Source organism: Dermacentor andersoni, chromosome 1 (assembly GCF_023375885.2).
Source record: "Dermacentor andersoni chromosome 1, qqDerAnde1_hic_scaffold, whole genome shotgun sequence".
NCBI classification, from domain to species: Eukaryota; Metazoa; Arthropoda; class Arachnida; order Ixodida; family Ixodidae; genus Dermacentor; species Dermacentor andersoni.
The window spans coordinates 204,894,144-204,966,232 of NC_092814.1; the positions used below are offsets into that span (position 1 = coordinate 204,894,144).

Here is a 72,089-nt window from a genome sequence, read left to right on the forward strand (position 1 = left end):
GTGCTGGCCGCTACACCTCTCATCGGCCCGGATCGGTCTCTTACCCGCACAGTCTGATTGATTCTCATTTAAATCAACACTCTCTCTGCCTCGACTGGCGGACAGCTCAACCGACTCTGGCACAATGCAGCAGGCTTTACTCGAGTTATGCAACTCGCACTCTTGCGAACTGCCCTCTACTGCATTGCCCAGCTCACGCTGTGCATCTGCACACAGCCCGTCGGTATCGATCGCTGTCTCACGCGCACAGTCCGAATGATTAACAACTGAATCATCCCTATCTAGGCTATCTAGACTGGCGGAGAGCCGCACCGATCCCTGAACAATGCAGTTGTTCTCTCGTGAGCTACGGAGCTCGCCACCTCGAGAACTATTCTCAACTGCATCGTCCAGTTCGCACTTCACTTCTGCACGCAGATCTGACTCGACATGGGTGCTCGCGTCTGTCAAGTCCGTAGTATTCCGTACCTCGCTAACGACCTCGCTACCATGAGATGCGACGCACACGCGCGGTAACTGTGCCAATTTGTTCGCAGCTGGCCTAGCTGTCTCTACAGTCCTCTGTTGGCACAGCACCTCGTCGCTCTCACTCTGGCCTTTAACGGCCTCTGTTGCCACTAAGGCTTCGTTAGCTGCTAGCACTTCGAGTTCACCTATGAACGTGCTGCTACTCTCACAGGTACTACTACTTTTCTCGGCTTTCGACGAAAATCTGCAATCTACTTCCTCACACTTTTGCTGCGTCCAGCCTACAGATTTCTCAAGCCGCTGTTCTCCTCGTGCGTCTAACTGCTGCAAATCCTGTATCTGTTTCTTCACTGCTGCCATTTCCTTTTCAACCTCCTGCCGTTTTTGCTCACGCTCTTGGCGTTTTCGCTTAATTGATTCCTGTTCCTGCCTTTTTCTTAGAATTCGTTTACCCATTTGTTCTATGAATTTCGAATCATTGTTACTTTCTAGAATTGTCTTACGAATTTCTGATTCCGTCAAGTCCTCTTCTATGTTTACCTCTATCTCCTCACACAACCACAACAGGTCAGCCCCCGTCAAACACATTAGGACCATGGTCGCTACTTTAAGCTTTGGCTCTGCTGTCACACAATACTTGCTGCGATACCCACGCAAATCAAAATACAAGTAAAAGATCCCAGCGAATCAAATCCAAAAACACAGTGAAATTGAAGCCTGGTAAATCTTACAGCCAAAACCAAACGCTTACCCACTGAAGCAGCACCCTATCACCAGTCCTTCCCCGCCGTATCCAGTCAGTTGCAAGAGGTGGTCAATCTCAAGTCGCCTCCAACTTGATCAGGATGCCGGTCGGTCACCATGTGCCAACGTCCGTCAGCTGCCGTTGCTGTTTCCGAGTCGTAGGCCGATCTAGGAGCCGTAGTCGGATCTCACCGCTGCTATTCAGTTGTCGGATTTGGCAGACGTGGCTGTAGAGATGAACTTGGGACGACAGGACTGGGCGAGCAGGATTTACTGGCAGTCTTTACATTTTGAACAGGACATACATTGGCAGCCTAGCGCGACTCCCATATTGAGCCCGCAAGACTAAAATACAGCAAACAGCTGACGAGCACACAGCTCACTAGTGCATTTCTAGCCTGACAAAGAGCACTCAGCTCCCGACAACGTGCACGACACGAGCACACACTAGCAGCCGGCAAACGCTGCTTATAAGCCCTTGCTCGACGTCATAGTTCGACGCCATTCAAGATGACCCGCCTTTTTGGAGGATGAGGTGTGTCGACTTGGAGGATGAGGGCTCACATACACGTGCCGCACATACACACAGGTGAAAAGGCCGGACAGTTCTCGGTACCACCCAGCTTTCAGTGCCGACGTCAGAGGGTTTCGTAGAACTCTGCTTTGTCCCGGGTGGCTCGGCCAAGTACCAATTTCCTGAGTTGATCGCGCGCCACGTGGCTGCCGGCCCTTCGCAGTTCTCCGAAGGGCGCCCCGTCTGGTGGGCTTGGAACACGTGCAGCGGGCTGAAAGCTGGCACGTTGCCACCCCGTACGGCCATTCTTAACATAGCGCGTGTCCTGAGAGGACGGAAGGAAGCAGAAGTATGACTAGGTTGCTCGTGTGTGTTGAGGGCAGCCGTATTCTGACTTCTTTAGTGAGCGTGTGTAGAACGAGTGATTAGCAGACGCAATTTGTTAAGGGTTCTGCGGAGTGCGTAAGTTACGCAAATTTAGTTGCTCGGTTAAGCTACGTGTCCTGTAGGGACTAAAGGAAGAAACGTGAGTAGGCGCAATGAAGAGTTTGCCTACGACACAACTACGCGTTCTGAATAGTGACCACAAGGCTAGCGCGCTTGTGATTACGTACTTGTGAAGATGGCCAGACTGTTCAGTGGCACCAATACGTGCGATAAGTACGCCACTGCGATAGGTTGGAAACATGCGGTTCGTGTAGTTTTGGCGGCGCAGAAGCTAGCTTGCTATATCGCTACAAGAAGAGTCAGCTTAACGGCAATGCCGACGGTTTAAGTCGGTGCCCCTAGAGTATCGAAAGCCTCATGCTCATCCGGGTTTCCGTGGCATTTCTTCGTGCATTCATATGTTTTTCCGAAGTGAAGCCGATTGTTAGCTGATTTTGATAACCACGTCCTAACGCTTTCAAGAAATGGCCGTTTTTAGTGTTGAGGACGGGAGGACGCGCGTAGGAAATGGGAAAGGTGTAGCGCGTTTTCTTTTTTGTTAAAAGCCGGGTGTGTCTTAGGGGAGAGTGGCCTTGTGCTCGCTGCTTTGTGGTTGTGGGTCCGGCACTGTTCTGTGGTGATTGCTTGCCCACGCAGGAGACGAAAAATGGAAAGACCTGCTTGCAAGACCAACTTCACCAGACCGGACTAGGGAGAAATGTCACAGGAGCGCCACGAGGACGGATGACCACTCCCCGGAATCTACCTGCTACGAACGAAGGGTTCGTGACCTCTACGAAGAATCCTGAACCGAAACGCCGATCCCTCGTACAGCGGCTGCTGGCCCCTACACGTCGGGATCTTCTTCCCCGCCGGAGAGTCTGTTAGGTATGGCCGGACGCCAAGGGCCATACCTCGTCCCCCTCACCTTCTCTTGGTGTGGCATCATGGGTGCTACCTCGTCCCCCTCACCTTCTCTTGGCCGGACCACACGGCGCCGGAGAGGTCATTCACTCTACCCCCTGAGCCGGAGCCCGCGAGCGCCGGAGAGGTCATTCACCCTACCCCCTGGGCCGGAGCTCACGGGCGACCTCTTCCGCTCCTCTCATGGTTGTGGCATCGTGTGTGCTTACCTCATCCCCCTCACCTTCTCTTGGCCGGACCCCACGGCGCCGGAGAGGTCCTTCACACGACCTACTCGCCGGATTCGTCGAAAAGAGGATCGACTTCTTCTTCCCGTGCTTGGTATTGCAGGAGGAGGGGCCTTCTCTCGGTGCCTGTCACGTGTCATCGACGGAAGCAAGATCCCGCCCACACGATTGTAGAGAGCCTATTTAAGGGGCTCCGAAATGTACTTGTGATATATACTTCATACTTGATACTTCATTCTCTTCTTATTTTCTTTCAACTACCTTTGAATAAACAGTGCAAGTTTCGCACTAGCAAATCGTCGTCTCGCCCTTGCTCGGTCGCCATGGTCTACCGGATGCCTGCAGCCCGCCGACAACGCCACGCTACCCAATAAGGAAAGGTCGGTCGAGCTTCGAAGGGCAGGCGCCGCTACTTCTCGGCAGCAGTACGGTACGCTACACTGGAGTACGCAAGAGACAGGTCGCTAGCAGTGGGATCGCCTAGCAATGCAACAAACTGGTTGCTAACGGAGGGATCGCCCTGAGGTGCAACACCTGCCAATTGTGCTGTCGAGGCGTCTGTTCCCCGTTGTGCGAGAGGACTGCCTGCGTCTGTCTGATAAATCGTTTTCGTGGTTATGAGTCATTTTTTAGGCCGCAATAACACCAAAAGCGGTGTCGTGCGAGAGGCTGCCATGAGAAGCTGCCATGAGAAGCTGCTATCGTTACATTAAAGGAGTGAAGGAATCACGCAAGTCTGGCAATTTTTTTTATCTCTCTAAGCAGTGTGTTTATATGGAGCGAGCGGTGGGAGGGGGTGTGCTAAATCAACGGGAATATAAGATGTGCGACATACTTATAGAGGATTGTTATATCTCAGAAGGTTGCAGCAGCGCTACCTAATAAGCACACCGTAACACATTTTATTTACTTTCCGAGCCGTGAAAGTACATGAAGCTTGACCAACAGGTAAAGAAACATTCAACTGAAAGCAGTTTTTAGCGCAGCCCTGCGCGATGGTCGGAGGCGATTGTTGCTTTTTATTTTACGCTTTACTAACCAAACCGAAATTCACTTACAGAATGTATACTATCATCTACGTCTTTCTTTTGCTGAATATTCCCGTCTTTGGAGAACGATATTGAAATTATTGGGCTTCCAATGGTAATTAGGCTAAAGCACCTTGGTCAGTGTGCTCGCCTACACTCGAAAAAAAGTTTGCCCCCTTTGGGGATTATCTTGTCCCCAAACAATTATCGTCATCTGCCTCGCTTGCGTTTCCTCTCTCAAAAACTCGGCGCTCGCTCCTTTCTTGCCGGGAATGCTGTGTCAAGCTGATAACGTGCAAGCCGTTCTTGACTAGGAAGTACTGGGCTCGCAGCGTTAAAGAAAAAAAATGAGGGCAAGACAGATGACGATTATTGTTTAGGGAGAAAATACAACCAAAAGGGTGTAAACGTTCTTTAGGGTGTATGATGGCGTTAGAAAAAATCTAGGGGCCGAATCCAAAAAGCTTTTCATTCGTAAGCGCTCTTTTGCCACTGGCTGGCTGCCTTGACTAATGGTATGCCAAGCATTAGGATTGGCAGTAATTTGCTCTTACGAACACTACCATGCGTACGAGCTTTTTGTGAATACGGGTCTAGAAAAGCCTGTTTAGTTCCGCTGAAACAGCTGAGTCCAACTGGTCAAAACTATATTGAACTACTTCAGACACAGGAATACAGACATGTTTATAACGCTAGTCACATTACGTATTTCTCACATTGCTTTAGTCGCAGGAACACAGTTATGATGTGAAGTTGCTTTGCATCTTAATGTACTGTGCGTATTTCTTACATTGCTTTAGTCGCAGGAACACAGTTATGATGAGAGGTTGCTTTGCATCTTAATGTACTGTAGTTCTGTCGGCCTCGTCATTCATGCGTGCTGTGTCCCTACCTTTGTTTCATTTCCTGTAGTATAGTTCTATGAGGACTCATTCGACAGTATAGTTGCTTCATGTTGCTTCCTGCTGTGTGCTTGTCTCTTGTTGAGCTGTTAATGCATGTGATAAGCAACCCCAATTAGAAATGATGTCAAAAGCGCACCTGATTAGTTTGCAGCTTTCTTTAGCTTACCACAGCTTTCTCTTTACACCGTCATAACCATGCCTTTATGAAATCTTCACATACGTCGCTCAGAAGTACACATATTGTACTGTAACAACAGCTACGAGCTCTAAACTCGGTTTACTGCGTCCGAACGTCCGTCGTTTCCGTTACGCTGCCGACGATGGTAGTCGCACAGTCGTCATCGTTTACTCGTCATTTTTATTGTATCGTCATCAGGCCATCTCCTCGTTCTCAACTTAACCCCGAAAAAGAACATTACATGTAAGTTGTTCTTCAGAAAAGATTTGCTGGTGTTCAGTCACTGCTCTGTGAAGTAGCACTCAGTATGTCTCACAATCATGCTTGCGCAGCCTTCATACAGCAGTGACCAAGCAGCCCGTGATGGAAGAAAGAAGCGGCAGTTACACGTGGGAAAGGTATATTCTACAAAGTAAAGAAAGCGGAAATTACCACTCATTCCAATGCCACCCACTAATGATCAGCTGTTAACGTATGCGATATATCACCCTGAAACGAAATGCACCACTCATTGTATCTTTTTTATGTGGTATACGCAAGAAGAAGAAGCCGAGTAGTACGGTCGTGCCCACACCGGCTCCTGCTTTCTTCGATATTTTCGGTGAGCAATTCATCTCAATCTCGATGATTTCTGCACCAGCGGATGCATAAGGAAAAGAGGAACCCACGGATACCAACTTTTGAACGGTGGGTGGCCTCTTCGGCGCTTTTTCGAGCTGCTTCTCTTCCGTGACGCCGCGCTTCTCTCAGTCTGACGGCAAGGCCTGACCAGCGTTCGCCGGGCAGGGTTAATCCCGCGTCGCCATGACAGAGGGAATGGTCGTTGTAATGGAAGGAGACGACCTTCCTCCGGAAGAATTTGGCGCGGAGCACGGCTGGCGCTCCGCCGCTGTCAAGAAAAACGCCCTGCGCGTCTGTCGTCGCGACAGCACCCGTGAAGCGGCAAGCAGCGAGGGGCACCGCGAGCGTCTTAATGGCAACAGGAAGCCCATTAGCCTAAAGCACAAGATCATCAAGTCGTCGCGAATGCCTCAGCTCCCGAAGGAACACTGGAAGATTATCGCCCGCCCCAGGGGTGGTCTGGATGTTCAGAAAACGGGCTCCGCAAGGCTTGGTCGGGCCGTCGCCGCCGCGGCAGGACTCACGTCCGAGGAAGCTAGCCACGACATCGTCTGCCCCAACGCAACACAAAATATTATCGTCCTCAGCACCGCGTCTCGCGATAACGCAGATGCTTATCTAAAAATGAATTACATCACTCTGGGAAATAAACAATACGAACTCAGCACTTACGAAGCCGCACCGCACGCCACGTGCAAGGGTGTCATACGCCAAATTGATGTGTCGGAGAGCCAGGCCGACCTGGACAGAAGCATATTCAACGAGAGAAATCCCTTAGCCCTGGGAGCCAAGCGAATCAAGAATAGCGAAACGGTAGTCATCGTTTTCGACGGATACAAGGTCCCCAACTTCGTTTTCTACGGCTCGGCGTTAGTGAAGTGCTCCTGGTACCTCAGGCAGCACGACTGCTGCTATGCCTGCGGTAGACTAGGCCACAGAGCCGACGTCTGCCCAACGCCGGAGGACAAACTTGCAGGAAATGTGGGGACAACAACCCCGACGACAACCACACCTGCTCGCCTACTTGCGGCCTCTGGGGCGGCCCGCACGCCACAGCGGACAAGATTTGCAAGCAAAGATTCCAGCTCCCGTACATCGTTCGACGGAGGAGGAGGGAAAAAAATGCGGAATCCATGAATCGAGACCCGTCACCAGCACAGACATGCGCTGGAAGCGAACCGGCTAGATCTTCGAGCCGGCGCTCCCGCTCGAGAAGCCGCTCGACGTCCAGGAGCCGTTCCCGGTCCAGGTCCAGGAGCCGTTCTAGGTCCAGGTCCCGGGGCCCACAGAATAGGGTCTGGTTCGAGGAGCCAGCCGGTCCTGGGAAACAAGGCGCCACCTGGGCAGACAGGGTGCGGAGTGGAGCGAGAACTGCCGAAAAGGTAACGGGGGGTGCGGCGCCAGAGCATGGTTCCTCTGAAATAGCTCAGCTCAGGAAAGAAAATGCCGAGATGCGCAGCATAATCGAGTTAATGCGAGCCGAAATAGCAGAGCTCAGAAAGGCTAATCAACCTCACCACGCTCCAGTGCCTAGTTCAACCCCCTCAGGAACCCCCTCGGCGACCCCCTCGCCCCATCCCCCTCGGGGACCTCAACCCGTTCCAGTCCCTAGTTCATCCCCCTCGGGAACCCCCTCTCCCCAAACAGCAGACATTCCCATGGTCGTGGATGCAAGCCACTCGGGCAACCCAGCGAAACGAAAGGCCGTTCCCAGCATGCCCGATAATGTACAGGCTAAAGCCAAGTCGGAAGTCAGAGAAATGTTGAATTCCATCTGCTTCGAGATCAAGAAGATTAATGAACGACTATCTGCAGTGGATCAGCGACCCTTGGTCGTGGATCAGAAGTTAGACGCGCAAAACATCAAAATTCAATGCTTAGAAAACAGAATGCCAGAGATAGAGTCCAAGGTGCAGGAAATGGACATCAGGACGTCGACCCACGTACGTCCCGTTTACTTCCCGGATAGTGCGTCAGTACCTAAGCCGCCACCACTGCACATCCCCGGACCGATTAATAGAACCATCTCCCTGGAGACCCTAGTAGCAACGCCGGAAGGTGCTCTATACAGCAATGATGGGGCCACACACCCAATTTAGAATTTGGCAGTGGAACTGCAGGGGACTCCACCATAAAAGATGTACCCTGCAGCAGTTTGTTCGCACTCACAAAGAAAAGTCACATGTTATATTATTGCAAGAAACGATGACTGATCAGGTTTCACTCCAGGGATACAAAGCTCTGGCTCTCCGTGGGGACGGCAGAGGAATCTGCACATTAGTCTGCAGCAAGTTCACTTTCGTCGCACACGATCTAGGGGTTCGGCCTAGCAAGACGGAGACCTCCCTAGTAGAAGTCATCCCAAGTCAATCCAACATCTCCAGCATGTTTATACTTAACGTATATAGCAGCCCGAGCGATCACAGACAACGTTTCAAAACCATCATTACTAGGGCAACGAAAATCGCCGGAAACTCTCCACTGGTTGTGGCCGGCGATTTCAACGCCCCCTTTCACGCGTGGAACTACACGCACGACACGGTCAAGGGCAGAAGCCTGTGGCAGGAGGTGGGAGATGCGGGACTCTCTATTGACGGACCCAGCCTTTCCCACCAGGCGTGGCACCTCCTCGACCAGGGACTCTGTCCCAGATCTCGCCTTTGTTAAAAACGCTGGCTCAGCCGTGTGGTCGAATCTGCTCATAGACCTCGATAGCGATCACTACATCACGGTCACCAGCTTACAAGTGGAGCAGAAAAGAAAGAAGGCCTTCTCGGTCCCTGACTGGGACAAATTCCGTGAGGTTCGCAGGGCCCACGCCGCCCGTGGAGAAAAGCCGGAGAGTCTCGTCCAGTGGTGCGCATTAATTCTGCAAGATGTCTGCTCCACCACCAAAACCATAGAGACGGATCTACAGACAGACAAAATGGATAGCAGGCTAGCACACCTTCTCGAAGCCAAGCAATCACTTCTCGAGAGGTGGAAAAGCCAACGCTTAAATCGCAAGCTCAGAAAAAAGATAGCCGAGATCAACAAGCAGATCGACGAGCATTGCCAAGCCCTGTCTAGGCAGCAATGGGACAAAATTTGCAATTCAATCGACGGGCAGATGCGCACGGGAGGCAAGTGGAATCTTCTCAAACACTTGCTCGACGACTCCGGCACCAAGTCAAACCAGAGAAGTGTCCTCGCTAAAGCGCTCCACGAAGCCAAGAAGTCGTCTTCGGAAAAGGACATGCTGGAGATGCTAGCTAAGAAGTACCTGCCGCTCAAAACTGTGGCCAATGATGCGGCATACCCAGTATACAAAGGGAAGCCGAACTCCGCGCTGGACGAGCCTTTCAAAGCCAGTGAAATCCGTCGTGCCCTACACGACCTCAACGGCAGGTCAGCGCCCGGCCCGGATCACATTAACAACAAGGATCTCAGAAACCTAGAGGACGCATCGATCGAGTTTCTCACAGATGAGATAAATCGGATTTGGGAGGAGGGAATTGTACTGGAAGAATGGAAGTTGGCGAAGGTCATACTAATCCCAAAGCCCGGTAAACCGCCGAGCTTGGACAACCTCCGCCCCATCTCACTGACGTCATGTGTAGGAAAGGTGGCCGAGCACGCCATCCATAACAGAATTGCCGAGTATATCGAGACCAACGACCTTTTCCCTCACAACATGATAAGCTTCAGGCCAGGCCTCTCCACCCAGGACGCCATGAAGCTTATCAAGATACAAATCCTTGAACGCTGCACTCGGGACACGAGAGCAATCCTTGGTTTGGACCTGGAGAAGGCCTTTGATAACATCCGTCACGAGTTCGTTCTCGACGCCATCTCCAAACTCGACCTAGGCTCGTCCTTCCATGCCTTCGTAAGATCTTTCTTGAGCAAACGATGCGCCATCCTCAAGGCTGGAGATTTGGAATCAGAGAAAATGGAGCTGAGCAGAAGAGGCACCCCTCAGGGGTCAGTCATCTCACCGCTCCTCTTTAACATCGCAATGGTCGACCTCTCAAGGTACCTAGGCAAGGTCCAGGGCATCGGTCACGCGATCTACGCAGACGACATCACTGTCTGGTGCGCAGGTGGCAATGACGGACAAGTCGAAGCCGCTCTCCAGGAAGCTGTCGACACTACAGAGCGCTTTCTAACCGACACGGGACTCCGGTGCTCCCCAAAGAAATCGGAGCTCCTTCTCTACAGCCCAACTAGAAAGGGCCGCAAGCCACATAACTGGAAACTCCCCACTGAAATTGACATTAATCTCTACACCAAGTGCGGAGATCCCATTCCCAAGGTCGCGTCCATTCGAATCTTGGGAATGACACTCGAAGGGGCGGGCACGAATAGCATCACCATTCACAAACTAGCAAAGAAGACGGATAGCGTCATCGGTCTAATCATGCGGGTGGCTAACAGAAGGAGAGGCCCGAGTGAAGAGAATCTGATAAGGCTAGTCCACGCTTTCTTGTTATGCCATTTCACGTACGTAGCGGCCATGCACGTCTGGAAGAGGGCCGAGCGAGACAAGCTAAATGCCATGATAAGGAGGGGTATCAAGAGCGCGCTCGGACTACCAAACTACACACGCACCGACCGACTCCTGCAGTTGGGTATTCATAACACCCTGGAAGAAATTGCAGAAGCACAAGAAAGGGCACAGATTCTCAGGCTCTCCGGCACCAGGGCAGGCAGACGGCTCCTAATAGAGATGGGCGTCCCCCCGGCCACTGTCGAAGACGCCTATCAGGGCCTTCCGAAAGAGCAGAAAGATAGCATCCTCATATCGCCTGCCCCGCGCAATATGCATCCCCAGCGCAACGTAGAAAGAAGGAAGGCCAGGGCGGTGGCGCTCCTACGCCGCGCGACAGAACTCCCTGGCGGCAACTGCTTCGCTGACGCGGCCCAGTATGGCAACAGCAACAATTTCACAGTAGTGTCGATCAACCACAGGGGTTCCACCGTTAACGCCGCTTCGGTACGAAGCACGTCGTCGCGTGCGGCCGAGCAAGTGGCCATTGCCTTGGCCCTCTTCGACGACAAACATGCCCATATCTTCAGCGACTCCAGGGCAGCCATCCGCGCCTTCAGCGTTGGCGCTGTGTGTAAGGAAGTCTGTCACATCCTCGACGGCAAAAGCATCGCTACCCACACCCTCACGTGGTTCCCACATGGGATCCATCATGGGAGGCCCCACAAACCTCAACGAGCTGGCCCATTCCAAGGCGCGAGGTCTCGCTTTCCGCGACCATGCAGAACTCCAACGCCGGCCCGCAGTGGTGGAGAACAGAGATCAACCGACCACATACAATGAAATTGCGCAGCACTTTTATCTCGGCAGGAGAGACTTTCCCCTTCCACACAAGAAGTTAAATAGAGCGCAGGCATTGACCCTCAGATTATTGCAAACAGACTCGTATCCCAGTCCAGCTTTATTCCACAAGCTTTATCCCGACACCTATGCCACTGATTCTTGCAGGCACTGCAATGCCATCGCTAGCCTAGACCATATGCTCTGGCGTTGCCCCTCGTTACGAGGCACAGAAAAATCAATGAGGACAAGTGGCTGTCCGCTATCAAGAGCCCCGATGCCGGGGCGCAACTATGGGCTGTCCAGAGGGCCCACGATGCGGCGGTCGGGCATGGCCTGACTGTCCCAACGTGGGAGCGGCCCGCAGCGCGCTGAGTCGCGTACCTCAGGACCTTCATTAAAGTTTCGCATCCATCCATCCATCCATACGCAAGAATATATAAATTTAGGATAGCCCTACTTGTGTTAAAAAGCGCGCAAGGAGCGCCAAACCTGAGCAAGTGAATGTGGCATCTAGTCAAAGTTGTTGTTATCATTATTATTGTTATTACTATTATTATTGTTATTATTATTATTATTTGTTCTGGAAACATATATACATTTGACAGGAAAGGGGAAGCGAAGTTATAAGAACTATGAAAAGCACGCACGCAATCTGTTCGTATGCTAGTGTGCGCTCAACGTATGCAATATGGCACGCCTAGCGCATTCACAACGCGAAGCACGCAGCACTGTTGCACCTTTGAAAAGTACTATCAACGCATTTCTTATCCTGTCTTGTGGAAAGGGGCATATATACCCGTTGGTGCAATTCAGGTGATGGACCTATAACAAAAAAAAACGGTTGATATATATATAGCAGAAAGATATTTCATTTTTTCAGAAACTTCTTTTAGTACGCCAATGATCTCCTTCTTGTAGAATATCTAGTTATTGGTCTGAGCTCAAGAGGAAAAGCATAGATAATTCAAACTTGCCACGTCCTCATTTCTGCCGGTAAGGAGCTTGAGAAATATAAGTGTCCAAAAAGGAAGAGAGACGCTCTTGGCGAATGAAAAACATCGGTGTGTTGAAATACTGCAAGGCGACTAATCTACCGTTTGATACCTCCAATTACGAGCCTCATCAGTGATCGCGGGACCATGCGAGCCGTCACACATGCCTGCAGTGTTTGTGTGTGATAAGACTTGAACACCATTAGAAGTACCACTATACAAATTGCGGCATGCCGCAGGTGAACATGAATCCCGGAATCAGGGTGGCAATGTTGCGAAAGCTAGTTGTGACTCGAAAGTTTTCAGCACTTCCGCTGAATGTATAACTAGTCAGTCGGTCCGCATGCAAGGTCACCAAACACGCCCACGTGAAGTGTCACCAGCGCCGTGCGTGTAAGAGGCGTAGACTATGTAGCTCGCAATTAACGCATCGTTGCAGTTGATCGGCAACGCGCCTGAAACTAAACGACTACATAATGTTTTCCCGCCACTTGAAAGGGTCATTCATATAGCCGAAATTGACAGCCCATAATTCCTCTGATCAGGACGTAAGTGCTCGTTCCAGCGGTGACTTGTTGTTTATTAAGGGAAAATTCAGTAGGAAAACTACCCTAATGACACCACATTCATCTAGTTGGCTGAGCGACTGAGGTTGCCTGTTTCGTGCATATTGTGGCGGCTTCCTTTGACGCAAGCAGCGGTCACATGGCGTTGATGACTAAATGCAGAAACCTCAGCGTTCTGAGGTTTCTGTATCCGTTCAAGAACTATTACGAGGTCACGAACAATTCATATCCTGTAGGAGACTTCTCGACAGCATTCATTATTAGCTCACGTTTAGCTCTGCTGCACTAAAAAAAAGAAGAAAGATCGATCAGTTCAGCGGAAACGGCCAAATCAGCTGGCACTTGTAAGGGTCTTTCCACGTGTCTGTAAATTACGCTTTTACGCCGAACAAGACGGATGTAGTGTGCGTTCGAAGGACATTACTGACAGACGTACTACAATTCTGGCACTATCAAATATTTGGAGCTGTTTAACAAAGCTGCCCCCTTCTTACAAGCATGACATGTATCCTTGAAATGGGTGGTTACACTTACGGACAAAAGCTTGCTAATTTATCTCAGAATAAGTCTGAGTAAATAATTCACCGACGATTACGACACTCCCTAATAAGAAAATTGAGCGCAACTCTATACGCCTTTTAATTTCGCGATATATTGGCTGGCGTGGACAATCTGTCTTGTGCGGCACGTTGCGGATGGAGCGAAGCGTGGCGCGACTGCCTCGCAAATCTGGACATCGGGAGAGGCAGGGCGTGGGTGACTCGTAGCTATAATCGCCACACTTCGCTTTTAGTCTCACGCATTCCCCATATCCCCCTCCTCCGCTTCACTCTTCGCGTCTTTTGTCCGCCGCTACACTCCGTGTTCGCTCTTTCATCCTTCGCTGTGCTCGTTCGCTCGATCACGCCGAGGCCGACGCTCGCCGCGGGGACGGGTGCCTAAGACGTGCGCCCCAAAATGCTGGCATGAATAAGGGTTAGTCACTGAAAATAACCATCCAAGATAGCCGCAGCTAAACCAACATGCTCTGTCGACAGGCGAGCAAGACGCGTCAGTTGAATGGGACAAGGCAACGTCAAGACAAAGCAATAAATTTATATAAAACCAATGAGACATACTTTGCTTTCCGAACATCGGTCATCGCTACATGATTGCCACTGTAACGGTATCACACATCTCATCATGCTTATTACAGAGAACAGCAGCAACAAAAGGAAATTGACACAAGGCTAAAATGACGGTGACTTCGAGAGCGCCGCGAGACGTTGCAGGAATCGTCATATTAATAGTGCAAGCATACTCTAATCAGAACGGCGAGCTTCTGTTTCATACAGGTAAATGGGCGATCATAAGCATCCATTGTTGAAATTTATTGTGTATCTTCACCTACGTTGGCATAAGCTCCAAATAACTGCTAATTAATCACTGGAGAAAATCAGAAACTGGTGTAAATCATGGTACAAGATTGTAATTAGCTGTCCTTGCACTACCATGAAAAAACAAACACACCACTAGCTACACAGCTTACCACTGTTGCGGGGTAAATACACATCCTTGAACAATTTGAGGAATTCGTAAAGGTTTACACTGTTAAAGAATTTACATCCTTAGAAATGAAAAAGGGTGTAAGGGTAGGAGTTATAGACACATTTACATTCTTTTTTTATTTTAAAGGTTTAAATTATTTTACAGTGTATCAAGCATGCCAGAACTGTACTCGTGTTAGAGCTTACCCTAAAGGAAGGCCAAAAGAGAACTTTACTGAAATAAGAAGACATGTAATTACACAAAAACATGCATGCACCTCTGGGCTATATCCTTTAAGATGGTAATGGGGTAAAAATAGCGCCTAAAACGACTACGACAGAATAAAAGAGAACACACACCACGAAGCGCTGACTAACAAGTTAGAGGGTTTGTAGCAAATAATCACTAGCAGTAACAAATAGTAAACACCCAACACGGTAAGTGCGAGAACCATCGTCAAATGACAAAAAATTTGAATGATGAAACACATAACGAGTCACGAGGGCAATATAATTTGAGGCATTGTTATAATAAGTTATTTCATTTTTAGTTAGAACTACCTATGGGGGGCTCAGGCACGCGTCACCTCCTTTTTTTAATAGCCTACGCCTCGGCGATCAGGCGAGCATATGTGTTGGAGTATACGTCCTATCGCCATGCACTTTTTGAAGGCAAGAGCGCAGCCGCAGGCGCTGCAGTGAAGGCCCATGTAGCTATACCTCGCTTGTGGCGACAGTTGTTGGCATGTTCGCAGAGCCGCTAGTTTAGACAGCAACCCTTCCGGCCGACGCTGACCTTTTTACAGTAGAGCGGAATTTCGTAGACGACGTTCACGGCGCACGTCACCAAGGGCTTTGTGTGCCTTGTGGCACACACGGTCCTCTTGGGCTCTTTACTGATTACGCGCCTACGAAGACGACTCAGCTTGCTGGGCGTTGAGAATACGACGGCGCCCTCTCTTTGAACCACTTATTTGATCTCACGCAAAACGCCATGAATGCAAGGAGTAACGCTCGTCCCAGCCCTTTGTTCTGTTCGCAGCTTGTGACTATTATCCCAGTGTAGCTCAGCGAGAAGTTCTTCCGCTAGGCACTCAAGCGAATTTTTGGGAGGACCTCCTTTTCATAGTCTTTGGAATGGAACGTTGAAGCTTAACCCTACCTTGCGATGGCAGTATCATAGATTCTGCGAATGCGCCAATAACTGTCGCCACAGGCAAGGTAGCAACATGGCATTTCACTGCAGTGCCTGCGGCTGCGCTCCCGACTTCAAGAAGTGCCAGGTGATTCGACGCATCCCGTCCCATTTGCTCGCCTGATTGCCGAGGCATACGCCATAACAAAAGAGGTGACGAGCGCATGAGCACACCATGGTTATTTCAACCTAAAAATGCTATAACTGCTTAGTTATAACTAAAGATGCTATAAGTTACAAAACAGTGCATAAAATTATCTTGCCTTGCGACTTCGTATGTGTTTCATCAAGCAAATGTTTCATCATTAGACGATGCATTGTGCGCATAAATGTAGAAAAAGCTTTATAGCGAAAATGTGGCTATATAGATGCTTAACAGCCAAAAAGTCCACTTAAAACAACTAGCTAATTTAAGCAATAAAAGCAAGCGCAATATTTAAAAGAAGATGAAAGCATCCAAAGCTTCGTAAATACAGAGGTCGCGCAAGTAAATAAAAGACCAACACCATGAGCGATAGATGTGCGTTCAACGATAATCCCGAGCGAAAAAAAAAAAAAGACGCAATCCTTTGTCGTGATTCTTTCTCTCCTTGGTCCTTCCAACGCTATCTGCAGAGTTCAGCAGGTGTATTTTGAATCGTATTTCCCGCTCACTTAAGTTACGTGATAAGGATTAATTAGCTCTCAGGAACATTAAAACTGCCTGAAGGCATCACGCTGCTTTGTTGTTGCGAGTCACGCAACTGGGACTCAAACGAACGGCTGTCAATTTATTGTATTTCCCTTTTGGGCGATAATCATCATTCTGCCCACTTGCCATTATGCAAGACCAGGATTCAATGAGCCCCAGCGCTGAATTTTTGACACCTTATACAATTTCGTTAATCTCTGCTATCTGTCGTTCGTTTGTCCTTACTTTACTTACTAGTCCCTACGACATTGAGCACTGCTTCGTTGAGGTTTTATCGCCAATGTGGTCCCGTTGATGCCACCATTTATTTAGAGTTAATTATTAGCTTCATAGCACGCCTAGCAACCTTGTTCTTTTCCACTTCGTCATGGCCTGGGACAAGCACACCGTGGGAAACCGCTCTGGCAGCCATGCACCTTACTTACGTTTCTTTCATTTTCTTAGATCATAGTAATATTAGCGGAAGTTTTCCTCAATGCAGCTCTAGCAACATTAGTAATATGATATTGCTAGCACGAACAGAAAGAAAAAATACGATTTCTCTTTCTGTTTACTGGCGCTACGCAAACGTGGGGATTACTTAGTGCGCACCCACCGAAGCATTAAAACCTTTATTTTTCAAGAAGCCGGTATTGGTGTTGTTTTCTTCCTTGCCCCACTCCCTCCCCCTTCTTTTTCCGTCGTTTTTTTTCTTTTTTGTCCTAGTATGATATTTTCTTTAAGTTACACAATTCTGAATCTGATATTGTTCTGTTCTCTGGGTTAACGTAAGCACACTCCACTCATGTTTCTACTCCAAGCCCCAACTGCTCAACCACTTCTTTCATTCTTTTTTTCTTGCTTTTATGCGAAACAGTGCGTGTCTTTCCCTTGACCGATGTCGTGACGCAAATGGCGAAGGCAAGCCAGCTCGGTAGCGAGCGGGGCTTTTCACCGGCCCCACATCTAGCATTAGCTATTTATGAATTCCGGCCACAAACCTTTGCCGATAGCTCTAACAGTGGGAGTGACAACCAGGTGCGTCGCCAACATCACGTACGTAATGCGGAGAACCTTTTAGAAGAAGCGACCGCAAAGCAGTGACACCGCCATTGCAATTCTCTTTTTTTTATGATTGCAACTTTATTAGGCTGCCTTTCACGTATGTCGTACAGATGTTGCCACATCGGCGATATACGGGTCCAGTGGCCAAACGAGAAACAAAAGGGAAAGGAAGAAAGAGAGAGAAACTGTCGGACAAAGTGAAAGGCGTGAAACGTGATGGTATGACCTTGAGTCGAGGGGAGCAACATTTTCTAAGGAAACTGGCCGTTCACTGTATAAGCTCGTCGACGAGATGTCGTGGGCACCGTCACATGTTTGCCCCGTAAAACGGCCAGCTGTGAACCACGGGCAACGCCTACACGCAGAGCACAAGCTGCTGGCTGTTTTCTCCCTCTCCCAATCCTCCTCACTGCGTTACGGATATCGGTTGCTCCCAGAGAGCGGTGCGTGGTCAGTCGCACATCTCTAGCGGCTCGCGATAGACCAGGCGGCTCATTAAACGGCGCCGAGCATTGTGGCCAGAAGCTCTTTCGTTCGCCGGCACCGAAGCACTACGGTCTCGTCCGGAACCACGCCAGCGTTCGTGCTCTTCTTCGACTTGCCTCGTCCGTGCCACAGTTTCGGGCAAAGTATTGTCTACAGGATGTCGTGCTCTAGAGCGATATTTTAGTCGCCTTGACGAGCGGTAGTGGGAAGATAGCGCGTTTTACGAAACAGCGAGGCAACCGCTTGTCTTGTTTACTCACACCAGTGTTCGCGTTACCAAAGGCTAAAGGTTACTTGGCACCGGCCCTCATAGTTCTGACAGCTCAATCGCACGGAGCCTAGTGACGGGCGTCGGGTTACGTGGAGCTTGTTCACCTCTACTTCCGAGCATTTGTCGGTTGAAACTCTTTGCTTTCTTGAAACTTTCTTTGCTAACGACTTAAATATTAAGTGCTGGAGGAGGGGCGAAACAAATGACACCCTAGCCCGTTGGTTTGTTGGATCGTTATAAAACGCTGAGCTCGCCGTTCTGTGGGAGATCAAGACATTACAATCCTTGGAACTCCTGCGCGCGATGGCATCTCTGACCACGAAGAGAATAATCGCCCGCAGCCCGTCATGCACGCGCCTCTTCATCTTGGTGGCATGCCTTCTGCTGCCATTTGTGACTCAAGCCTCTCCGGTAGAGAACCATACAACTACCACCGCTGACCAAGTCTTGACGAGAGCAATGAAGACGTCGTACCCACCAACAACGTCTGCCACGGTGGAAGACGATGAACCCGACTACGAACAAGTGCTGCGAAACGCCGTGGCACGCTTGTTCGCCAGCATGCCTTCGTCGATCAGAAGGAAGCTCCTCGAGGCGGACGTGAGACCCGAGTGCAGCATCGGCCTCTTCCGGTTGATGCGAGGATTCCAGAACCTCGAGCCGTGGGCGCTGAGATGTAAGTAGGCGGGCTGTCATTTTTTAAAGTTTTTTTTTATAGGGAGACCCAGAAATCCCTAGAAATAATTTCCTAATGTAAGACTGAAATTCAAAGAGAATGGATATCTAATATGTCTGACTAATGAACATTGCACACGTCCTTGTAGCGAGGGAACAGTAGTGATGGTGCTATCGATGGCTGGAGCGCAAGCGCTTTGGAACTTTCGCTGCCCACCAAAGCTGATATAAATGATCCCACTGACGACTGCACTCAGTGATATAAGCGGAGATAAACAAAACAGATATTCGGGCAGAAAATATAGCGCCAAACTTGATGGTCTTGGAGCGATTACAGCAATTTTCTTACTATAAGTTCCACATTATGCGCCCGCAGAGGAAGTTGACAGCGATATTTTGAGATTCCTTAGGGGTAAAGAAAACGTTTTTAAGGCATGTATAGTGAGGCAAATAAGTGCTTTATACACGTTGAAGTTTTTTAAAACTCTGAATCTGTATGAAGCCAGCGTTGAAATTACAAATTCGTTGGGACCTGGCACCTTGAGACTTGTATTTCACTTACGAAAACGGTGAAACATCTTAAACAGAAAGTTGTGTCATCTTGCGCGTTGGAATGTTCCTTTTTTTTCTTTTTTGTTCATTAAGTGGTATTGGAATTTTCTTTATATATTTCACTGTCATTATGCGTTGTGCAATGACATTTGTCATTTGTAGCGTGCGTCGCTTACATACACTGCACATATATAACCCAACGAGTGCCCTACGATGTCACTGAATACAAGCGTGCTTTCACAATGAAGGCGCTCTTATATTCAAGACAGTGTGATTGCTGATCATATCTCTGCTTACCTTGACTCTGAGAGCAAGAACGTGGCCCTGGTAGACAGTGGTCAGGGAGCAGTATTCAATGCATACAGTGAAAGCTGAGCAAGGCCCTGTGAAGTTTACAAATGTTGCTTTGAGATGTTAGCTATCATACCTGTTCTTGTACAGGAGGTCCCGGTACGGTCATTGACTATGGAACTTCCTTCTGCATAGTAAACACTTGTAATGTGGCCTAACTTCTAATAATAAATTCTGATTCTGATTCTGGGTCCGTTGTTCGAAGATAAAGTTTGGGGAATGCGCCTTATTTGCCACGGCACTCTCCATGTGCCGCAGACTAGTATTACATCGAGCAATGTGCTGTATTTTGGAAGCGGAAACCGGCATTTACTTGCAGTTGCTGATTATGCACATGACAGTCTATATAAATTGCCGTTTTTCGTAGCATCACATTCGGTTTCACGTGTCTGCGCACACAGACACATACGTGTCTTGCGGACAGATTGCCGTTAAGCTAAACAGAAAATGTGGGCTGTAAGTACACTAAACTAACATTGACGATCTTGTGTGTCTTTGATATACCTCTCTACGCGCGCGGTTGTTGCATCAGCGAAATAAACAATTTCAGGGTAAATTTTTCTTTGGCACTCGTCCATGACTTGTGTTTTAAAGCGGTGTACTTAAATACGGGGCAGCAAGAAAGGTGGCCATAACTGTTCACCGTTCGGAAATTCAGTTTTGTTGTAGAGCATTTAATGGAGGCCTCGGCTATTAAGGAATCGCACAGTAGTAGACAGCTGTTGACTTTTGCAATTTATAAGTGCTGCCTCATTGGTCTTACTCTTTTTATATGCGATTCTTATTCGGTTCTCCTGTTCACGCAAAACACTGTGCATTTTCGTTCGCCTTTCTTACCAACTGCGTTACACTGGATGCGACCTATAAGCCCGTGTTTCTGACTACCCATTAGTCTATGATATACACTTGACCCCAAGTTTTATGTTATTTTTACTCAGAAGTGTGCCGTGCTTGTATGTGTTTGCAACTCCAGTTCTATATTTGCTTTCATTTGAAAACGACAGCGCCTTCTGCAAAATAGTGCTTTCGATAACTTCACATTATATTCTGTCACCATGAACAACGAGCCGAAGACGAAATGCTGTGTGGCAACCGTAACTATAGGTCTGCTAAGGAAGTCATGCCTCCTTAGCACACCTATTCGCGCGGATTCCAGTGATCGCTATTTAGTCCTACTCCTCATCCACATTAATTTGTAACGTACCACTTATCCTCCCGTTATATCTACATATTCGGGCTGTAGAAACTCCCCACGGGAGCTAGAATTTCTTCCTTTGTTGCAGCGACAACAATGGATGCACTACCACCTTTTGTTACATGCTGCGCCATTCCTCAATACGAACGCAAACGAAACGTATTCACTTGCTATGGCGTGTTAGCGCAATTTTCACGAGGGCTCTCATTGAAGGTAGTATGAGGCCTCGTATCTGGTCAACAGAAACGATGATTGCTTGCCTGAGGCATGCAACACATGGCCTGTCAGATCAGTCGGAGAAGAAAGGCGTGACAAAGACAGGTGTTCTATTTTATTCTGAGAACTGTCATCAAAAGCTGTCAGCACTACGGTGGCACCTAAGTATGGGATAACTTCTCACATATGGCCAAGGAAATGAACGTTTCGTTCGGATTTGGGAAATGGTTAATTAACCTCTCCCCGGTGTCCAACTAATATAACTCTGACACTTCGTTAGACTTAATCTATCTCGAATTACTCAAAAAAGCTTTGACGCCGATTATGTTGAAGTTCCCGTTCTGCCACAGGAGAATTAAGGAGCTCATGTTTACTTTCGGCTTAAAAACCCTTGGCGGTGCATTATCGGTGCAGTGAATTAATTTCTTAAGGTACTAAAATCCATCCTCCATGCAAATTTTATATAGAATCTTCTTACAGTGTGCGTAGAGCTGTTCAAAGAAAATCGTTCTATGAAGTAACCGTACGCATCGTGCCTAATTGCTTGTCCGATGTAGTACTGCGTTGTTCTTGTTATTTTCTTTAGCGTTGGCCTTCACTGTAGGCGAGTCTTGCAGACGACCTCAGGGACAACTTTCGCGTCACATCTCGAATGTACGATATCTCTCTTTTTTTTTTCTTGGTCTCAGCTACAAAGCGATAAGCCTGTCAATCGCTCACACACTAATTGGTGCCAAGGCACGGGCAGCTGTTAAAATGTATCACCGCTTTAGAGAGAAAGCGCAAAAGAAAAGTCATTCGGCTTTTGATTCTTTGTCTGAGGATTCGCAATGAACAGCTGTATACATGTGCTCTTATGGTCTTTAGCCTTCTGGTAGGGCGGCCGCCTCGGTGGCGGTAGGTCGTGGAATCAATTCCCACCACAGCCGGGCACCCACTGGTTGTTTCACAATAGGCTCATAACGTACCCTCTCCTGGCGCTCGCCGTTCTTCTGGAGTGATACGCCTGGCAAAGAAGCCTGTGTCCTTAAAATCCCGTCGAAACCATATTGAGCACGAAAAAGTGATATATATATATATATATATATATATATATATATATATATATATATATATATATATATATATATATATGCATGCCTTGTTTTCTACGGTACCGAGGTATATATAAGAAGGGAAGGGATAATATTGTTGGGCGAATATTCGAGTATTACACGCAACTATTCGAAACTAACCAAATGGTACGCAATACTCAACGTTAAAAGTCATTTTACTGTTCTCCGTCTGTTAAACAAAGTAACGCACATTATCAGAGTGAAACAACGAAAGCTTTTGAAACAATCCCGAAACAAAATGGTTAATGCGAGCTTGGTTTTCGGTTTGGTGGTGGAAGCATACTTGACAGTTAATGAATTTGGCTTGTGGTCTCTCATTAAGTGCTTTTGGCATCCTAGTCACGTAGCATTTTTATCTTTTACGCTACTACCACTGATGTTTTTATATGTGTTAATGGCACACAAGCGCTTCAGCTAATTTTTTTACTTTCTTTTTCAACAACTCCTGATCGTTTTTCGGCAAACATTTATTTACACTTTTTGTAAAGCGGCATTGCATACCGCGGCCTAAAATTCCTGGAAAGCTTGTTTGCAACCAGACTCTAAAGAGGTTATTCGGGCAGTTATTTAATGCAATTAGTGATATTGTATTTAAAGCTGGTTCTCCTTAATATTAAGCTGTCCTTTTGTATACTTGTCAGTGTATGAGTGGAAACTAACTTTATATTCAATTAGTATTCGAAAAGTTTGATGTTCGCCCCTCTCTAAAATATATATCAGTGAAGCGCTGCATGCCAGAATCCGGCAATGAAACAGTCCGAAGACTAGAAGCACATAGGAAAAATGACGCGACTTTACTGACGTTTCGGCTGCGGGATCAACGAAGGCCGCTCCCGCGGCCGAAAAACGTCAACAAAATCGCGTTATTTTTGCCTACGTGCTTCTATTGTTTCAACTATATATGCATACATATAAATTCCAGATTGTCCGGGAAGCACAAGAAACTAAATCAAGATTCCTCCCTAAGGACCCGTATATCTTTTTCCCGCCTCCCATCTAAGTGGTTTCCCAGAAGAGTAAAAGCCAATAATAACTTTATCTATACGTCAAAGTGAAGCCACCCTGTGTAGTTACAACACCGTCCCACCAATGTCCACGTGATTGCAGCAGAATGCTTGCGTCATAGAACTGACGGATATATGGGGTTTTTACATTCCAATGCAACGCTTCTCTATAAGGATATTTTGCAACAAAATTATGCAGTTTAATTGAGACCTACTGGAAGCTTTACTTCGAAAATCGATACATGTGGTGGATAACTGCATTTATAATCAAACGACATCTGCAGCTTCATCTTTAAATTTGGATGAAAACAAATTTGGGTTAATACTTCTGCGTAGCAGAAAAAGCGCAGAGAAGCACAAGAGGCAAATGAGGCAAATCGGAAAGATGCCTGGTCGCTATAGAAGACTAGTAATAAAGGCTAGTTTCATTTGGAAAAAAAAAAAAAAAAGACGGTGCAAGACATTTGCACCAGTATATTTATCTTGTTTTAATTTTTTTGTCTGCGATTCTATGTGCCACTCTTCCTCATCTGAAATGCAAAAACACCCGTGTACTTAGATTTAGGTGAGCGTTAAAGAACCCCAAGTGGTCTAAATTTCCGGAGTCCTCGACTACGGCGTGCCTCATGATCAAATCATGGTTTTGGAACGTAAAAACCCCAATTTTTCTTTTCTTCCACATGTTTAGAACGCTGTTGCCTTTCGTCAGTCTTTAGTCACCGTGGCAGGGAATCTACGCGATCATTATGTAACTGACAGCCGCAATGCCTGTCCCACGACAAGACCGACTAGGTTATTAAAGCAGATAATACCAGGTGCTTCAGCGGTTACAACGGCCGTTTAGGATGATGCCCGACACCGGCGGGGAATCATTGATATTGCTTGGTAATGTGTCAGCGTCATTCGCGTTCATCGCAATCGTGGGCGTATAATGATGACTTTTCTTGCTAATGTCATGAACGTTCCTCCATGTTCGCTCTCTCCAAAAAAGAGTCGCGTGTGACGGGCTTTCAGCGGACGCCCCTTAGAGAAAGTACCTGGAATGCGCATCCGGGGCGTCTACGATGTGCTTTCAGGCGTTGCCCCCTAACGTCCTCCTTCGCGCTCCTTCAGACTTCATCTGAACTGAGTGACTGTGTCCAGTGGTCTGTGCTGCATAGGAGCGCGTCGTTCTGCTGCTTTCTGCTCTCCTCCTTTTTCGCGGAGTTATAGCTTTCGCGGTGTACGCGAGCATAATGAGTGGACTAAAGGACGTAAGTTCATGACCAGCCGAGTACTATTCTTCATCGTGACCTTCAGAGTGAACTTTGCCCTTCAGTTTCGTAATACCGCGAGCGGGAACGCGCATGCTGGTTTCAACAAAGACGTATTCGATGTATTACGTGCAACAGCGTCTATGCTGCCGGTGCTTCATTCGTTGCGCGTGATTTTCCCCTTGCTCTTATCTTCTTTTTCAAGCCGGCGCTTCAATGTAAGCTTTCTAAGAAAAATGTCGCTACCACAGGCCGCGGGCGTATGACACTTTCTTTCTACATGCCAGAACTGACGGTTTCTTTTTCGTTTAGCGCAGCACTTGTATGTATTTGAGCAGTGATTGATGAGAGCGAGAGACGAGTGGCGGAAATGGTCGGTATTTCATGGTCGGGCGTCATGTGGCTTGTCACACGTTGCGTCACGGTGACACACCCTGCAGGGCACAGGATAATACACTAAGATAATACACCGGTTTCTTTCCTTTTTTTACGGGTTACATGCTACGGCTATTTACCAGCGATCGCCGCTCATCTAAATTCAAGCAGTGGAGCGATGAGGAGGTTCGGTGGAATTACCCTCTGGGTTTTCCTGGACGGTACGGATTCATGTGCCAACTGCCTCTGTGCGCAGCTGCCCCGCTTATTTAGTGCTTTCACGAGTCTGCACAAAGTCCGCACATTAGTAGGTTTCCCAGATCTACGAGGCTCACAACAAATTTCAGTTCCCAAGCTTTTTTGCGGTAGAATCCCTTCTATGAGTGTCGACCGGTAAACATCCGGAATCCCCCGCACATGCTGAACCGGAAAAATACCGAGTTAATGTACGCCAATGCAGGCGATACATGCCTGGCGTCCTGCTTTATTTCATTACACTGGGACACGCAAGAAAATTCTCTAGCATTGTAATATGGCATCGTCGACAAATACCTCGCCATCGTGTACCTTGTGTCAACACCGTAAATGATCAACTTCTCCTCCTGCCTCTGTCTTACAGTATGATATTGCATTAGAGTACTTTGAGTGAGCTACGAAGGTCAACTCTCGGGCTTGTTCATCAGAGAAAGGGAGAGAACGAGGGATGGTTGCAAACTCTGTGATTCAGTGGGAAAGATGCGCTTTCGTTTGAAAATATATTGTGTTACCGTTGGTAATGCACTTTGTTCATGGATAACTATGGCGGTAGTGATAGTGGGTAGCGCCCCTGATAGCAACCTTACCACAAGCGAGATGGGATGGCTGGGAGCAACTGCCCTGCGCGGTTCCCCTGTTAACAATATCCTTAAATCTGTAGTATTGTGAAGAAAGCGACAAGCTGATAGCCGGCCCCTGTCAAGTACTGCACCAAGCAGCGGACTTTCTAATGCCACTTACCCTTCCCTGCCCCTGCATCATATCCATGTGCGTCATCCATGCATCATATCTATCATATCCACTGAGGTACCGCACATCGCGGTACCTCAGTGACAACACAATTTCGACTATATCTTCATGTTTTTGCACACTCTACCATTCGTTAACTCTCACCAGACACACCTTTCGGACAGGTTTCGATGAGGCGCAATTCTCTTCGACGTTTTCGGTACGCTCTCACCCGTTCCTTCTCAGCTGCAGGCGTGCTTAGGCTTTCTTAGCATCGCTAAGCCGATGTAAGGCGATTTGCGACCACCGATATCGGGCGACATTGTGGTCTCGTTACAATTAGAATAATAAGCGCAATTGAGAACAAAGCTAGTAATTAGTGCGAAAAAATGCTGCGATCTTCACACATTGTTTGGCTTCGTTCCTTTACCATCTCAAATGGGCATCGATTCACGTATATTTGGGACCAGATTTTAATTCAAGTGGCACAGGCAGTACAGGCGCATGTTTTGACACTGCAGGTTCTTTCGCACAAATCGACGCATGCCCAAAAGTGTTCTTGCAGCAACACGTAATCCTGCGCATTTCGCAAACCAGCTGTTCTAATCGCCGACATGCACATGCTTTCACAACAGCGTCGCAAGTATGCCCGGAGCAGTAACCATGTGTAAACGTATTGCGATGCACTCGTATCTCGGGGGGAGCGCCGCTGTAGTTCTCTATTTATTTATTTTTTCCGTACTGGCTGCATGCGAGGACAGCTGCCTGTCGAATGTTGCTCAGGCACCTCCTTCCCAGGTCAGGTTGAAATGTTTTTTTCACTTCCAGTGTTCGACGCGTCCGGAAAGTACCCATCGGGGTTGCTGCAGGCCACAAAAGCTGATCTGGGAGCATTCGACGAGTGTCTGGAGACCGTGGTGCGCGACAACTACGGCCAGGAAGTGTCCCAGGGCCAATACTGCAGCCTGCTCTTCCATCTGAAAGAGAACCGCGCTCTGAGAGAGCGCATCATGACACTTGACATTTTGCACCCACTGGTATGCATTTCAGCATTCGGAACCTAGCGCTTAGTGCAATGCATCTCGCGTAGAATAGCGCGGACTAAATCCACGAACGGCGTTTGTAACATGGACAGGGCACGAGGCATTTGACGGCAACAAAAACACTGCTACGGAAGAATAAAAAGAAGCGAGACAGCATATTACATAATTGCACTCACATTGCACTATCATATCCTCAAACTTATTTTCACGGTAATTAATCATCACACTAATAATTCGGTTGCACTTAAACAGAAACCAGGTTTTTCAGTTTAGCGTATAAGGTTCCACTGTTTGCAACGCCATACTCTTGACCTCCTCTAAGCATGCTTGAAGTGGCGCGTCCCATAGCCTTGGCGCACGTTCTCCGAGCTGCGTAACGTGGTCCTAGTATTTCCCGACTTCGACAGAACAACCATAGCGCGTAAAAAAAAAAGGCTTACCATATTTGTTTCATGTTTTCTGCATTGATTCCCGATCCGTTAAGACGGTATGTATTGGCTGGGGACTTGTAATTCTCGCGTAAGGTGCACTCATTGCAACAAATACCACATTTGCGTGGTGTTTACCACGTGTATGTGAGGGGGCGTCGGGACGACGACGATGACGACGACTGCTGTCGTCCGCGAAAGGCGGGCAGACGAAGGGACACAGCAAATAAACGTCCGAGTCGTTACCTGCTCTTGCAGCTGAAATAAAAGAAGAAAAAGGAACAGCTGTCTGTCACGGCTGCTCTTTTAATCGCACGAAAAAAAAAGAAAGCATACACACCCACACGCAGCTCCGAATTCACGTGGTCAGTTCGAACCAATCCTGGACAAAGGTTTATTTTTCTCAAAAATGAAAGGTGTTTCGATGAGACAGACAGACGCAATCACGTAAACACCCATTTCGTAGAACGGATATCGCCGCGAGGTAAAGAGAACGTTCTCATCACGATTTTTTCTAAGGCAGGAGCATAGCGTTACATGTGAAGGCTCAGTACACTAAATCTCAATATGGCCACGATGTACGAAGACGACGTCGTTGTAACGAAGCACGCGGGTGCACCAAATCACGCCCACGTCGTCACTGCGTAGGCATGGCAATGTAAACGACGTTGCGCGTGCATTGTTAAACTGAACTTGCTCATCCTTGATGTCGCACACTTAACGTAATCTTCGTCGGTGCAGTAGTCCCACAGGAATAGCACGCCGACACGCACATTCAATCTCTCAAGAAAAAAGCAATTAGAGGCTCGACTAAATTTTTCAGAGAAACTAAAGTGAAGAGATAGAATAAGGATATCATTTATGATGTATAGATGTTGCAAGCTCGCTCCTATTCTCAGAGGGAGCCGAGTGTCTGTTTACTGCCACTTGTTTATCTGTTCGCTAAATGCAACAATCAGAAACATGCTACTTTTCGAAAGAGCAAATGATATGCTTGTTTACTTGCTGCACTCCGATGTTTTTTTCCGCACTTCCTTGTAACTTTGCGCCAATGTAGGCGCACAACATTCGTTTAGTAACGAAGGTGGTTCTTCGGGATGGGGACCGAAAAGGAAGTCCTAATTGTTCATAATGAATCATTGCCTCTCGCCTGTCGTAATAGAGCATTTCTCTGGCCTACCAAATGATAATAGCTTGAATGCCTGCTGCATGCATTAATTTCTTGTCGGCAGCACTCTGCACAACGTAGCTTTTCTTTCTCCTTTCAGATTAAGCAGTACACGGAATATTTCTTCATTGATGAAATCCCCGCAACACGCCTAGGCATCTGCATTATCAACGACTGCAATAAACAAGACCTGCAGGCCATCATCGACGCAGGTGAGCGAGAGTATTAATGTTGAGTAGGACACAGAAATGACGACGTATACAAAAGTTGTAGTAAGTAAAGTATTCGTTGCGAATTCTGCAAGAGACGCTGCACAAGAAAAATAGCAACACGGGTTGAGAGAAGGACGGCAGGATTGCTGGATAATACGAGTGGGAGAAGGGAGAGGATGGCGAGGCGCGGAGCCTTTCGGCTGTTAAGGCAACAATGGCTTCTTTCCTAAACGTAAACAAATAAAGTCACGAGAAACGCTGACGCCTACAATGCGGAAGACATAAAGGGCGGAATACAATGATATATATATATATATATATATATATATATATATATATATATATATATATCATTATGGGGTTTTACGAGCCAAAAGCACGCCGTAGTGGAGGACTCCGGAAATATATATATATATATATATATATATAATTATGGGGTTTTACGAGCCAAAAGCACGCCGTAGTGGAGGACTCCGGAAATTTTGACCACCTGGGGATCTTTAACGTGCACCTAAATCTAAGTACCCGGGTGTTTTCGCATTTCGCACCCATCGAAATGCGACCGCCCTGGCCGGGATTCGATTCCGCGACGTCGTGCTCAGCAGCCCAACACCATAGCCACTGAGCAACCGCGGCGGGTAATACAAAAATGCCGATTATTCAGAGAATAAAGGCCTGTAACTCAGGAAGTGTGTCATTTTCAGAATAGAGTTACGTGAGTGGAGAGGCCAACGAAGATAGATAAATTAAGGGAATGCTGGGCCGTTACCCCCAGCAGAGCATCGTTCTTTAATCTACCCAAGCGTTGGTAGTCGCGGAGCCAGAGGACCGGAAGACGTGGAGAATAGAAAAGAATTGCCGCACTATAGCTCAGAACAAAGGCAAGGGTATTGATCGATGCGAGCTGATAAAAAATCCCTCTGGAATACGGCAACCTTTGGCAAATGAAGGCCTGACTAGAGAGGCAGGAAATACCCCCATCTATATGTTCTCTATGTAACCAGACGCTCTACGAAAAATACTCCGATAGTATACCTGAAAATTTCTCCTCACTTCTGCACGATTCGAAGGAAAGTATTCTACCTGCTTGGATGCTGAATAAGAAATACACGGGACATTGATGGTACTTCGGTGACTGTCAACAAATGTGGGAATAGAGGCATAGGCGTCCATGAGTAGGCGCCGGCTATCTTCTCTTCATTTTTGGCATGAAATGAGTAAATAAGATTTTGAACCCTCGTGAAAAGCGGGACAGGCAAATATAAGAAACAATCGTTGGAGCTTGGAAATCTTCGTTGAAGACAACAACAAAGCAAACAACGCCGTGTACGCCTTTACTGAGCGTCCGGATGTGTGCACAGCTTTGAAACCGAATGCATTACCACGCACGTACCACTGTAAAAACAGGACGTTCATGAATTGTGAACTTACTGTTGAGCTCAAAATAACGCTAAAGGCCGACTACAAATAGACGGCTTTTGAGTGGTTCTAAAATATTCCTGCAAGATATGTATTTAACCTTACCTGCTCAGAAATAGAGCGTAATTCAAGCTTCTAAGAGCGATGGCGTGGTGTGACCAATTGACATATGTTCATTCAAAGTGTTTTGTTCCAGGTCGCTGGAAAAAAAAAAAGCACACAAGAAGTTGGAGCTATATAATCGCCAAGGCATTAAGATACTCTCCCCACTCACGCTTCCTAAACGATGTAGCAAGCTGGAGTGATGATTTAGCGACTGACCTCAGTGAATCAGTGTATGACCCAGCTTACTCCGGCTTGCTAATAAGCTATGGAAGACGAAAGTGGGGGGAAGTGGACTGATTTCAGTGGCGAAAAACGCACATGACGTGCACACAGTAATTGCTTCCTTTCACTGAATTTATATAGAAAACTCAGGGGAGATTAGTTACAGCAAACTAGCTACTTCGCAGTGTGTACACCGGGATCAGTTACAAAAACGGACAACACATATCGAGTGCACCCCTTATTGACAAATCCAAGGTAGGCCAAACTTTGGATTTCTCAAGAGAAAGTAAATGAGAAAGCTTATCGACCCGTATCGACCCGCAAAAGCGCTCGTGTACCGTGCCTTTCGTGCACGTTAAAGAACCGCAGACGACCGCGATTAATCCGGAACCCTCTTCCACTACGGCGTCCCTTATAACCCGCTGTGCAGTTTCTGGCCGTTAAAGCTTTCCGTTTGATTTATGCACGAGAAGCAACGTTGAAGCTATGCGCTACTTGTGCTTAAGCCTCCTTCTTCGAGTGGTCACCCTTCGTCTTATTCATTTTTATCACTGCTGTTTGTCGTAAGTGGGCCACCCATGCGCTTCGCGTGAAGGATGACCCTTGCATCATGGATAAAGTGTTAGCTTAAACTTTGCTTAATTATAGCATCCTTGTCAAGTAGTGTGTCAAGCGCAGAGGTTTATAGACAATTTTTGGCGAAATAGCGACATTCGCGTAACCAGCCGGGTATAATTTTCCTTTGAACTTCTCATTTCTAAAGCATAGCAGATCTAAATTTTCCTGTATGCCCGCAGTGTGTATATCTGCTTAACATGGTTCGAATCGAATCAAATCAAATATCAAAACTCAAATATTGCACGGAAAGCAGTCTCACTGGTCGGCAGAGCAGTTGTTCAATTGATACAAATGATATGACTTCGCAAATTATAGTACATAGGAGGGGAATATTTACCTCTTCCAACCTCTTATTAGCCATGCTGTCCGGCCTGCCCCCAATCCGTTGCTCTTTCCTGCACGGAGTTTCGGGCAGCGTTCACAACGAATACTCCACTGAGGCACAATAGCGTGTCAACCCGCCGTGGTTGCTTAGTGGCTATGGTGTTGGGCTTCTAAGCACGAGGTCGCGGGATCGAATCCCGGCCACGGCGGCCGCGTTTCTATGGGGGCGAAATGCGAAAACGCCCGTGTACTTAGATTTAGGTGCACGTTGAAGAACCACACGTGGCGAAAATTTCCGGAGTCCCCACTACGGCTTGCTTCATAATCAGAAAATGGTTTTGGCATGTAAAACCCCATAATTTAATAGCGTGTCGTTTTCTCCGGTTTAGCGAAACGACCATCTAAGCACGCAGACAGATGTTCGTTTTAATCTGAAGCATGTTCTGCCCTATGTACACAGAGTCGCGTGAATAAGGTGCATAGCTGTTTTGCTCTGCTTGTCCGGCTGAGTTTAGAAAAGCAGGAAATATTTGCCAAGCACAAAGACTATAGTATGCTTTTCGGTAAATATAGCAACTATAGCAGAAGCTACAACGTGCGTTATTGGGAGCTTATGAGTTCATTCGCATTTAGATTGTCGATACCGCCACAAGTAGTAAAAATGACGTATTGCTTTTAAGAATTTTGTGCATAAGCATGGAGTCAGCACGAATCTCTAGCCGGCATCATATTAGCTATTGTATGAGGAGGTGAGTGAGCTATCTTTACTGAATGATTGGCAATGAGGAGGCGCGATAATGGTTACACGCCTTGTCGCTGCTAAATAAAGAATTCAAGCTTGACTGATGCTAGAAAATCGTGAAAAATTGGTGTTCATTTCAATATTTTTATTCGGATTCTTCTCAAACGCACGGACACAGTAAAGCCGAAAAAGCTGCGAATCGAAGTAGAAAGCTGCGTGACGATCAACGATGTGGTGATGACCCCCGGCCAGACTGCGATTATGTAAGTATTTGTTATACATGGTTTATTGAATGAAGCGCTTTCATACTTTCCCTGCACAAATCCTTTGAAGAAGCGGCGCTATATTTTTAATCAATAACACGCATGTCCTGTGTACCAAGCAGCCATACCAGACGTGACATCACGAAGTACCCAGGCTATTCATGTTGACATTTGCCAGAACCATTGGTCATGTTCATCATAATAATGCGCGGTGATTTTCATTAGACAGTTATAATCCGATTAGCAGTAATATCCTAAATTGCATTTTTGCTCGCTATATTTTTAAACGAAACAACCAATTACTTCTTAGCCAATTACATAGCCAACGTTGCTGATGCTACTTATTACGCTCGAAATATTTTCTCTCTGCAACTTGAGCATGATCTTAGCGTGTATCTTCATGGAGTAACGTTTTATCTCTGCACTATATATTTTGTACGACAATAAACGGCGTCACATTGTCTCCTGTAGTTACCAAAAATTTTATTTTGTAGTGTTATGCAGGAATATGGGACTAAGAACAACCATGGCTGTAATAACCTTGTCGCAGACTGTTCAATGTAGCCTAACAAATACATTGCGCAGGGAAAACTTCCAACGGTGTATTTAATGCTAACATATCCACGTTTTCATTTTTAAGAGCTTTCTTGGCTGTCCTTGGCGTCTTCGTTGGAGCTGGAACTATCGTCGACATCTACATGTCATATAGAAAAACGACCGAGAAAAGTGAACAGAGTAAGTCCGCCATGAAAACATTCTTAATCAGCGCATGACTAAAGCATAAGGTACGCTTCAGAGCACAGTTCTTTCATGTATAAAAAGCTTTAGAGCAAATAGCTGCATGCACGCGATGAAAGCCATCATATCTGTTTGCTGTTTCCTTTTTCATTTAATTTTATCGGCGTACATAACGAAACATATATTAAGTTACTCGGATCGTTTGAAGTTCACTTCAAGGTCATGCGCTCAAACCACAATACGGTATATGACGGCGGCGGTCGTGTGTACGAGCGGAAGTCTGCCCACCACTATGATGCAAATGTGTTATTCTTAGTAAGAGAAAGCGAGATAATTTGACACGTTTTTCTACTAATAGTGCATATGGAACATGCGCTGGCCAGGAGGCACAATGGCAGTCTAACTGTGCTACTAAAATATGCCGACCCGATCAGGTAGAAAGGACACAAAAACGGTACGACATTTGGAACCATAACGGACACACAAAACGTTTGCTTAAGTCCGATGTGCGCAACGCAGCTGTGTCCGTGGCCATGCGCCTTGCGAGGAGCGCATGAGCACCTACGTTCTAGCACGCCGTCCCCAGTTAACTTAGACGCTAGACACACGTACCTCAAGATGAGCAGCAATTTCACTGACAGAAAAGTGAGTCTTCTTCTACAGCCGCCGCGGCGCCGCCGCTCTTCTATGGGAGCGAAATGCAAGGACGCCCGTGTCCCGTGCATTGGGGGCGCGTGTAGAGATCACCTGCTGGTCAAAATTAATCCGGATTTGTCTGCCACTACGGCGTGCCTCGTAATCAAGTCGTAGTTTTGGAACGTAAAACCCTAGAATCCAATCTTGACCTACAAAAATATTCCGCCGGCTGGGATGTGTGTTGCTGCTTTCAGCACGCGAAGTTTCAGTGCTTGGAGCAAAGCATTGCTTCGGGCTAGTTGGTAATGCGTGCTTAGTACTGTTTTAGTCCAGAATTTCCCAAAAACACGAAGGGACAGCGCCTGTCCCGTTTTTTTTCTTTATTGATATGATATAAGGAGATGTTGACGCACAATTTAAGGCGCCGCCTACTCCTTATCTCTTGACTGGTTCCATCATACAACATACAGGGATCAAGATTACATAACAAATAACCTTTTCACACAAGCACCAGGACTTATCACGCAACGTTTTCACAGGAAGACTATGACGTAAGAAACACATGGTACATACAATATACAAGGTAAATATCTCCACTGTTATACCCTTTGTGGTTTTTGCAAATTCTGCTCTAAAACAGTACTAAGTTTCAGTGCTTGTTGCCCATAGACTGTGTCTCAACGAGTGGCTATGATACCGCTGTACAGACCAACGCAATCATTCGGCATCCGAGGCACGACCTTCGGAACCGAATCGTTCCCAGCACTATTTACTTACAGAGGACGCTGATTTCTTGGAACAGCCTACACCTAGCAACAGCAATCATGCATACAGTGCTAAATCCAATGAAGATGATGCATTACAGACCACACCCTAAACGCGTTTGAACCAGCACATACTTTTTTCTAGCAGTTTTCTCTGCTACATAGACGTATATTTAAATAAAAGCGTCGAGGCCCTCTTTCTGTAGAAACTGCAGTAGTGGCTTAGCGAATCAGTGGATACGCGACAAACTGCCCATTAAAACGGATTATTTTGCCATGAGAGATTGAAGAGAGATTTTATCCACAAGAAAGACAGCGGGGTTGACGTGGGCTAGAGCACTCTGCTACTTTTTACTGAGGAAGAGGGAAGGGGAGTGAAAATATAGGGATGGAAGATGATCAGCAGAGGAGAAGTGGCGTATGTTTATGTAAATGAGATGGCTTCCTGTACTACCGCTCGTCTAGTTTCGTGTCATGCAGGAACTTCAACCGTGCTTTCGGCGTCCGATTTGCAGTTGTTGAATCAGGCCATGGGTCGATTGTCACATCAGTTCAAGGACCGTGGGGCCATCTTTTAAGGCGAAAGCTTTAGATCTCTGTTTCAAGGTCGCGTTGTTAGGTACAGAAAATCGGAGCGCTCGTGCCACTGGTCGCGCATTCGTCGTTGTCTTTTTCCACATCGCTGCAACATCGATGCCACTAATGCGCCAAAAAAGGCACATTTATTCGGAGCGCTCGTGCCATCACTGGCGCGTTCGTCGTCGTCTTCTTCCACATCACTGTCACATAGATGGTGCTAGTCATGACAAAAAATGCACAAATAATTATTATACAGTGAATTAAGACACCCGAACCCATGACCTTTGCTGTTAATTAGGGCGAAGTTGATACAGGCACAGTTACTTAATATCCAGTTAATTAAGGAACTCGAACCCAGAACCATTGGCGGGAGTCGAATCCACGACCTTCGGTGTTAATTAGGGCGAAGTTGATTAAGGCACAATTAATTAAGGTAACCTTAATTAAGCCGTTCGTAGCCACGACCCTTAGTGCGAGAAAACAAGTAATGAAAAGTAACAACGTTTTCGAATGAGAATGTCAAGGCATTTATTGGATGTCTCTTGAGCGCGCAAGCTTTCGCCTTCACCCTCTTTGGAATATGCTAAAGTCACTTTTCTTTTTTTAGATAAGCTTTTCCTATGGCACATTCTCTTTTCTTTTTTTCAGGAAAATGGCTGAAGTGCGTCACCTCATTCTCAGTGCTTCACAACACACGTGCTATCTTCACCATAGCACGCCCAAGGCACGCTGGTGACTTTGATCTAAGCTTCATTCACGGACTGCGGTTCTTCAGCTTGGTATCCATTGTTCTTGGCCACAGCTACGGTATCATGTCTGACGCATGGTGTAAGTAAGACTGTGTTAGTTCTGCCCTTGAACGCATAAGAACGCCTCGTAATGACTGGTAATTGGTCACTCCTGTACCCAAAAGATTCGAAAACTGGTGCCATGTGTTTTTACCTACCTGCCCATTTTCCCTCGGTAACACAGCGAACTGAGTAGCCAATGCTGTTGCAGAAACGCTTGACATTTCGACTCAATAGATTGAGCACCGGAAGTCTATCGTTTCCAGCACCTGGGGTATGCAGACTCTGCGCAAGAGGTATTTTTGTGAAGGCGTTGCCTGAGGTTACAGTAGGTGAAGCGCTGCTAAATGTTGTAACCACAAACAGCGCAGTGACTATGAAGATTTATTTAGAATAAAATGACTGATGTGAAGCTTACCAATAAACTTCGGTGTCCTTGGCTTTCCAGATCTCATGTTGGAATTGTATAACTAAATCGGCAAATGCACAAATTACTCTATATGCAATAGATATGTACGATATAAGCCATAAGTATATATTCTTGTGGGTCTTTGTTCAATTAGCACGTTAGCGGAACCATGGCAATAACTCTTTTATTTATGACACTAAAAGGGGCGAACATTACGGAAGGAATATCAGTTTCTATGTTCCGACAGCGGAGTAGCTATGAAACGAGCTATGAAAGTATTTTTTGCCTCAAAAATTTGAAGTATGTTGCATCCTTTTGAGACTAACACATAAATGCGTCTAAAATCTCTAGCACCATTTGATATGCCACACCAGAGCGCTATGTTTCGTGATCAAGACAGCGTAGCGCTGCAGGTTCCAGAGCTTCCTATTACTTTCAATGGAGCGCCATAAAGATTCCACTGGGGGCCGTTGTACTTGATGTAAAGGAGTGAGCATTTGCCGCAGTTAAGTGAGGAAAATACTGTACACGAAAGCTTAAGCACTGTGGAACTGTGCTTTTGTATTTGGCACTACTAATTTTTGTTCCCCAGTGTCATTCAGTTGCGCTAGTCACGCGGTGAACAGGTGGAAGCCGGCGCCATTAGGCGCGTGCTCGACAAACCTTGGCTCACAATGGTTATTAGCAGAGGTCAACGGTTCTTTTTCCGCTATACACGTGCTATGCGACCAGCTAACTGTTGAAAGGGGAAACTACTCTGAACAGAAGGAGGATAGGCGAAAAAATAAACAGCAGCTATTGCTCTCTCTGTAGCTACTAGCAACTGTATACTGATGCCGCATGGATGCGCGCTAGACAAAGTGATTTTTGTAACACAGTCTGACGTTGTGACCCCACCGAGTGACACAATATGAATTTGGTATGGTTGTGACTAACCAAAAATTTAACAACGCGGATCCCCTGATTCTTCTCGTTGGTCAGATGTGGCGAGTTTCTAAAGATGTTTTAAAACCACTATCACGAATCCTTAAGAAAGGTGTTTAGTGTGCTATAGGCTAAGCATTTTGCGAAAGACCGAGTGACTATCAGTTTAACACCAGGAAACTCTTCCAGTCCTTCGTTCAGTTGCGTAATGCCTTGAGCATTTCAGACTGGCGTGGTCAATACCGTCTGCAAGACCACGAGATTCATTCGCTCTAGCGCAGTACTCTTGCAATTACGTGGGTGAAACAGTTGTGCAAATGGAAGAGTTGGTTCATTCAAAATATGAAAAAAATTGCTCCGAACATATGAAATAATAGTCTTTAAGCTCTCCCTAGAGTACACCAAGTTTTCCGAAGCTGCCGTGTCTCCGTTCTGAAAAGAGGGATGCATGACGCTGCTTATGTAAACGTGAACCCGTCGCTTCACTGCATTATTTTGTGATGGCACTTTTTGGTAGCGTGTTATCTATATGTCTTTGCTTCAGCTGATAATTATCAAATTGGCTTTTGTTTATTTGATTCGAAAGTTGGGTTGTCTTTCAATTTATGTATTAACAAGTTTGTCGTACTTGTCAGATTTTATTCAAATGTAGTGGCAGTCAAAAACCTAACAGTTTTTTTCCTTCATCAATCCTCGCAGCTCGCACACTCAACCTACTAATCTTGAGTGAGCAACAGATGAGCATCTTCGTGACGTCTGGATTCGTTCTTGTTGACACGTTCTTCTTCATCAGGTATGTAAATACTTGACAGGCACGTCATATGTCCTCTTGCGTGGCTCTAAAGGAATGTAGATGCTACGCTTGAATGCGTTCGTACACCTCTTGGCTGCAGTGAACAAGACAGTATAATTTGTTATTCGGCAATAATTCATTACTGGAGCAAAATGTATCAGCTGGCACCCTATGTATCAGTTGGGATGTTCGGGTGTCAATGTGTCTAGCCCTCCAGCACATCTCAATACTGCATGGGCGGCGTATAACTTCACACGATCGTTGGTGCGTACGGATGATCGTGTATAAAGTGGGGCGTAATGACTGAAAATAGTGCTGCCGTTTATCTGAAAGCACGCGCAAATTAAACAGTGTCTGCAGAATATCTGGATTAGCTTCCATGGATAATGATTCCCGTTGCTTACCTAATCAAGTTTCCCCACTGCACAAATACCAATTCTCAAAGTTGTCTTATCAAAATATTACACATTAAAATCAATTGGATAGGTAAAAAGTATTTATTTTTTATAATTATTTATTCGGTTGTAAATGACCCTTTTCCTGAGCGAAAAGTGCTCCTAGACGAGTTCCGTTGGGGACGTAGGCGGCTCTACGTTTGGCTGAGCACGGCTGCAGGTCGGGTGAGAAGAAAATACCGGAAACATGAAGCAGGCATTTAATGCGGCATCGAGAAACGTAGAACAGAGGCATCGAAAAACGTAGAACAGAGGCGCAGGTAGATGCCGCGTCACCGCAATACGAACTGATCAGCCGCTGAAAAGATAGCACCATTTTTGGTGGTGCGCGACGCTATCAAGACTTTCAATCCAGCTTTCCTTCGCTTCATAGCGACGTTAGACTCTTTGGGACTTGCGGATCGAAACCGCAACAGCGGACAGAAAGGAAAAATTGTGAAGGTGGTTTCCCATCGAAGTTCGCAGAAAATTTATTAGAGGGAACTTTGGCGCTGTGTCTGCGACAGCTGAAAGCATGGCGGTTCTTCCAGCGTGGGAGTGACGGTTAGCACACGGATTTGCCGAAACTTCAGCCCTCTGGCTGCCAACGGTTTTGTCACTTTGCATATAAATAATTTTCAACAAAATATTGCGTTAGAACGGAAAAAATTCGCCGTGACTATGCATTCACGCTGAGTCCTTACTTCTTTCTGTGTTTAGAAAAGTTGGACTGCTTCGAAACATGGGCCAACAACGGCAGATACAGCGTAATAAATGAAGTCACGAAAACGTCTCAAGCCACGAGCAAATCCATCCACTAACCATCAGGCAAATCAGACAAATCTGTGTACTTACCGTGATTTCCATGAAATCTGAACGATCACAGCGTGAAATCACCCTCTAGTAATTCTAGTAGGAAACTATATGGCCGGATGACTTTGGCAGCAAGCACCGTACACTGCTCCCTGTCAGGCCACGCTGTGGCGCGTGAGTGCTTTACAGCAGGCGTGTTCTCAAAATCTAGCATACGACACAACGCTTAGGTAATTTATTGAATGTGGGTCAATGGTCCCCAAGGAAGTGCGGATACCTTATAGGGGCTTCGCGAGCTACTCGCTTGAGAACCTTAGCATATAACATATGAGTTAGAATCCTTGATAGCCCGATGTAATCATATCTGCCTGCACACGCTCAGCAATGACGAAGGGTGTTTTTCGACACCATATCATTACGAACGAAATCACATGGCACTGCCACAGCTGTGGCAGCTCCACCTGGAACCATAAACAGAAAAATGAAACCTCACATCATGTATACTGTGTACGTCTGATGGGAAACTAACTTTGACATCGAAAAGGAAGTAATATATAAAGCTAATGTAAACACCATCATCTGATGTACACCAAAGGATAAAATTTACGTGGTGGGCATTGCTCTTAAAAACGAAACTATACAAATACCTAGGCGAGTCTTTAAATAATTGTCTAAACATTGGTCTCTTATTTTGCCTGTGTGCTTTTGAAGATATAGGCTTACCTTAATATGACTTTTGTTACAGCGGATTTCTGGTGTGCCTAGTCCTCGAGAAACAAAACAAGAGTGGTTTGAGGGTGTTCATTTTCGCCGTCATTCGAAGGCTTGTAAGGTACGTCGGTTTCTATTTTTCTATTTCTGTTCGATTCGTGCAGAGGGTACGACCATTCGTTTCATTCTTTCCCGCGACATTAGGGACTTTTCTTGGCAGAATGTATGGCGTATATGGCGTATGGCGTTACGAGCGGCGTCAAAATAAAAATATTAAAACCTTCGTGGCTTTCCGCTAGAGCCACAACGATAATCGCGGAAAGTTACCAGAAGCTTATGATTATATTGTGCAGTGTGGTAAACGAGTGAGGACCTATAATTAAAGGGATACTAAAGATAAAAATTATTTCAACTGCATCCATAAATTACTTTTCGACAAGGGTTAAAAAGCCAATGTAACCGTGCGAAGAGACTTGATAAGCCAAGTAGATGAAAAAAAAAACGATATACGGGTGACGGCACCGCCTTGAAATTCCTGCACCAACTCGCTGTGACGCCATGGATTTTGACGGTGTCTGTTAAGGCTTAAATTATTTTTTATCGGTAAAGATTGATAAGACTAAGCATGAATTTAGCAAGTTTTAAGAACGCTCACTGAGCCACAGCCTCACAAATGCGAAAAACTACAATGAAATCCATGGCGTCCCAGGGACGTACCGGCGCTGGAGTTCCGACGCAAAATTTAAAAAAATTGAACTGTGACCTCCGTTTTATCTTCTAGTTAACCAAGTTGTGACCTCAAATTTCACGAATATCGAGATTACAAAGACTGCTGCATCAGGCTGAACTAAATTAGTTTCTCTTTAGTGTCCTTTTAACCTTGTGATAACTTGTGCAAAACCTTGCTTAATATCATATAGGCTACTGATTTCGGTTACGTACGGCACCTACTATTTTCATACGGTGTCGGCCAACCTTGGCTTCTAATTTTAGGGACACAACCCTCACATTTCATCACTCTACATAATTTTGAGCCAGGGGAGTACCCGGCGCAGCCAACGCTGTTATGTCACTTTCGCTAAAGGCGCCGTAGTATTCTAACATGGGCGGAGGAAAGGCTACAAAGGTGCGTGATATAATTGAGGCCAGAAAAGAGTCGGCGAAACTCTTGAAGAAATCGTGGTATGTGTTAGTGTTTGCATACGCCAAAAAGCTTCCCTCGTTCGAAAAGACAACAGGCGCGACAATAACGTGCGGCTGCCGGACTCGCATGTTGCAACCTGGATGCAAGGCGTATGCGTTACAAGAAGCGACGTAAGTTGTAGACGCTTATTGCAAGGGAATGTGCAGGGAACGGAAAGCGAAGAGTACCTGAATAAGTGTGCATTGGTGAAAACCTAAAGGGAATCAAAAACTCTACGCCGAGTCCACCGAGCGCAGGCAGGGTCACAGATGGGGACGATTTTAGCAGAAACGACAGAGAGTAAGCGAACGGTGTGGCTTCATAGGAAGCTAGCTTGCAAAGGCAGGTCCTGCGTGACAGAATGTTCTTTCCTAGCTTCTTTCCTTCCCCCATGATTGCTAAAACAGCTGCAAAAGTGTACGTCAAAGAACAGGTGACTACCGAACAATAAATGAAAATCGAAGTTAATCTCTTGTAAGTATAGAAATGCTATCACTCAGCTGGAGGTACACTTTGTCGACATTTTCTGCACGCGGTAGTTTGCCGCTACGCGCAAGTGGGCAGGCAATGCGACAACGAGACCAAGCAGTCACCCGAGCACGGGACGTCGAAATAAATTTGTAGTGTTTTTAGAGCCAAGCTGTTAAGGGCTAGTTCCCCGAGGATCGTGTCCGTGTGTAGACACAATATCCCGAAATAGTGCAATGCCGACCCGACCCGGCATGACACTACACACACGCACACACACACACACACACACACACACACACAGATATATATATATATATATATAAATATATATATATATATATATATATATATATATATATATATATATATATATATATATATATATATATATATATATATATATATATATATATATATATATATATATATATATATACATATATATATATATAGTCGCGATACAGAACAGCACGTGCAGGCAAGATACGATGCCAAAGTGTTGTTGTTGCTGGGTCACTTCGGCAACAATATTTTAGGGTCAGCTGACGCCTTCAGCATTCTCTTTTCATAAACGACATTCGTGCTTGTCTCCGCCTCGCAACATTTTGGAGGAGGTGCGGGGTACCGACATGAAGCGCCGCAGTGGTCGCCGCGTGAGCTCTGACACAATGATCGAGAGCCAAAGCGCCACAATGACCGACCACCCACCTCCGGTGCCGGAGACTGTGACCTCCGTCGTGTTGTCCCATCGGCGAGACCCGGGGACCTTCAATTGCATCGATGGCACGGACTTCGAAAACTGGATTTCATGGTATGAGCGAGTAACCGAAAATAATTGCGGAGACCCAACGCGAATGCTAGCGAATCTGATATTGTACCTCCGAGACACAGCGCTAGCATGGCACAAGACCCACAAACATTACATAACGAGTTGGGATTCTGCAAGCACAAGTTTCTAGACCTCTTTGGGAAGCCCTTCGGCCGTCAGCTGGCAGTGAAGAAGGAGCTATCGACCCATGTTCAAACGTCGACAGAATATTACGCGGCATATATTCAAGGTGTCCTCGCGCTCTGTCATAAAGTTGACAAAGACATGAACGAGACCGACAAGATTGGCCACATCCTCAAGGGCGTAGCAGATGACGCATTCAACCTGCTCATCTGCAAGTACTATGACTCGGTGTACGCGATCATCAAAGAATGCCGCAATTTGGAAGTGATGAAGAGTCGCTGCATTGCGCAGCAGTTCAACAGGCTACCAAATACAGCTTCGACGTCTTCATGTGAGAAACAGCCACGTGAACTTCCTCTGTCTGGAAAAGAAAATTTGACGTGGTTGATTCGTCGCGAGCTCAAGGCCATTTCTCCTGCCGTTCGTCGTCAGCACTGCCCAGACAATGAATGCTCTGTTTCGCATATACAGGCTGTTGTGAGACAAGAGATGGCAAATTTAGGCCTCCTGTCTATCTGCCCCATTCGTTATGCAGCTGTCAGTCAGGACCGGCCCTTCCCAACCACTGCTTCCCCGTTTTCAGCGGTTCCAACTCGCCGTCGTAACCCGGCCAACTGGAGAACACCGGACGATAGGCCGATTTGTTTAAATTGCTCACGTGTTGGACATATCGTTCGTCATTGCCGCCGTCCTTGGTCATCGCTCCCTAGGTGGAGCTTCCCGTTCGACCATGCAAATCAAAGTGCTCCCCGTTTCTCTGCGCGTTCTTCATTTCAGAATACCGACAACGTACCTACAACCTTCTGAACCAGCCGGTCACCATCGCCCCTACGTCCTCGGTCTCGTTCACCGCAGGCCCACCGCTCTTCTTCCCCCGCGTTTCGCCACAGGAAAACTAGTCGGTGCAGCTCCCGGATGTGACGCTGCATCACCGATGCGACCTGCAGATCCTCTGATCATATTGCCTACCCTTGTAAGTATATTAGACGCTGAGGTGGATGGAGTCCCAGTCAAGTCTCTCGTTGACACCGGCGCGCATATGTCTGTAATGAGTGCCATCCTTCGCAGAAAATTCAGAAAGGCCCTCACGCCTGCCATACCATGCGCAGTACGCGCTTCCGACGGCACTACGCCACCGGTTGTCGGCATGTGTATAGCATGAGTAACGATTGCCGGCCATCAAACTACCCTCTTATTTATTATGCTAGAGCGCTATCCGCATGACCTGATTTTGGGGCTAGACTTTCTTTCGACCCATTCTGCCATAATAGACCGTGCTACAGGTGTCCCGCAGTTCCACCTTCCGTCTGACAGCTATTTTGTTTCTGATGCACATCATCCGTCCCTGTGTTCTGCCCAATTCACCCGGTTGCCGCCTCAAGCCGCTACTACTGAATCTTTTAACACTCGACCACATGATTCTGATGGCGACTACATAGTCTCTCGGCTTGTCGACGTCATTCTACAGCATGGCGTCGCGCTCCCAAATACCATTGTCACCATTGTCGATAATTCTACTTGGTTTCCCGTTTTCAACTTTGGGTCTGCTGGACATGTTCTTCCCGGTAACATAACAGTGGTCCATCTGACACCTGTGCACGAGTACCAGATGTCTCCATTCGCGCCTAGTATTTCTACCTGTCAGCTCTATCCTAGCGTGTCCATGTTCGGCTTCGTCGCCCTACCCCGACATCGATAAAAGGATCGCTACCGACCTCTCTCCAGCTAAAACTGAAGACCTTCAGACGCGTTCTGTTTAGTTACCGCGATATTTTTTATTTCAATGACCGCCCACTCGGCTGACAGCCGTAATCACTCATCGGATTCACACCGGCGATGCAACTCCCGACCATCGCCACCCCTACCGCATGTCTGCTGCAGAGCGCATCATCATTCAAAGCGAAGTAACGAAGATGCTGAAGAAGAACACCATCGAGCCTTCCGCTAGTCCATGGGCTTCGTCAGTTGTTCTGGTCAAGCAAAAAGACATCACCTTGAGATCGTGTATTGATTATCGCTATCTAAACAAGATTACCAAAAAGGACGTGTATGCATTGCCTCGTATCGAGGATGCACTTGACTGTCTACATGGGGCGAAATATTTTTCATGGGTTGACCTCCGCTCGGGTTACTGGCGGATTGCTGTTGATGAGATGGATCGCAAGAAGACAGCCTTTATTACGTCTGATGGACTTTTTCAATTCAGAGTCATGCCCTTCGGGCTTTGCAATGCCCCAGCGACGTTCCTGAGTTAGATGACACCCTTCTCTTAGGCTGGAAGTGGGCTATCTATCTGTGTTATCTCGACGACGTAATCGATTTTCTTTCAACCTTTGAAACACACATTGAGCATCTCGCGACTACGCTTGCTATGTTTCGCGCTGCGAAACTTCCGCTCAACTCATCGAAGTGTCTCTTCGGTCGTCGTTAAAAAAATGTTCTCGGGCACCTTGTAAACACCAGTGGAATTCAACATGATCCGGTCAAAGTTCGAGCCGCGCAAGACTTTCCTGTGCCGTGCTGAGCTAAGGATGTTCGCAGCTTCATATGCTTATGCTCGTACATTCGTCGCTTTGTCAAATTTTTGCTGACATTGCTTGCCCTTTCACCGAGCTTTTAAAGAACGACGTTGCCTTCTCGTGGGGACAGCTACAGGCCGAAGCCTTCACAGCACTCATTAGACTCTTGACGAATGAGCTCGCCAATTTTAGCCCATTTTGACCCTTCAGCACCCACTGAAATCCGTACAGATGCTAGGGGTCACTGCATTGGCGCTATTATTGCCCAGATTCAGCGTGGTCAAGAGTGCGTTAACGCTTACGCAAGCCGTCTTCTGTCCACGGCCGACCGCAACTATTCTATTACGGAACGAGAGTATCTAGCGCTGGTTTGGGCTCTAGCGAAGTTTCGCCCATACCTATTTGGTAGCCATTTCCGCGTAATTACCTGCCACCACGCGCTCTGCTGGCTCTCCTCGTTGAAGGACCCTGCAGGGCGTCTTGGGCGTTGGACATTGCGCTTTCAAGAGTAGACTTTCTGTGTAGTGTACAAATCCGGCCGTTTAGATCAGGGCGCCGACTGCTAGTCCCGCCACCCTATTGACCCACCGGAAGCCACAGACTTCGAATCCGACTCCAGCGTTATGTTCATCTCAGTCTTCCTCAACATCGGCGATAAACAGGGCCATGATTCCGTTCGGCGAATCATCATGGATCGGTTAAGCTCGCCAACTCCTGATCCTTCCGTTCGTCTCTTCTGTATTTCCGACGGAGTCTTGTACAAACGCAACTTGCGCCCTGATGGTGCTCACCTACTGCTGGCCGTACCGGAGCACCTTCAACGCACCGTGCTTCAACAACTCCACGACGCGCCCACCGCTGGGCATATCAGTATTACTCGCACCTTTGACTGAGTCCGGCGCCGTTTCTTGTGGTCCGACCTCTACGGCTCTGGGCGCCGGTATGTGACTGCTTGCGACTTGTGCCAACGCCGGAAACCCACTCCCAGGCTCCAGCTGGGCTTTTACACCCCATCAATATTGCCTCAGAGGCTTTGTTTCGCGTAGGACTCGACCTACTTGGCCCTTTCCCCTTTCTCAACTAAGGGCAACAAATGGGTTGCGGTTGTAACCGATTGCGCGCCGCGCCTTGCCATTACGGGAGCTCGGCCTACAAGTTGTGCAACTGACGACGCGAATTTCCTCCTGCACAACGTCATCCTGCACCACGGTGCTCCACGTCAGCTCCTCACGGATCACGGGCGTTACTTATATCCTCCACCTATACTCCACCATAGTCCGCCTCCACCTATGGATATCCTCCACCTATGGTCTACTGAGCATCAAATAGCCACTGCTCAGCATCCACAGACTAACGGTCTCACAGAGCGACTGAACAAAACGCTTACAGACATGCTACCTATATACCTTTCTCCAGAAAACCAGGACTGGGACGTCGCTCTGCCATATGTCACATCCGCGTACAATTCGCCCCGCCACGACACTGCAGGTAACTCACCGTTTTATCTACTGTTTGGCCATGAACCAGTTTTGCCCTTGGACACTGTGCTTCCACAAGTCACACAGTCGCACACCACTTATGTCCACGATGCGATTTCTGTGGCAGCACAGGCCCGTCAAATTGCCCGCGCTCGCCTCACTGATTCCCAGGCTTCCCAGAAAACCCGTTACGATACGCTCCATAGGGACGTACGGCATTTACCTGGCTCGCTTGTGCTCCTGTGGTCACCATCTCATCGTGTGGGCCTATAGGAAAAACTTCTGTCGCGATATTCAGGTCCCTACCGAATCCTGCAACAGCTTTCGGATGTGACGTATGAGATTGCTGCCGAAGAGCTAGGCCCGTCGTCCGTACAGCCAAGAAACGGTGCTGTTAATATCTCCCGTTTAAAGACCTATGTGCGTGCCTTTGCCGGACCATAATCGTTTGCGCCGGGTCGGCGCTCCAACCCCGGCGGCGTAGTGTGGCGAAGCAGAACAGGACGTGCAGACAAGAGACGATGATGAAGTGTTGTTGCTGGGGTGCTTCGTCCACCAACGTTCTAGTGCGAGCTGGTGACTTCAGTGTTCGCCTTACATAAACATCTGTGCTTGCCTCCGCCTCGCAGCAATATATATATATATATATATATATACGCACACATACAGAGTGCCGTTTAACTCACATATTTTTATTTTTTCAACAGGACCACTATTCCCCTTTTCTTCATCGTTATGTGCATATCTGTGCTTCCGCTGATGCTCACGGGCCCCGGAATCAAGAACTTCTTTGAAAAAATGGACGAAGAAGTACACAACCACTGGTGGCATTGGCTGCTCCAAATCAGAAACTTTTACTACGTCGGACTGAAGGTAAATTGCTGCGGATGCTGTGTTGACCATCTTATGTTAAGTTTTAGAACTATTAAGGGAATTTCTATGAAATTCGCATTCTTTAAGCCATATGCAGTTCAATAAAGCCCTTTGACACGACCTAACAAAGGCACAAATTGACTACGCACCGCAGGGCACGTCTAGTAAATCGAGTATGCCGTGGTAATCTGAGTTTTGCACAGTCTTATGCAATGCAGTGACCAAGCAGTGCAGAACGCATGATGAGGTTTGGTACTGCGCAGGAGTGGAATGCTAGCACGAGGCGAATATGCACGTGCGCGTCACTGCAATTAGAACAAAAGCTATCGGCTCCTTTTTACCACCGAGCTGGCGGTTCTTTTTAACAGTATGTTAATCAAAGGGCTACTGAATGTCCTGTGAAGGCTTTGGCTTTTTTATCATGACCTATTTTCGACATACAATAGTAAAAATAATGGAAGCTACATAAAAGTAGGCACATTAATGTTACGGTGACTCCTCGTTTATTATATAGTGCGGGAATCATTGGTCCGGCGTTTTTCACGAAACGGAGCCCACAGGGGAGTAACATTTGCGCGTCGCTCAAGTTTTGGTGTTGATGTGTGCAAACGTAGGAGTGCAGAAGTTTGGAGCCGTTTTTCCTCCAGTATAAGGTACTATGCTGGACACGCGCTATAGCGCCGTCTTTCCGCTTCCACCTTGCCACCAGACTAAGGACTCTAAAAAATTGATCACGAAAACGCTTTACTTAGAGACTTCTTTCAAGCGTGGTTCCAAAGTTCTATACCTATAGATTGGACATACTTTGCTTAATTTTTCAGCGTGAATCGTTCGTCAGAATTGAAGTGTGCTCAATAAACCTGGCAGATAAAAAGAAATTCAGCATTTTTGTGGCTTTCAAGTCCAAAATTAACCTTAGGGCCTATGTAAAAGATCCCGCGCAAAATTCTCAGGCATGAGGCTGTTGCTCCGACCAGAAACGAGCAACACAGTTTTTGATGTTAATATCGTTCTTTATATTCAATGCAGACCAGATGTAATATATAAATTAATATAACATATAAACCAGATATAAAGCTTCAATGTGCGAGCTACCTGTTTTGCGAGCACGAAAACAGTGTACCAACTTGAGCGATACGTGACTAGCTCTTTTCTCTGTCATAGACAATGTTGTGTGCTTAACGGAAGCATAGCACAAGCGTTAGACGCGTAGACAGGTTAGGGGTTGGATATTTACCAATAACCTCATTTCAAGTTTCCTTACGAAGGCGATCCTAAGAACGTCGAACGATTTAGTGACGAGCATGTCTTCCAAAATTAACCTCAAGGATATCAGACCAAAACGGCATTTTATGTTTGTTGCCTCCTACGAATATATGCGTGAGCATGAAATGGATCGCTTGCGTTTACAACTGCAACTTCAGTCTAGTAGAGGCATTGAGCTAGTAGCTTCTTTAGAACTATGATCTCCTGCCACAATCTCGTACCTTGAGGTAAAAAAAAATCGCGGTCAAGAAATTATGCATATGTGTAGTTAAGCGCAGTATATTTAGCAAAATATTTCCTTCTATATTTCTATTGCAGACGGTCCTGCCACATGTGTGGTACCTGTCCATGGACTTTCAGTTCTTTGTTGTAGCCGTTCCTCTGTTTATGATGCTCAAGAAGTAAGTACGTCTTAACGAGTTCTTTAAAGTGTAACCTGCCTCTGATCCATCCGTAGGATAAATGAAATGAAGCATGTTACACTCCTGTAACAAGTGAAGGCAAAACCTACTGCCTACGTGGTGATGCATAAAGTTATTCGATCGTAGGTGTCAGACTTCTTGCCGCAATGTCAAGTAAACGTATGGCGATGTAGGACGACCTCCAGAGCGACACATGCGAGCACCTAATGCACTACCTAAAGTTTCTTTCTTTCTTTCTTTCTTTAGTTATTTCTTTCTTTTCTTTCTTCCTTTCTTACTTCCATTATTGCTATCTTTCGTTCTTTCTTTTGTTCTTTCCTTCTATGTTCGTTTTTTCTTCGTTCTTTCGTTCCTCTTTCGTTCCTTCTTTCATCTTTTCAACCTTTCTTTCTTTCCTCCGTTCTTTCTTTTCTTCAATCATAATCGGGCTTTGCATCTTTGCTTGCTTACGGAAGTATGCGCCATTCCTGATGAAGATACTTTTTGCATCACTGATTTTTTGCATCACTGGACTAGACGCTGCTTATTTCGGGTACGAACCATTGCAACACGCCACTTAAGGCTTTCACCTTAATGAATGTTGCGGCTGTAATGTTTTGGGACCAAACGTGACCCCCCCCTCCATTTTATTTTTTTAAAAGCATTTATTTGCTAGCAAGTTGTTTTATCTTTACAATGCAGCAAACCACGTTTAAGATAGTACGTAAGATATGTTGTGAGGAATATTGTGTATAATGAAATATACTCCTTAGAACAGATTGAGTTTGCTGCGTGTGTCTGCTTGCGCGGGTGTACAGGTATGTAGTTAAGGTTAACTGGGGTGTAGCTCGAGAAGCTGGATGCAGCATACTTCCGGCTACTCCCCTATTTCGCTTATCGGTCAAAATTTTCTTTAAAAATGAGAAGGAACAATAAAAGTAAAACTAATATAAAGATACAAAAACAGCACACTCATGCACGAACAAGCCCTAAAACCTATTGCAGTAGAGAGAGGAGATAAGAAATAAAGGCGAGTGGGCTGTACCTAAAATGTTTCCTGATATTTTGAGCAGATATCTATAGTAATAAAGAAGTGTTGCATTACAGTGAAAGATGTCATTTCAAAGCCAGTAAATTACCGTGGTCTAAGTAAGTGTCTGACGTAACTTCAACCAAACTTTAAGAAGGAAGAGCCGTGCACAGTAGGTTGATGTTACCGACAACATATTGTTGGAAGTCGTTATCAGTTACTCAGAATGTTGCTGTGTATATAGTTAACTAATTAAAAGAGTTAAAGTTGCAAGATTTAGGTGGTCCTTCTAGGCAAATTTATCTGGAAAAGTTGCAGAGTATGCTCAGAAACGCATTATAAAGTATAATACCGCATATTATGCCTAATGGTATTTTCTTGTTATTTTTTTCGCATTGTGAAAATTGCGGGAAGATATAAGAAATTGCCGTGACTACAAGCTTACGCACATACAATACTTAGCATAGATGTCACTCGATAGTGACGTCTATGCGCTTGTTGCATCATGCATTAACAAGTGCATAGCCAACTACAGCCTCTGATAGGCTGAAGTGCAAATTATATCAACCATGTCGCAAGCTATACACGATGTATCCATGCAACACAAACATATGTAATTCGGACTCATTTTCCAGCCGCAAGCCCGTGGCAATTGGAGTCTTCGCCTTCATCGCACTGTTTGGGTGCTGTGTTTCTGCCTGGCAAGTCACTCGATGGGACATTGCCCCGTTCATGGTGTTCCTTGCGCGTCGGCTGGCGTGAGTACATTGCATAGCGACATGTGCTTAAATTGCCCGTCTCTTTATGATTTTCAATTGTACATCAATCTTGCTCTTACGCGAGCAATTAATATTATGTCAGAGCTGTAATTGTATATATGCAGGGAACGTGGCGCCATTTGCAGGGGTATACTTTTTTTCAATAGTCATGGCCTGTCCAGATTTCTCTGAGATTTAAAATACTCATTCTTTCTGCTTTCCTTCTTTTTCTCCGCAGCACTGTTGGTGACACCGTGAACAAGTATTATATCCTTCCATCCTACCACGCGGTCTGCTATTTCACCGGTTGCATTGTATACCTTGTTGCTGACAACTTCAGGCAGCGTAAAGTGTCCAAGGTGAGCGAAGCCTCATTCATCACCCTAACATGATTCTGTCTGTACCTTTCGCGCTGTTGCCCATCCTGGCTTTATTGCCCCGGCCTCCGGTAGGCGAGCGTGGCACACCTACTGTTCACCTCCCCACAGTCATCAGATCTGCCCACAGCGCCAATTCCTCTCCAATGCTGTGGCGGGCGCATCTGGCTTCGATGGCTCACGTCCAACAGTTGGCTATGGCCCGCCTAGTGAAGGAGTATCTTGAGGTTCTTAATCTGACATTGAATTAAGTCGTTTCTTTCTCTCTACTGTCTATGGCGCTTAACACACCTCATTAGTCCAACCTGCGGGTTTTTTACAAGACCTCGCTGACTTCCTCAATGAGCCCATCTAGCCTAAACGTCACTTCGTGATTGGCTAAGCCCCGATATACAAGCTGAAGTTCATAATTGAGAATAAAAATAATTTTTTTACAGCGAACCTCAGCTATAATAAAGTAATGGGCTGGTCATTGTCGTTCACTTGTCAACGACTATTAGGCTTTAAGCTCTCGTTTTGCTCATAGTCTTGAATTTCTATCTCCCGCCTTCCCCATGTTTTCCTTTTAATAATTACTGTTATATATACCGATAGTTTGCATAGGGAACTAGAAATTGCTTACATTGGTAAATTGTCTTCCCGCATAGAAAAATTTCCCCAATTAACAAAATTAAGTATCGTGAAATGCGTTTCCTGTACACTTTAGCGAAGCGACAAGCGTGTATAAGATATATTTAAATATCGTGCTCTGGTATAGTGAAGAATTTGAATGGGATATACTGTAGGTTTGAGCAATTACTCGGCTATCAAATAGAAGAGTGTGTAGAAAGATCGTTTGAAAGAGACTCTAGTACAATGGTGTGGCTCAATAGGGACATCAAACACCCGAGAGCGCCCGAGAGCTCTTCGCAAACGCCGATGCTAAGGTGTGTGTTGTGGTGGTTTTAGGGGGGGGGGGGGGGGGGGCAGCGCGACGTGTGTCATCGCTTGTGATAGATCTCGAGGTGTGTTTGAACTTCTCTGAGCTTCTTTAAGAGTCGGAGGCTCATCACTATACTTTCCGCCGAAATTGAATCAAGGGAACAAAGTGACGCAAGGTCGCGAGTGCTTTTTTTAATTTCTTCATATTGTACGTGGCATGCACAGCTTTCAAAACCGCTGGGTGCAGTGAGTGAGTGAGTGAGAAAACTTTATTTCGAATCAGAACGATTCGTGTCCGGCGAGTTAGTAGGCTGGGGCACCCGCCGAGGTTACGGCCAAGAGTTCTTGCCCCTCGGTGGCTTCCCTGGCCCGCTGAACTGCCCAGAGTTGGTCTTCCAGGTGCAGCACCTGAAAAAATATATTTAAAAAGCGTTCACTATAGAGAGAGTGCTTAGACATGCAAATTTACTCATTTCGGTAGACAACGACATCTGAGACAGCCTTGCCATTTTCAAATCTGTTTACTAAAATGAGGTCTGTTCGTCTTTTGTGCACAGGTGGTTCAAATGACATGCTGGGTTGTATCCTTCGGTGCCGGCGTATGCTGCATGTTTATAAAGTGCATATGGTACACTGGTGATACGCCGACCTCAGCCCTTGGCAAAATGGCCACAGCATTCTTCGACCGCATCATGTGGTCGATGTTTATTGGATGGATCACGTTGGCCTGCATTTCGGGACGTGGAGGTGCGTTGTTCTGCATTTTCGTTATTCTAGCAAACGAGTAACCGTCAGGATCCTGGACTGGGATTGACTTGTGCTAGAATATCATCGCTAGTTTTCGCAGGGTATTCTCTTGCTCTTTCCCACACAAAAGAAGGGAAAAAAACTGAGACAGTCTTTGTGATAATATAAATTTAGGCCTGTTGGGCGGCAATTACAAACCACTGAATTCAAGCGCCTAAGCTACAGGGCCGTGTCGCATGATCGCTACGTGCGTGACTGTACCGAAATTTCACTCCGTGTTACTGCCCAGCAACTATTGCGCGGGACTTTATTGCCGCTTGAAAGAGTAAGTAAATTTGCTGCAGAAAGCTGTGTATACAGTTCACTGCTCAAGCAGTGAAGGAGAGGATGAATCCTTGTAAGCCCAACGATATAATTTCTATAGGTCTCACGTGCGGCACGGTACATAATTCGAGCGCCCCTTAGTTATGCTTGTACATCGCATTTTTTGAATTTCAACCTTCAGTATGTTTTTTTGTCGTAGTTATGAAAAAACGATCCTGTGGACAGGCTGCACGCTCTCTTGTGTCATAATGCGAGCATTTGAAAGCACATGACTGAATGTGCAGAGTACTTCCTTTTTTTTTATATGTCAACTCACTGGTCGCAGGCTTTGTGTCCAAGTTCCTGTCGTGGCCTGCCTTCGTACCTTTGAGTCGCCTATCCTTTGCTGTTTACCTCATACACTTCCCTTTCATCGACATCATGCTTCATGCATCGAGGGAGCGCCTCTACTACTCCAACTTCAATCAGGTAAACAGCTCGCGTGACCACTCATCTCGCCTTTGCTTGAAACCCTTATTCGAGATGTTGGTACATTGAGGACAGAAAAAGAAGTTTCCAACGTCAAAAAAGTTCCTATTACCCAGAGCCCAAATAGCCTTCACTGATATCGCCGGTAGGCTTCAAGAAAAAATAACATTCTATTCGAAACTACAGAAAGACCTACTCTTTTCAACACAATGATGTTGTTTTAAAAAAAAAAAAAAAGAAAACGATCTCTAACATGTACCTTCAGCAACAATAAAGCGCTTCTATAGTTCTTTTTTTAGGGAATCGGATGTCTGAACAAAGCTTTCAAAGTAAATATTTGTGTACGTTAGAACCAAAATGGAATAAAACATTTAATATATTGAAAGGTGCTCATCAATTTACTCATATATTTATTATATTGTATATTCTGTTGTATTTATTGGTGCTGTATTTTATATTGGGTTCTTTCACCTTCTTGTGTACTCTCGATAGCATCTGTATTGCGATATTGCGCTATTGCGTAGTTCTACATTACGCCACAGCGCTCGTCTGCCTTCCGGTCGTCGCTTTAGAGCAAGCGGGAAAGATAATTTTTCTACTGACACATGTGTCGTTGAAATCGGAAGCTAGTTTTATTTGAGATGTTAGGTATAACTGCATCTCTTACTGTTTTTAGTGATGCTTCATACTTCATGCTGCCGGAATTTAGGATATCAGTGCTACACAGTACGTCATCGTACAGCCGTGAATACTAGCAAAGCTCACCTCTCTATTCAAAACGGACTATTGCGAAACTAACAGTAAAGGAACGCGTTTATAGATTCATGAGAACGCTTCTGAAGTGTAAAAAAAATACTGGCTTCCCGCGTTGAACAGCAGCATGAAATGCAAATGTTTAGTGTTATTTTACATAACTATTGAGTTCTACAGGAATGATAGCTGTTCTAAGTAGCATTCCATTTTGTTTCCTGCAGACACTCCTAGGTCTACACTTCTGCAATTGTGCAGCCGGAGGCCTTTCTCGCTTTTAAATTTTCCTAGTCATGAACTGTGATGCACGCTGTGACTGTTTGGAAAATTGTAGAGTCACGGCCCGAATACTGGAAACAGATAAAGAAGCATGAAGTATACGACAGCAACGCTGGGCGTAAATAGGTTGTGTTCAATAGATGGGAATAACACTTGTAATGGCGTACGTACTGAGAAAAGTTGGTTAAAAGAGCTTGAAGAATTTCAAGTTATTTTAGTGTCGCTTTTTAGTTCCCTGGACATCTTCCACGCGTTATCGCTATTTATTGAACCCCACAGACTCAAGCCCAGCGTTGTCCTCATCCGCTTCATGCTTATTTGTCTCTCTTTGCAGTCTACTTGCCATACATTCAGGATCATGAGCAAGTAGGCCACTTTCAAGCTCTTGTCTGAACAGTGTTCCTTATGTATATAGAATTTGTAGCACCTGTTATCAGGTTCGAGTACTTAACCAAACAGGTAATTTAATTTGCTGATTTTGGTCAATAGTATAGGCATGTCCCTATTAATTAACGTGCTTAGGACTTTCATACTTATTTATTGGAAACGTGTACTGCAGGAAGAAAGACTTAAGCTTGTTTCGACATCTAGACACTTAGATTACAACAATTATTCTAGTTGTATCACGAAGTTATTTCTGGTGTTTAGTTCACGTAATATATTCTGGTGAGGATTGCACACAGGGGAGCGTCGCGTTCAAGGCTTGCCTTTCAGCGTTCATAACTGGCAGTCATAACCAACGAACAGTTCTGTGGGCTAGCATAAAACATTTTATGCAAAAAGAAATATTTTTCCTAAGTGGCTATGATATATAAATAGTCATTCTGAGTTTCCCCTTCTCGCGCAGATAAATTTTACATGATCGCTCCCTTGCACGGAAGGAAGGCAAAAGAAAAACATATTTGAAGATATTTGGCAGCGAAGTCAACATGATACGGAAAACAAAACGAGCGTCGTGCAAACTGAAACTGATAAGCACTAATGTAAATGTGCATATAAACAGAAAATATTGGAGTACCTAGGAAAAAAAGCTCTTTAGAAGAATTGTTAACATGGGGGATTCGGAACGTACCTATAGAAGCAACGCGCAAAGAACAAGACACCAAAGACAGGGGTCAAAGGTGCATTGTGTCGCATTTGACGTCTGGGAACTGACAAGCCAGCCGTCAATTGGCAGCCAACGCTTGTGTTTTATTCCGTTTCCTGGCATGTCAGTCTTCAGATGTGAGTTGTCAGACAGCACTCACTTTGTATTCCTTGCCTTTGTGTCATGTTCCTTGTTCTCTGCATCAATGCACTAATTTCCTCATATCGATGCAGCGTGACATTTCAAATATAATGCATTTTTCATATAATGCAGCGAGACATTTCACATAATGTCAGCCATTTTTTGAAGACTACAGCGTCGGGCTTTGCGATGCTCAACGTGTGAATGTGAACTTCTAATCGACCTATCTGCTCTTTCTCCCTCTCCCCATTTCTGTACACGAGCAGGTGACGCTGTTCTTCGCGGTATTCCTGTGGAGCTACATTCTCGCCTACTTCATGTATCTTGTGTGTGAGGGCCCCACGGCTAACCTGGACAAGCTGGCCTTTAGTTCCATCACCCGACCACGAAACGAGAACGAGGCATCCACGACGGTCCAGAAGGCCAGCAACGGGACACGGGAAGTGGGCTTCGAAATTCCGCACATCGTGTTAGACGACGACGGGAAGAAAGTTGGCAACGGCACACATTGACACGCCAACACCGCGAAGCTCAGAGTAGGATGCCGTGAACTTCAATTTGTGAACATTGCGTTGGTGGTCGCGGATTCCGGAACTATTGTGGTGGCGTGTTTGTGTTGGACAGTTTGGTGGTGCAAAGAACCGTGCAAAACGTACCATCCAGCATGAAAACGTCGGATAACTCCAATGAAAAGGTTCTTCTGCGAAGCGTCCTTCCGGCAGCGGAGCAACACCCATCGCGTGGAGCACCCTCCCGAAACCTCCTTCTCGCTCTACGAAGGTCATTTGTCTTTGGGACGGGAGGGCTACGTGAAGTCGTAACTACCTTGCATGCAGACAGCAGTTGCCAAAAAAATAAAGGCTTACAGATGGCGTTGTCAAGAATGGCAACGCCTTTGATTCGACAGGGGCTCCGACGGTGCAGGACTCGCTGCGTTGCTGCCCACCCACTATACGGCACCACTGCTTATGGTTCTAGTGAATGTGAACAGTGTGCTGTCGATGTGTGAACTGGCTGTGTGAACTCGATGCGCGAATTCGTGTTGTCTGAACGAATATTTCGTGTAGTGCTGAGCGCACCGCAGTCTGCTGGCATGGGCGAACTTTTTTTCGCTCGTACACTTTCACTGTACACTTACACTGTCCTGTGGCCTCGTACGCCAAGCACACTCAGGAACAATTCCAGCAGCTACTCAACACACTTTGACGGTGTTCTTGCGTTAAAGAGATGTCCTAAGCCTGTTTTGTGAACCTTCAGTAACCCAGGGATCTTTGTTTTCCGATAATGGATATGCATATTCTTCATACATGCATTGTGACAATGCAGCGTCCTTTACCTACAACGCGGCTATAGCCGCCCAATTGATGTGTCATCAAGCTGGTGGCGGAGAAACGCACTGGCTTGCTGTGCCTTTTCCAGAAAGCGATATGGTAGTAAAAATGCAATTGCTGATTCGTTTTCGAAGTGAATGTGTTTATAGGTCAGAAACATTCTGCCTATTCCTTATGCCAGAATCGCGTGTGTCAATTGTTTGCGGCACACAACACCAAAGCCATTTCCGAAACACCCTTGATATTAAACCGTTCATCATTTTCTGTCAATTTTATCCATCCATCTCTTTTCCATTAAACATCTCCTCATTCTGAGCACAGTTCTACCTCAATTTTTCCTATTTTTCTGGGCATAGGCAGATTATTGAAATATTAGACTAAGTTCTGAACATTATCCCTTGCTGGTTTCCGCAATATTGCTGTAAAACTTGTTTAGTTAAGACATTGCATTAGACAACACAATATTAAGACCTGCCTTTCCTTCCCGTGGGTAATTTAAAACTGAGCATTTAACTTTATTCGTGTTCTTAATGGCCAAAAAGAGTTTTCTTTTTGTTGCACTGTATATATGGCATGTTGAACAAATAAATTGCGAGAAAGATTTGCTGCTTTCACAACCGCGTGCTTATTTGTAATCTGTATATGAACGCAAGAAGAATGAGCGCTAAAGGGACGCAAAAGGTGTATAATAATTGATCTATACCAGTAAAATATGCTTTAATATTAGCAAAAGGCTCGCTCTTGAGCAGAGGCTTGATGAGCCAAAAAAGGAGAAAGACGGCTGGCAACACCACCTTAAAGTTGTGCCACCGGCTCCCCTTGGCGCCATAGATTTTCAAAGCATGCACTCTGGTCTTGCTAAATTAACGGATCACGTTCAATTCTAAGGGGAACAGGAAGTCGACCTGTTCTCTCACGTATGAATGGTAGCGATGCTGCTGCAGCTTGTGCGCAATTATTTTTTTTCAGCAAAGAAAGTCTTGCCTTCATTTCCTCAGCAAATCATCGACCCTTACTCTATAGACAAACCACCGGCTATCTTACGAATGACAACAGGAATGACAACAGGGATAAACATGAAATTGAAAGTGAAAGGGACAACTCCTAACAAGAGAACTACCTCAAGGTTTTATGGCTTATAATCCGTCACTGTTCCTTATTCAGCGCATTCCGATCAAATAATGACAGTGTGTACGAGAGGGTGACTTCGCCGCACACAGATTCCATCCTTGACGCTGGTTATGAAAGCTATTCCTTTTCGTTTTCTTTTCCTTTTTTGTTCGTTGCGAGCATCAACAGCTTCCCTTTGCATCTGATTGCGCAAACAGCGGAACGTAGCGTGTTGTGCTTTTTTTTTTGCTTCTTTTTGTCATGTGAGGGATTGTTTGGATCAACCCAGGCACTTAGCTGTAGGGTCCCGTATGGCATTGGTTTATGCCTCTTTATTAAAAAAAAAAAATTTCCGATGACAGAATGTAACCCCGCCCCAGCTACGCCACAAAATCTGCCTTTTTGTTTATTGTCTGATTTGCACATACACACATAATCAAAACATGAGTTTATACCGAAATAAGTAAGCCAAAAGATATGGATAACAAGTGCCAGTTAGTGGTCTCATAATCATATTAAAATTATCTTACCGTTGTCAAGGGTTCAAACCTCGGCAGCCAATTCGGAGCACAATCTTGCGCGTTTTTCGCCTACTGGTAGGCGTTTATGCTTTCTCGCTATAGATCCCCACGGCATCTGGTATCTAAATATCGGAAATGAAGATGGGTTTTCGTCTAATTTATTATTGCTCGTGGGCCTTCACAGCCCCGCACGCTCCCGAATAACTGAATGCTACTGCGTTCCCGACACCCGCCGCATTTGCTTAGTGGCGATAGTGTTGGGCTGCTAAGCACGAGGTCGTGGGATAAATCCCGGCTACGACGGCAGCATTTCGATGGGTGCGAAAACACCCGTGTACTTGGATTCAAGTGCACTTTAAAGGGCCCCTCACTAGGTCTGGCAATTTTGAGCTGACAAGCCCAGAGCATACATTGCGGGATAGCGATCGTGTCTGCAAAGTATTACACTGCTACGCACCGCGGAAAGATCTCAAATTTCAAACCGAACGCCGTTTTTCCTTCTCCTGGCGGCCGCCGCGCTCCAAGCCGGAGGATGACGTACTCTTGTGCCTGCGCCTACGTATTTGTTTCCGCATTGTGACGTCACTACTGGCGACACGTGACTTCGAGAATTATTCAGAACAACATCTGTTATATGTGCGATCTGTTGCTTGAATTGAAATTTACAGAAATAATGCAACACACAAACGAAATGTCTGCGTGGTTTTTGTTCTACTTCGCACCGATGCAAGAGAGATGTACTTCCGCTTCGTCTGCTTGTTCCCACGGTCGTGCGGTTACTTGCATAGATACCGAAACTATGCCTTTTTTTACCGCGCTCCAGCGCCGTGATTATGCTCTGCGATCCGCTTGTTCTGCCTCAGTATTCGTGTAGCACTCAATTATACCGCTAGTCGTGTTTCCTTGTGCACAGCGCGCGAAATCGTGCGCTGCGCGAACGAGGCAACAGCTCGCGCGCGATGCCGTCAGCGGAAATGCGTAGCACCGAAAAAGAAAGCGAGAAAAAAAAAATGAAGGTGGGGCCCGTGACGTATGCGTCATGCGATCCTGCACGTCCGGTATGGGAGAACGCAGGGAAGGAATTTCGCTTGCAAAGGCTAAACGGGGCAAGTGGAGAGAGCGTCTTGCTTGGCATTGGAGCCAACACCACCTAGACAAGAAATCTTTAGAGGGTGCTGTTGGAGCCCGCCAGCTGAAATCATGGGTTCGCGGCACTGAAATATTTCTATCTCGGTTATTAATGAGCCGATTTTAAAAATTTTTGCTGCAGAACGCTCTCTAGAGGACACGTAACAACTTCCAGCGTATAACCAAAATTTGCTATGGGGCTTGGTGAGGGGCGCATTAAAGAACCCCGGGTCGTCCAAATTTCCGGAGTCCCACACTATGGCGTGCCTCATAATAAAATCAATGTTTTGGTGCGAAAAAAATCCCACAATTTTTTTGCGGTTCCCGACGAACGACCGTTAGGCCACGATCGTTCGCATGCTTTCCTCGTGCCAATGCAAGCCAGGTCTCTCAGACGTCTGGCGCGTGCGGCACATCACATAGCACAGACGAGAGCACCTGCCAGTTTCCATTTGGCTACACTCTCGGAATGACTTCCTTTCTAGTGCATCACGTCGCATACGAACAAGTTTTTTCCTTTCGTTTTTTATGGCTGCTAGCGGGGCTTTGAGATGCCGTGTCCGACTGCACCGCCTTCTGGATCGGCCCGAGTCGTAACGAAACAAATTGTAATGTAAATAAACAAATTGTAACGCCTTGCTGAACCCAAAAGGATGCTGAATAGCGAACTACTTGCAAAATGTTATGCATGCCATTGATTACCACCGTGCGTGGGTTCCGTATAATTTTTTCTTCAGTTGACTCGTCCCGCAGGTTGGCGAAAGCAACTTTACTGCTGCAATGCGTTTTCTTTACTTTATGTTATTATTCCTTAATGATTGAATAATGCGCAGATTGTGGAGAACTAAGCCAGTGACAAAACAGTTGTCAACCATTTAAAACCACATCTATATTTATCATTAAGAGTAAAAATTAAATTAAATTATGGGGTTTTACGTGCCAAAACCACTTTCTGATTATGAGGCACGCCGTAGTGGGGGATTCCGGAAATTTGGACCACCAGGGGTTCTTTAACGTGCACCTAAATTTAAGTACACGGGTGTTTTCGAATTTCGCCCCCATCGAAATGCGGCCGCTGTGGCCGGGATTCGATCCCGCGACCTCGTGCTCATTATCATTAAGAGTTCGTCGGCATATATTAGCTGTCAAGGATTGGGCAGCGCCCAAAACACTATTTATAATTTGAACGGTTCTTACAGGCGCTTGTAAAGACAAGTAGAGACAAACGAAAGGAGAAAAGAAAGGATGTTAACAAGAACATAAAATGCAGTTTGCTAGCCTACACTAGCTGACGAGTTGGGGGAGGTAGAAAGATAAGAAAATAGATAGAGAGATGAAGCGAAGACACACACACGATCACAGCCAGTCACCATCAGCACATACTATCACGGCACAGGATCATGTGCTGCATAACGAAAACCAATTAGGTGTTAGGCCATTCGTGCAGGTTTGTCGTCCTTAGGAACTGTACCAGTGCCTTCGTCGTCCTCTGCTGCGATGTCTCACAACGTTGACATTTCAAAATTGTGACTACAAGCCATGACCTCGTACCCCTAGGAAGGTTTTATATTGTGGCGACGATTGACCACGTAGAGCGGTAAAGTCTCGGGCTCGCGCGGGAGAGGAAAAACCGACACTCGATCTCTTGGCTTAGCATTTTTTAATTCCTTTCGTAACGCTAGCCCGTGCCGGAGCGTGCCAGCCACTCGTGCCTCGTGTAGAGGCGAGCGTCTACGTAATTCTCATGCGACGCCGATGCTGCTGCCGCGACAGAGGGCTCCCCCCCCCCCCCCTATAGAGGAGGAAAATTCGACGAACGATGGAAAGTCCACCTAACGCGGCGTGTCTTGGCGTTGGTCTTGGGTGCCACGTACGGAGGCGGTGTCGAAGGATGCAGCAGGGTTTCGTCGCACATTGGTGGGGCCGATGGCGCGGGTGCTTTAATGTAGGCGGGTTTGAGACGTTCCAGGGCAGTTGTGTATGATCGGCCGTTGACATTCACGACAGAAGTCGTCGGACGACGCTCGAGGACACTATATATGGCCCGGAGTAGTGTGGCTCCAAAGGTTTCCGCACTGTACAGTTACGCACGAAAACGTGGGTAACAGAGGTGAGTGCGGGAGAAACGCACGGAGATCTTGCGTCTTGCGAACGTGTAGGCACGGGGCGTATCTGGCTGAAGAAAGCTTGCAGTTCGGCAACGTAGTTGGCAGGTGATGGCATAGGCGTTTTGGTGGTGGCGACAAAAAAATCGCACGGAAGGCGTAGGTGAGTGCCGTAGACTATCTCAGCACAGGAGCAACCTAGGTCGCCCTTGACTGCGGCCCTCAGGCCAAGTAAGGCGAGCGGTAAATGTAGAACCCACTTCTCCGGCGATGTATGCGCCATAAGGGAGGCCTTGAGATGCCGGTGAAAACGTTCAACTAGTCCATTGGACTGCGGGTGGTAAGCAGTGGTGCGAAAACGTGTCGTTGCGAGTAGTTGAGTAGCTCGTTGAAGAGTGCTGAGTCAAACTGCCGACCGCGATCGGTGACTATTGTGGATGGGCAGCCGAACCTTGCTATCCATGTAGACACGAAAGCTGCTGCAACAGTGGGCGCTGAGATGTCAGATATAGGTGTAGCTTCTGGCCACCGTGTATAGCGGTCGATGCATGTCAGTATGTAGCAGTAACCTTTCGAAGGTGCGAGAGGGCCGGCGAGATCCAGGTGTATGGTGTCAAAACGAGCATCCGGGGGAAAAAAAGACTTGGCAGGCGGAATGGGGTGACGCTGGACCTTAGAGCGTTTATACGACAAACAGCAGTGAATCCAATCGCGAACTTGCGCTTTTAGCCGGGGCCAAACGAAACGACTGGAAAGAAGCTTCTGTGTCGTTCGTATGCCAGGATGCGACAGGATGTGCACGGTTTGGAATAGACGTCTGCGAAGGGATGCCGGAATGTATGGTCTACGTGTGTCGGTAGAAGTGTCGCAGACGACGGATGAACCATCTGCGGTCACAACGACGTCCTCCAATTTCAGGTACGTTGACGAATTCCGGAGTGTACGAAGTTCGGTATCGTCACGCTGTTGACTGGCGAGTAAGTCGACATCGATGATTGAAGGTTCCGACGTCAACGTGGAAACGGCATTGACGCGACTCAGAACGTCGGCTGGAACGTTGTTGTAAACGCGGAAATGTAGGAAAGGTGTCGACTCTCGCATGGCATTGCGTGCACAAGGGGCTTGTTTTCAGTCAAGACAGTGAATACACGGCCTTCTAGGAAATGGCGAAAATGTCTGATAGCCAGGTAAACGGCGAGTAATTGACGACCGAACACGCTGTAGCGGGACTGCGCAGGCTTCAATTTCTTGGAGAAAAAAGCGAATGGACGCCACGCGTTCTCGATGAATTTCTGCAGAACCGCACCAACGGCCGTGTTTGAAGCGTCGGTCATGATGGCAGTGGACGTGTCTGGCTTTGGGTCTCTAAGCAGCGTGGCGTCGGTGAAGGCAGAATGGACTCTTGTGAAAGCGTTGGTGGCCTCTTCAGTCCACTGAAGCACTTGTTTGCGTTTGTTTACCAGCAGAGCGCTAGCGGACGCATAAATCGTGCGCAATCGGGAATGAATCGGCGGTAGATATTCACGAATCCGAGAAATTGTCGAATCTTGGTAAGTGTGGTCGGTCGGCAAAGGTTTTCGATGACGCGAATCATGGACGGCAGTGGTCAAATGCCGTTAGCGTCGACGATATGACCGAGGAACTCGAGTTCGGGTTGACCGAATTCGCTCTTGGCTGCGTTGATGACAATTCCTTTACTGGCAAGGCGTGAAAACAACAACCGCAAGTGGTGACGATGTTCTTCTGGGGAAGAGCTTGCGACGAGAAGGTCGTCAATCTATGCAAAAACGAAAGGCAAGTCTCCGGTGACGGAATCGATGAAACACTGAAAGCATTGGCCCGCGTTCCGTAAGCCGAAAGGCATGCGGAGAAATTCAAAAAGACCGAAGGGTGTGGTGATGGCGGTCTAGGGAATGTCTTCTTCTGCGACCGGTAGCTGATGATAGGCGCGAACGAGATCGATCTTAGAAAAGGTCGTCCCACCATGCAACGCTACCCTGAAGTCCTGAATGTTCGGTAGAGGGTAGCGATCAGGAACAGTGACGTTGTTTACTGCCCGGTAATCGCCGCATGGGCGCCAGTCTCCCGTCTTCTTAGGCACCATGCGAAGTGATGATGCCCAATTACTGGAGGAACGGCGCATGATGCCAAGTTGCAGCATGTGTTCGAACTCCGCGTGAGCGATCTTTAGTTTCTCCGGGGACAAACGCCGGGGTCGGAAATAGACTGGTGGGCCGGAGGTGACGATGTGATGGCACACGTCATGTTGCACCGGTTGTGTCCAGTCCCGTAGGTGCGTCAAAGTGGGAAAATCACGTAGGAGGTCGGCGAAAGGTTCGTCCAACATGGCAGAAATAGGCACGATCGGCGGTGTGCCTGATGATGGAACGCCGGGAACGGATAGCTGGATCACGGAGTCGATGAGACGGCTTCGTTGGACGTCGACAAGGAGTCCGTAGTTGTGCAAGAATTCTGCTCCAATAACTGCACGACGGATGTCTGCAACCAGGAAAACCCAGCGGAACGCTCGTCGAAGGCCAAGGTTTAGCATGACGGAGCGTGACGAGAAAATTGGAATCCTGGTGCCGTTGATGGCTTGCAAAAACGACACAAGTACCGCTTTTCGGTCGGAGTGGTGGGCGGGGAGAATGCTGACGTCAGTTCCTGTGTCGACTAAGAATCGTTGTCCCGTGACTCTGTCCGTCACGTAGAAAAGGCGACTTTTGTGTTGGGCCGGACCACTCGTCGCCGTTAGAGGTCGGCCGGCCTGTTTTCCTGCCAAGCGCAGAGACGCCTACAGTGACGAGCATCGTTTCCGAAACGGCGGTGGTAGTAGCAAACGCCAGACGTTGTAGTTGATGCTTCATTGCGGGTGCCCGTGCGTCTTGATCTACTGGAACTACGGCTGCGTGGGTGACGAGATGACGTGCGGCGATGTTCCGCTCCACAAATTATGCGTTCCAGGCGCTCACACAAGGAGTCGAGCGTAAAATGCGCTGCTGAAGAGCAGGGGAGGGTTTGCAGGGCGGTTGTATTGTCACCCGGAGATCATGCCGTGGTTGCGGTGGTTGGGGCGGCTACTTCCATGACTTTGTCGGCCAAAGCGGCAAGTCCGGTAAGGTCCATGGTAGAGGCTGTCGCCAGGACCATTTGCACGTTAGCCGGGAGTCGTTGCAAAAACAATTCGCGCAACAGCGTGTCGTCGATGGATCTCGCGTTGTTTCCGAGTAGCTGGCTCATCCGGCGAAGAAGTTGACTAGGGCTTCGGTCGCCGAGTTCTTCAGCGGACAGAAGCTGCTGGATGCGAGAACGCTGTGAAGCTGCTGTTCGCTGTAGCAGGGCTGCCTTGAGACCGTCATAGGCGGCGGTAGACAATGGGGAGTTCAAAAAATGTGCTACTTCGGCAATGGAGACGGGCGAGAGCGCTGCAACGGTGCAATGAAACTTTGAGGCTTGAGAGCGGATACCAGCGACTTGAAATTGAGATTCGGCCTGAAGAAGCCATGCCGAAGGATGCTGGTCCCAGGACAGCGGTGGCCGAACAGGAGGGCTCACCGCGTTCCTCGGAAGGGTTCTAACCTTGATCTCTCGTAGCGTTGGTCTGGTCCATGGTCGTCTCTACCACAGGTGCGTATGGCGGTATCACGTCCGCGGTCACCAAGCTGTGGCGAAATGCGATTACGTAGACCGGTAAAGTCTCGGACTCTCGCGGGAGAGGAAAAACAGACACTCGATCTCTTAGCGTAGCATTTTTTATTTCCTTTCGAAACGCTAGCCCACGCCGGAGCGTGCCAGCCGCTCGTGCCTCGTGTAGACGCGAGCGTCTATGTAATTCTCATGCGACGCCGATCGATGCTGCTGTCGCTACAATGTGAATACTATTACTGTTTGGAGCTTGAACCGAACGGTTTTGCATGAAACGATATGTCTATTAGTTAGGGGCGTTATAACTGCTTTAAGACCTTTTCTATGGCAAGAAAATTTTCCCAGGTGCCATTTTTTGTTACTTTATAAATGTTGCACGCATGCCAAAACAAGAGCAAAGTAGCAGAAAAGCTGGTTCCATGTAGTGCCAAATTCATGCACACTTTAAATGGTCTTAGTTCGGTCCTAAATACTTCGCATGTAACCCCGCTTCTTGTCAACAAGGTCATAGGACTGTTGCATATGAATGTAATATCAGGGTCCTTCAATAAAAGTATTGAAGGACCCTGGTAATATTCTGGCAGAACTTCGTTAAATGTCCTGTTAGGGTAAATCATTCATGTGTTTGGCGTGCGAGAAAATCTTTCAAATTGTTTCAGGATGTTTTGAACTGAACAAACATTACATAACGTAATAACTGAACAGTCAACTCCAAATAACTATTCGCAACTGAAGGCGTTAGAAGTGGTCAAAATACAACAGACCGTGCGATTCATCGGTCACTTCAAGACTGACGAGAAGCTGCGCCTCCACAAATAACTGTACTCTGCGAGGCACAGATCGCTGTGGTGTGCCCAGAACAAAAAATAGTTACCAATCTGTGGCAAATCTATTATTCTCACTTATAATCGCTAGTTTACAACACACATAATTATTAATCTTGCATGGTGAAATACGCTCCTTGTTCTTCTTTTTTCTAGAAAAATGCAACAAGACTTCTCTCCTTGAACTCGTTGCGATAGCCAAAACAGCTTTGCGTCTGCTTATATTATTCCATCGGGAATACCAAGGCCGAGAACATATAAACAGGAAGTTGTCATCCAACTGACTGCGCCATTGAATGGCTTCTGAACCACTCCTCGGGCTTGACGAAAAACCACAATACGCGGATACCGTACGCTGCTGAAAATATCTTTGCCAAGTTTTGCAGTCGTGCGTGACGCGTCGAGCTCGCAAGCGGAGCGCGAAGTCACCTTTCTCTCAAATACTATATTTTCAAAAGAATACTTTTCACTCTTTTTGGGCTTCTGCATGTCGTCATGTAGCAGATTCCCATACGCGGCTTTTATTGGCCAATAGCTGACATCAGTCAAGAAGGGTGTTGGGATCAGTGCGCTTCTTCCTTCTATTACTGTGTATATTTATTCCTGCAGTTTAATAAACAGGCTGAAGTAAGCGAGACACTGCGTTTATAATTGCTATACAAATTACGTACTTTCTGAAGTAGGACTATCGTACTATTGCCGACTATCGTCTGGTAACGATCGGCCGCGCCCGCCCGCGTAGAAATGAAACTTTGGCCACACTGCTTATCAGTGTCGTAGCCGTCGGGCCTATCAAATTTCTATTAGTTTTGAACACTCAACTAGCCTCGAACCGCGTGAAGCTTACTCCCGTATTCAGAGATGCATCCTAACTAGAAACCCATGCTTGACTTGATCTATGACGTCTATCGTGAACGCGCCGAAGGAAACGCAATGAGTGTCTTGTGCGCGAAGGCATCAGGCATCATTTAGATCAAGTCAAGCATGGGCTTCAAGTTAAGATGGATTTCTTACGGGCGTTAATTACAGACCAGACGTACACTTGCCAACAAGTGCTAACTCCAGGCCGCTCCTGCAGGGTTAGATGCCCAGGCAGACTTTGCTTGCTATTGAGCTATTGACAGCGCTTCTAAATGCATATTTTAAATGCGGCTGCTATCCGTCGTTCAAGCTGGGGCAGGAAAAATCTGGTTCGCACCCCATAGCACAATCACACTGGAGCACATGAGTGCGAGCGCGCACTCCCGTTCTGTCGCGCACGTAGTTATCAACTACAGTTGCATGTAGCTGCGTCTGCAGCGTAGCGTAGATACCGCAGGCACAGCGCGATGCCACGATGAGCTCACTCGCTGTAAAACCCCTTGATAATAGTGAGTTGTAGGTTAATGGACGCAAGCGGCTTGCGTCCCCCATAGAGTTAGTATAACCAACTCTAGAGGAAAATCTGGCCCGAGAAAGTGGGAACCGCTAGGGCGCCGCCCTGTTGCTACTGGTCAATGTGGCCAGCGCAGTTACCATTGAAAGAGCTGAAAACAAGTACAGGTCACCTTATGCTTTGTTATTTAAAAACGCATACCTGATGGCTTTATGAAGGTGATGCGTTAATATTAAGTTTACAGAAAGCGCTTGCTCAGTGCATGACTTATGTAAATCACGATGTACTCATTCATGCAATAAAGGATGACGCGAATTTTGGTTTCGAATCTGTGTTTTTTGGATGCGAAGTAGTTCCGTACAGTTTAGGTTTGACATGCGATCGCGCATTAACATCGGACGCTATGGCACATTCGTGCCTTTTGTGCCACCCAAGCCCCGACCCGTGCTCTGCCATATACCTTCACATGTAAGTAAACGAATGTATCTTCTTGTTCTTGTGATGCTCTTGTGATGCAGCTCTTGTGCTGCATTACAATCATTTGAGAAGCGTCACAGTAGAGCATTTTTTACATGCTGAGTGGTTTTTTTATTTGCAGGTTTCCTTTCAGTAGGAAATTGCTGGGCAGGCGGACCAGCGCACCGGAATTGTGCTGGCGAATCCACAAGCAAGCCATAGAATCTGTTTAATTGTTGCACTTTGAACAATCATGCTTCTACAAAGGCCACAGCAGAAAAACAGCCTGATGCCGAGTATTTCTGTGCACGAAGCAATCAAGAGGCATGTGCCTAATACGGACTAAATCGAGTGAATGAACCCCCATATTAATAGTGTAGGCGTTTTATTAACTGTGTAATATTTTCAACACTTCCTTCCATGAAATTTCATGCGGCATATCTTTTCTGGTCACAAATGTGTGCAGCGAATCTATTTGCATGATCGACTCCGGGCCTGTGGGACCGTTCACTTGCACTTGATGCTGAATCTTTTACATGTATCCATAAACTGCAGATAAGCACATCAGATCCCTACGAGGATTTTCAAAATTCAGTTGTTTTAGACAACACGCACATATGCAATACTGACATAATCTCAAATACCTCTAAGCAGTTGGAACACATTTTTGTTCAGTATACTCGTAGGTAAGATAAGTAGATCCTGTGGACAGCTCCAGCTCATTTTGCTAAAATCAGTGTGTAAAGGGGTATGCAAACATATCTTTTTTTTCTCCCGCACCGATTATTTTGCTGTATAAGCAAGAGAACCCACCACGTTAGTGTAACATATGTTGTACACTAATCACACATATATCACATATATCACACTAATATGTGCTTTATTTACCAAGTGAGATTAGTTACTTTTATGGCTCATTCAGTCAAATCACACTGCTCGCTGCATTCATCAATTTTCGATTGGATTTTGCAAATGTTTAATGAAACATATTTCCTTGTTCTGCAGATATGCAATCGTAAGCCGTTCTGTGTGTTCCAAAGGTAAAATTTAAGCCCTAAATTAAAGAAGACATTTCTAGTCGGAAACAACAAGCAAAAATGGTGAATGCATAGTATCAGAAGCCCAAGGTGCAAAAATTATTAGGAGTGTCGAATGATTTTAAAGAAAGAATGGTATTTGAAAATGCAAGACTCTTTAGTGGAGGTCAAGCAAGTCAATATACGAGGTGTGACACAAAAGAAACGAGACTAAGTGTGTAGCTTGAAAAAAGAGTGGAGTTGGCAACAACTGTTTTGCTGACGTAATCCCACACACCTCCTCTATTCATGCGTCCAGTTTCGACGGAATCGATCACGCCAGTTGGGAGTGCTGCGTCATTGAGTGAACACGTGCAACTGCATTATGCCGGAAAAATGTCTGATGTAAAAACCGAACAGGGAATCAACATCAAGTTTCTTGCGAAACTTAAAAAATCAGCCACGGAAACATTTCAAATAATAACCAAGGCTTATGGAGGTGTAACTTTGTCTAGTCCACGTGTGTTTGAATGGCATAAGCGGTTTTCAGGGGGAAGGGACAGCGTGGAAGATGATGAACATGCTGGGCGCCCAAGGTCAGCGATTACAGTCCAAAACATTGCCAAAGTTCGTGATGTGATCAGTGGTGACCGAAGATTAAGTGTTCGTGCAGTGGCGGAGTCGGTTCACTTGGATAGGAAAGCTGTTCGACGCATTTTAACGGACGAATTACACATGAGGAAGATTTGTGCGAAGGTTGTTCCAAAAGTTCTGTCCGTTGACCGAAAACAGTGTCGTAAAGACGTGTGTGTGGACATGTTAGAACTCATTGCAAACGAGCCAAATTTTTTGGAATCTGTTGTAACATGTGATGAGGCATGTATTTTTACCTATGACCCAGAAAGTAAGTGCCAGTCAATGCAGTGGAGGTCTCCAGGATCCCCAAGACCCAAAAAAGCACGCATGTCAAAACCAAATTCGAGGCAATGTTAATTGTCTTCTTCGACATTAATGGAATTGTAATGATTGAGTGGGTTACCAGGGGTCAGACTGTTAATCAACACTACTACATTGAAGTACTAAAAAGACATCGTGAAAAAATTAGGAAAGAAAGGTCACAGTTGTGGAGTGATGAATGGCTGTTGCACCAGGGCAATGCACCCGCTCACACGGCCCTATCTGTCAAGCAGTTTCTGACCAGCAAAAACATTACTGTGATGGAGCATCCTCCTTATTCAGCTGATTTGGCTCCATGCGACTTTGTTCTACTTCCTAAAGTTAAATCTTCTTAAAAGGAACCCATTTCACCTCAGTTGAAGAGGTTCAGGCAAAAACGGAGAATCTCCTGAAGGGCCTTCCAAAAACCTCCTTCCATAGCGGTTACCAGCAATGGCAGCACCGAATGCAGAAGTGTGTGAATGCTGAAGGGGACTACTTTGAAGGTGATAATGTCACAGAGAACTGATTCAGTTAGTGCAATATGTTATTGGACCAGTCTCGTTTTTTTTGTGTCACACCTCGTAAGTAGAATACTCTGCGAAATTATGCGTGTAATGGGATAGCGAACAATGGGTCAGGAAATGCGTTGTTTTTCTGCAAAACAAAAGCTGACGATTGTCATTACATTAGTCACTTTAGCATAATGAGACTGCTGCTTGATAAATTCAGAAACAAACCAAAAAACAAGCCACGCGAAAATAAAAAAAACTGTTTGATGATACTCTCTCCACACTGGGATAAATAAAAAGAAACGGGTCACATCTAACGTGGAGATCTCAGACACATTGTGAAACACTGAAGGAAAAATTCCGTTTCGAGCTATGGCACTTGCCGCATAGATGTGGGAGGCATTGCACCAATATTGATAGTTACCACTGCATTTAGAAATTGAAAGCATTCATGCAGAGAAGGATGATTCTTTTATATTTTTGGCTACCACTTCAAATGCCTGCGCCAAGTGTTACAATGCTGCACGTAGCCATACTAACGATCTCACAGCAACACCTGCAGGTAAAAAGGAAAAGCAGTCAAAGTGCTGGTGTATTCTGGACACCTATCTTTGAAAACTTTTAGGCAACAACATTGAAAGAAGCAGACATAAGAACTGCATTTATTTTCATAATTACCCATTTGAATGGCCTTTTCTTTTTGCTTAGACAATGCTTATGCCTAGCCACAGCAGTTCCCTCATGCAGACTCCGCAAACAAAGAGGCCGTGGAGGCAAATGCAGGTAAGAGGCAAGGAATAATAGCACTGGTATTGATATTCATCTAATTACTTTATTTTTCTTACGTTTAGGCAGCAATCACACCTCGAACAGCCACCTTGACTGCGGGTGTATCACCCTAGTCGCCAAGGAAGCATTTGAGGGAAAGCGACAGGCAATGTGAAAAGTCACTTCTCCATATAAACGATGCTCTTTCTCTCAGATGACTCCTACGTCTCGCCACGCCAGCTCACCTGTGCAGACTCCACCAACAAAGATGCCGCGGAGGCACGTGCAGGGCAGAGGCAAGAAGCAGTGGCACTGGTGCAGACATTCACCCAATTTCTTTTTCTTACGCTGAGGCAGCCAGCCCACC

The 72,089-nt window shown here is 46.5% G+C and overlaps 1 protein-coding gene across 1 annotated transcript; it reads left to right on the top strand.

The window, feature by feature from the left end:
- The first annotated feature begins 17,723 nt into the window (after positions 1–17,723).
- On the top strand, positions 17,724–57,927 carry LOC126546923 (nose resistant to fluoxetine protein 6-like). The gene is made up of 15 exons (XM_055062987.2): positions 17,724–18,793; positions 26,666–26,874; positions 28,577–28,688; positions 32,297–32,381; positions 33,022–33,116; positions 35,747–35,926; positions 37,919–38,012; positions 40,005–40,091; positions 47,281–47,446; positions 49,031–49,113; positions 50,779–50,901; positions 51,140–51,260; positions 52,757–52,946; positions 53,596–53,738; positions 56,262–57,927. The coding sequence occupies exons 1-15, from the start codon at positions 18,421–18,423 to the stop codon at positions 56,505–56,507; spliced, it is 2,307 nt and encodes a 768-aa protein (XP_054918962.2). The 5' UTR covers positions 17,724–18,420; the 3' UTR covers positions 56,508–57,927.
- The last annotated feature ends 14,162 nt before the right edge of the window (positions 57,928–72,089 follow it).

Excerpts from the sequence above, each read along its gene's own strand:
- LOC126546923 (XM_055062987.2), top strand. The coding sequence starts at position 18,421 with ATGGCATCTCTGACCACGAAGAGAATAATCGCCCGCAGCCCGTCATGC. Across the intron at positions 28,689-32,296 it reads GCAGGCCATCATCGACGCAG|TAAAGCCGAAAAAGCTGCGA; the intron begins GTGAGCGAGAGT and ends GCACGGACACAG. Across the intron at positions 49,114-50,778 it reads CTGTTTATGATGCTCAAGAA|CCGCAAGCCCGTGGCAATTG; the intron begins GTAAGTACGTCT and ends CTCATTTTCCAG.